This window comes from Schistocerca cancellata, chromosome 5 (genome assembly GCF_023864275.1).
Source record: "Schistocerca cancellata isolate TAMUIC-IGC-003103 chromosome 5, iqSchCanc2.1, whole genome shotgun sequence".
NCBI lineage: Eukaryota > Metazoa > Arthropoda > Insecta > Orthoptera > Acrididae > Schistocerca > Schistocerca cancellata.
Genome location: NC_064630.1, coordinates 105,994,992 through 106,067,080, shown reverse-complemented (window position 1 = coordinate 106,067,080; position 72,089 = coordinate 105,994,992).

The window sequence follows — 72,089 nt, the reverse complement described above, 5'->3', positions numbered from 1 at the left end:
AGACATAAATACAGTAAGCAGCTTCAGAGGGATGGAGACTGCAGTAGTTACTCGGAGAGGAAAAAGTTTGTGCAGGACAGAGTGGTATGTAGAGCTGCAACAAGCTAGTCGTTGAACTGAATATCACAACAACAACAACAGGCATTCCTATTCAGTAATATGTTTTAACTGAAACAGCATTTCACTCGGCTATGGCTGCAGTTTCAGAAGTTTGGAAGGAATCACAGGCTGAGCAGTGCCACCAAATTCTAAACAGCACTGTGTATAGTCCTTAGCTTTTGAGAGGGTAGAATTCTTTAATTGGACACTTTGATTTGGTAAATTAAAATGGCCCTGTAGTATTTGATAAGAACAATCGTCGTTGATCAGATCAATGATTAAGGAATGTGTCTGACTACAAAATCAGACAATGAAGTCAATGAACTCAGTTAGTTACTCATAAGTAACTTCAATCAAGAAAATTTAAGTCAAGAAAGAAATGTTCTTGGAAACTTGGATTAAGGATCTGGATTGATAATTGAAAATTAATGCATAAGTGAAAAAAAACATTATCATTTGTAGAGGATGTACTGTGTTACTATAGGTTCGTAGATAGAGAGAGAAAATTCTTTGCAAGGATATACGTGAGCATCTATTGCTGGAGTTGAAAGCACTGCAATTAAGGTTCCAAAATGAAAATTGGAATTATTGGATATTCTTACGAAAACTCCCCCTTTACCTACAGTTCTCTTCACCTTTATGAATGGGTCTCGACACAGTCAGAATGTGAAAGTGTCGACTGCGTAAACTGCAATAACAGTCGTTGGGTTGGTACCCACATACCATCTCTACGTGCACATGAGTTCAATTCAGCTGCCAGACAGTGTCTTGTCCATGATGTGGAGACCCTCCTCAAAAGCCTGGACACGGAGAAGACGAAATCTGGAGGTGGAATGACTATCTCCAGAGTACTTCTGACAAGAGAAACTTTGAGCTTTGTGTTTTTTGGCGTTGCGTAATTTTTACTAGTTCTTATGAGTGTGAACCAATAAGATATTGCCTTGCAATTCACTCTCTCTACTTGCCTGCGGTGTACAATACGGCTGAATCTCTGTAAGCATGGTTTCACTCTCTACTCCACCTATTAGATTATACACACATCTAATAGGAGCAGTAGTAAAGTGCCTTTAAACATTCAATTAGGCATCATCCGGCTGGGTTTGAGCGTCTCACGCAGTACAAACAATACCAACTCCACACATTCGGAGATGTATTCTGCGTTGTCACACTACAGACAGTCAAGGCAGGGCTGATAGCTGAATTTTTGGAGGAAGAGCATGTCGAAAGGAAACAAATAAAGGATAAAAGAGACTGACCTTAACACGACCTAGGACGGAAGCAAGAGTAAATTAGTAACGGATCATAAAATTATAAATGAACAGTGACAAACCAAGAACCATGAAAAAAATTTCACAAATTAACTAACATGGTAAAAGTAAGAAAAAGGGTAACGTAATAGTGAATCAACCAACCAAATAACATATGATCTAAGTGATTTTGTTTTGTAATTTTCAGGTGTGAGTAAAAAATCACTATTTTACGTGTCTTAAGTATCAGATAAATGTTCGCCACAATTTAGAGAATCTACTGTGAGATAGAAAAGAAATTAATAAGATTGAACAGGATGGAAGGACGGAGAATCGAAACTCATTTAATGAAAAATAGAATAAGGGTAAGATGGTAAGGTTGTACAATGTATAGGGTGGCCATAGCCTTGGGTTTGAGGATATAAGGTATTGCAAGTGCACAGGTAAAAGCGAGTGGTCTCAAGGCATCAGCAGACTTCTCTGGAATAACCTCATGAAACTAACAAACCATTGGCTTACAAAACAATATGAATCTCATCTGAGTTCCCAAGTAAATCAATGTAATTATCTGCATATAAATTCATAAATGAGAGCATGAGTCCAAAAATTTAAGTAATAGAATCTAAATATTGTGTAACCTCCCCAGAAAAATTTTAAAAGACAATATTATATAGAAATGCTAATGGACATTGCGCTAAGTGTAACCTCCCCAGAAAAATTTCGTAAGACAATTATTTAATATAAATGGAGCCAAGTAAAACTTTCCCACAAAATGTTGAAAGACTATAATTTGAATGTTAACAAGAATACAACCTAACGTAATCTCCCAGCAAATAAATTTACTGACAATGACAATTAGACAAAAATTAGCAATCTGACTCAAGTATAAATTCCTCACAAAACAAAATGAAAGTCAATTCAGTGATAATGAAATTTCAATTAAACCGAAATATCGGTCTTTGGCCCTGTACAAAAATCAGAATTAAATTCTTACCTCATTGTAACTGCTAGTCACATTTCTGCTCTTATTCTTGCGCACAGCTTGGAGGAACTGCATTGCAAATAATAATATTCCCTTTTTTTTTTAATTTAACTGAGACTTTTGTTTAAGGGAAGTGGAACTTCAATTAAATAAATTTTTCTTTGTAAAATTGCTTTTGAAATCAAAATTATTATTGGGGCACTTGTTGGAAATTAATTACAATAAATAAACTTTACATTATCTGATGATTACCTTAATTAACAATATACCTCATTCAGCATCTTGACCAGTGTTGCCCACAGACTGCTCTGCATGACGACTACTAGCGTACTCCACGACGACTACCACTGAACTGCTCTCAACGACTACTGACTGAGTACTGCCCTCAACTAGACAGAGCTACAGACTCGCAACGACTGACTGACAGACTGAGAACCGCTCGCAACACTCGCGCGGTCAAGCGCATACTCTCTGGTCACAGATGCTACAATGCCTCGCCATCGCTGCTATGTTACATACGTGTTTCATAACCCTCCACTGGGGGGGCAAAAATTTGGCAGCGATGGTGAGTCATTTGGACTTGCCAAGCGCGGCAAAATTTTTCTTTAATTAACAAACTTCTACAACTTACAGAATATTTAGATGTAGTACATGAAGTAAATGTTGTGCACACGCACTAAGTACAAAATATATCAGACAAAGACAAAATGTGAGTACAAAACATAGTAGCAAATCAGAAAAATGTATATACAAATTATTTGACAGATAACAAAGTGCACACGCACTGAAAAAATTCTTTAGCATATTCAGAACAAATAAACAGACTGGCAAAAAATATTATGTTGACAAGTGACATGAGTGCACATGCACTGCAGTTGAGAACATATCAGTAAATGATGAAATGTATATACAATTAGTAACAAATGACATAAGTGCATACGCATTGAAGTATTGAATATACAGAATAGTACAAATCATATTGAAAAATGAGAAAAGTGCACAGGCACTGGAGTTCAGTAGAAAACATATTAACACACAACATAAGTGCACATGCACTGTAGTTCAGAACATCATTAAAATAAAATAATAAATAAAAAAAATGTATATACAATATAAAAGACAAGAGTGCACATACTGTACTTGAGAACAAATCGAAAAAAATGTCTTAGGCATTTTTGCAATAAATAAACATAATGGCAAAAAATCATATCGACAAGTGACATAAGTGTACTCTTCAGCGAATCAAAAAAAATGTATAGTCATGAACATAAATAATGTTAGCAAAAAATTATTTTCACTATGTGACAAGAATTAGGATCGGAAAGGGAAGGATTGCATCATGGTTGTAGCACTTCAGATTGCACACAGCTGTTCTGAAAGTCCATATCTTTCCACAGAAGTACAACACCAAGTGACACAATTTGCAGTTCTTTTCCCATCAGAATTCATCAGTGTAGCCAAGACACTGAACTCTCGTAGTAATATTTCATGTTCTCATTTTGGCAGTACATTAGGTACACCAAACAGTGGGACCATAATAATGTCTTCATCGCTCATGGTGGTGGACAGCATGTCGTGTCAACACCACGCTTTTACAAGGCACACCAACGTAGAAGTAGTGCAAACCCAAAGGTAGTGCTCCATGATCACTAGGATAGACAGGACAAATGGACATTGCAGTAATTCAGGGTAGTTAGCTCATGAGGTGAAGGACATTAAGTCACATAATATTGACAATTACAGTTTTCATTTGCGGCATTCATAGCCCAGTGTTGAACATTTCTGTACCATGAATGTAGTATTACAGAAAATGTTCATTAATTGTTTTACATAGAATCAGTAACCTTCTTTTCCTAGTTACAAAGCATTATTAAATAATCGCATTCTTTTCCAGTTACAAAGTATAGCATCGTTAATTAATTAATTGTCATTTCAATAGTAATAATCATTAGCCTTCTCCTAATTACAAAGCATTATGAAACAATCATATTCTTTTCCAATTATAAAGTATAGTTAATCATTTGTCATTTCAATATAGTAAGAATAATTAGCCTTTTCCTAATTACAAAACATTATGAAACAATCATATTCTTTTCCTGTTACAAAGTATCAACATTGAAAACAAGAGCTAATTAATGGCATAATTAATAACCTAATTCATTGATTGTCATTAATTATTGGCACTCAGTGGCCATCAAGTATTGAATAGAATAAAACATTATTCATCATTCAGTATTATTCAGATCATTAAGAAGTAATAACAATCCATTGAGTCACATTCAGATCATTATGAAGTCATTATTAAAAATCAGCTAATTACAGTCATAGCATTAATAATCATGGGCATTATAAGTAGTCTCATTACAATAAACAGTGGCAGTTATTAGCCAGTTACAAGGCATTATTTTATATATATATATATTTTTTGTGTCATTACGAAGTCATTACTGAAGTGACATACTATTCAGAGTTGATCAGTATTATTCAGAACTTTCTCAAACTGGTATCACTATTTGGGACTGGTAATACATTTTTTTGTTAGCAATGCATTGCGTTTGGTAATTATAAGAGAAAGCCAGAAGAGAAAAAGAGAAAAAAAAAATAATTGGTAGTGGGTTGTTCCTGTAAATGAAAAATGTGTAACGTCATTCGTCATGTGTCAGCTGTAGCAAGATTGTGAAACAAGGCAGTATTGTGATCACATGTATAAATGATAGACACAAATGGGTAAAAAAAAAAATAAATGCAAGTACTAGAACAGGTATAATAAGTAATAGGTTTAGTAAGTATCTTGAAAAGCTTCTGCTGGAAAAAATACAAAATGGATTATTGACCTGAAAGAAGAAACGCACACTATGCTGAAAAGTAGTGAACTTCGAATTAACAAATAGTGAAATGTGTATAAAATGTGTTCCATAGCTGTCCTTTCCAAAACTTTCCGTCATCCTACTATGCAATATAACACCTGCTGTCAAAACAAACTGCAACAAATACTTAAATAACTACGTAGCATAAATACATAACTTCAACATTATCCTCATCTGTAAAGAAAAAACTTCATTATCCATCACTTCATTATTCATACCTCCATCATTTTCATCACCTATAAAGAAAAACTTCATTATTCATAGTATCACACTCTTCATCATTATTCATCATCACTCATTATCATCTGCAAAAAATATCACTTCATTATTCATTATACAATTATTCCTTATCTCTATCATATTTCATCACTAAAACTAAGACGTGTAGTTCTGTCTGACAGCCTGCATCAATCACCTTGTATTCTGAAAGAAAAAATTAGTTAAGACTGCTATTCTACGATGAGTATAGTATATTCTTGTTAATGCTTGTTAATCCTGATCCATTTACTCTTCCTCATAAAGTTATTGCATCTTCTATCGTTTATTCCGTAGGTGAAATTCCCATTTCTGTTGAATTTATTTCTTACACGCATCATTTCTTTCTGAAATTGATGAATAGAGAATAATGCCTTGCATTTACATCATATACCCACTAAGTAATTACTGATTAACGGTAATATAATTAAGCATACAGCATAACATGACAGAAAACGTAATATGTCGAAAGCACAGACAGTGTTCAAAGGCAAAAATGTACACAGAATATCACAATGCAGCAGCAAAAAAAAAGGTAAAGTAGTCATGATGTTGAGATTTCATAAGGCAAAAATGTCAAAGTCAACTGGTGTGTGTTATATCTTAACTATTTCATAATGCATACTAACAAAACAGAAAAACAATCATACGTACAAAAAAATGGCAAATATGCACGGTCTGAGGTGTATAACGACAAGAAAAGCGACCTGCTAACCTTACCTCGCCGGGCACTTGCCAAGAAAAAAAATACGACAGTCATCAGTAGGTAATCATATAAATATAATTGCATAAATGGTCATAAAATGTGTAAATTCATCTGGAAAAATATGCACGGTCTTATGTGTAACGACAAGAAGAGCGACCTGCTAACCTTACCTCGCCGGGCACTTGCCAAGAAAAAAAATACGACAGTCATCAGTAGGTAATCATATAAATATAATTGCATAAATGATCATAAAATTAGCAAATGGCATTATAGCTTGTTAAATCATAAAGTGATTTCATTCAATAAACGGTTTAATGTTTGAGATATGGTGGTTGCCTTTCGATTTTCTGGTTCTCAAAGTTTCGACGTGTACAACATTGGGGTGAGGGATGCTGCGAATCCGATATGGACCTGCGTATAGAAGTTCAAATTTACTGCACTTACCTTTTAATTTGCTGGATAAATAGTGTGTACGTACTAATATTTTCTGTCCAACGTGAAAGTCGCGGCGTGTACAAACCTGTTTTTGCTGTCTTCTCCGGCGCTCTGCGGCACGTTTGATGTTGTTCAGCGCAATGTCAATTATTTCGTGGTGTCGTAAGCGACGAGATGTAGGGAAATTTATTAATTCTTTAATTTTGTTTGGTGGTTCAACGTTTTTCAGTATAACAGACGGAGATAGCATAGTGGATTCATTTGGAATGGAATTAATTACATCTTGGAATGAGAGTATGTGTGTATCCCAATCAATATGTCTTTTGTGGCAGTATATTCGGCACAGCTTACCAATTTCTTTCATTAACCGTTCACAAGGATTCGAAGAAGCATGGTACTTGGATATATAGATCGGAGAAATGTTTCTAGCTCGTAACATACGTGTCCATATTGCAGATCGAAACTTTGGTCCATTGTCGGAAATTACTTTCATCACATGCCCTACATGAAATAGAAAATGTTTTACAAATGCTTTCGAAACAGTTTTAGCAGTAGCTTTGCGTAACGGAGTGAAAGTAACAAATTTTGAAGTGAGCTCAACAGCGACAAAGATGTAGCAAAAACCTCTGTTAGTTCTCGGAATCGGACCAAAAATATCTACTGCGGCCATGTGTCTTAATTTAACAGGTACAATGGGATATAAAGGAGGAATATGTGAAGTGGTGTCTGATTTAGCTTTCTGGCAAATTTTACAAGACGCTAAAACTCGTCGTATACGTTTCTCCATGTTGTTAAAATAACAGTTCTGTCTCAGTATAAGAAAACATTTTCGTGCTCCGTAATGTGCGTAACTTAAATGAGTGTACCAGATTAATTTGTTAACAAGTTCGTCAGGGATGCATAATAACCAATTGTTGTTGTCAGGATGAGAGCGGCGAAACAGAATGTCATTGCGTACAGTGTAGTGGTTCCTAATCGTAACATTATTCTTATCTTGCCAAAGCTGTTTAATTTCTTTCCACACGTTGTCTTTACTTTGCTCTTTTGCTATGTCCTGTAATGACGACGAAATAAAATTTTCAAATGCAACATGTTGGATGTACATTACGCTGAAATTTGCTTTACAGAAGTTGGTTGCGATGTCTTGCTGATTGTTGCAAAGAGAACGGGATAATGCGTCTGCTACAACATTTTGTGTGCCGGGAATGTGAACAATTGTGAAATTAAATTCCTGCAAGTAAAGTTTCCATCTGCTTAACCTGTCGTGAGTGAATTTAGCTGAAAGTAAAAATTGTATCGCTCTGTGGTCTGTGTAAACTGTAGTGTGTCTTCCATAAAGAAAGTGCCGAAATCTCGTAAAAGCCCAAACAACACATAATGTTTCAAGTTCAGTAACGGAATAATTTCGTTCAGCAGGTGACAGAATGCGGCTTGCAAATGCGATGTTTTTAATTACTGTAGAACCATCTTCTTCAATTTCCTGAAAAATATGTACGCCTAAAGCTGTGTTGGAACTGTCGGTGGCAATGGAAAAATTTCTGGTAAGATCTGGGTGCGATAAAAGTGGAGCATTCAACAAAGCGTATTTCAAATAACATTTTCGTGGACAAGATTCTGTGTGTCAAGAGTATTGCTTACATTATTGGAATATGCAACCTGTACTATATTTAATCATATTCTATCTGACGTGTCATTGAATGTACTCTGAAAATTGTGCTAATTAATTTTACGTATGTCGTGATAGTCATTTCCATACGGCGCATTGCGATAGAGATTGAAATACTGTTTTTTCTGTACGTAGTTATTTCCTCGTGGCTATGCGTTACTATTTGTTGTAGCTGGGACAATACGTGCACGCGGCGGAACATTAAAGCCTGGTTGACCTTGTGCATTACATTGTTGGTTACGTACGCTAATCGGTTGACTTTCATGCTGTTGCGGTGGAAAACTTCTATTGTTACCAAAATGTGTTTACTGTTACTGATAATTTTACACGTACTGATGATTAAAATTTTGTCAGTTATTAAAATTACGCTGGTAGTTCTGGAGTGCCTAATGAAAATTGTCACTTTCGGTATATACTTGTCTTATCCGGTTTTCTTATTACTACGTTTCTTAATTCTAGATAGAGCAATAGTTAAAGAGCGGTTTTGATAGATATAAAGGATAGTAGAAGAGAAGGCAGCAGTGCAGAAAACTAAAGATGAAACAGCACTACTACAGCTCGGGGCCCTATGCTCGCTACGGCACATATTCATTAAAGTGTAATGAATCCCCTGAGGTTAATTACGCGCTACAAACAAATTTTAGCTTTTGCGTTAGACGCAATGGCGATAAAAATTCAGAAATAAATTGCTGTATCCATACTAATTCAGGTTTTTGCATTACACGAAATGTTGGTAAAAATTCAAGACCAAATTGTCGTATCCAGTTCAAAGCTAGTTTCTGCGATACAGGTAATAGCGGTGAAGGTACAAAAATAAATTGTCGCATACAGTTCAAAGCGTGTACCTGTACGCTGTCATTATTAAATTCTTTACATTTTCTTACAAATGCAAACTGCTTATTATCAACATTCTCGTCACTGAATTTGAGAACACGTTCGGGTTTGTGTGAGAATTTGTCTGTGTCATTTCGTACTTCAAGTTACGTAGCTTTTCAGATTTTAAGTCGCGTAGCTTTTCGGATTTTAATTCGCGTAGTCTCTGTAAATTGTTCACATTATACGCGTTGCGCGAGTCTGACAAATGCTCATAAAGTGGCGTCTGTTGTGGTATGTTATTAACTGAAATATTTTTAATCTCTGTTACCTCTTGTTGTAAATTTGACAACTTCCTACGTAACGTGTTATTAGATGAATCGATCTCATTAATTGTCTGCTGTAAATTTTGAAATTCAGGTGTTTGATTAAATGAAACCGGTGCAGTATCGTCTGATTTACTATCATTATTACTTTCAATAGCATCAATACGACTGGCTAATTCATCATATTTTTCAGTCAGTATTTTTGCCTGATCATCGGTTTTAGAATCGGATGCATTAATCTCTTTTTGCAACTTACGTGTAGTTTCGCTCAGTTTTTTAACATCAGCTTTAATGACATCGCAATCCTGTGTTAGTTCTAATTGCTCGAATCTGTCTGTCACTGTTTGAATATTTACTGTGTGTGTATCTGTTTTTGATTTAAGATTGGAAATTTCATCCCGTAATTCTGTGTTCGACTGTTTGATGGAATTAATTTCGTCGGACACTGACGCAATATTGTTGTCTACATACGTCTTCGCTTTCGCGAACATTTTACGTTTGTCTTCTTGTCTCTGAGCCGTGATTGTTTCCATGACTTGACGTTTTACTTTGTTTTGATCTTGAATAAATTTGCGAAAACGCGTATCACTGTTCTGTATGTGCTGATTAAAGCGTTCGTCAATCTGAGTGTTCTGTTGTTCGAATTCCGCGTCTATCTTTGCGTCCAATGTGCGCGAAAGTTCTATCGTCATTGCTTTAAACTCGTCGCGTAATTGTGTAGCTTTTTCAGAGCATTGTTTAGCGACTGTACTAATTTCCGCTCTAAGTGTTTCTGTTGCGGCAGTTTGCATTTCCCTTAATTCCTGAGCAACAGACCTAATTTCTTCGCTGCTTTTCTTTGAACTAGCCTCAATTTCCACGCGCAACTGTTCCTTAGTGTCATGACACTGCGCGGCAACAGCTCTAATTTGTTCACTAAGGTGTCTGGAATTGTCGTCTAATTTTTCGTTTAACTGTTTATTCTGCTCACTAAGATTGTCTTGTTTTTTATCTAGTTGTTTGATATCTACACTAAGTTGGTTCTTAAACTGTAGCATTATTGTCATAAATTGATCCAAACCTAAAGTAGCTGTTGCATTCCCAGTACTCTGTGATGGAGTACATGCAATTGTCACGTTTTGTGTGACCATTTGGTCATTCTTTGGTTCACAAAAAGCTGTCGCTGTCAAATGTACACTCTCATTCACTATTTCGGAATTAAATAACTCCGGCGTACTTTGTGTATCCTGTTCATTTTCATTAGACAAATTTGTCTGCTCGTCACGTGAATTTAGTAAACCGGTTGTATTAAGCTGGGCAGCGTTCATTACAATAGTGCGCCCATCGTCATCAATTGTCGTCAAATCAACACAAGACACAATCGAGTTCGTTTGTTCATCATTAAGGTCTACATCATTATTAATGGTTGGAACGCATTGATTGTCAGTGAACGCAGGATTGACATCATTACACTGCGTGTCACATGTTCTATCGGTCACGTTGTTTAAGTCAGTAATTTCGTTCATAATACCTCGCGATACACTATTCACAGTCTTTCGCGGCATTTTTACAATAGTCACAATTATTCACAAAACAATAAGCACAAATGCAAAAGCAACACACAAATACAATAGAGCAACGAATTGCCGTTGACCTGTAGAAAGAAAGTTACAAGATTAGTAAAAGCGTTGCGCCAAATCCTAATTATATTTAAGCAAATAAGAGCAGATATCTGACTGTTGTTCAAAAGACTCTCAACGAAATACGATCCTGGACTGGGTGTCGCCAAGTGTAACCTCCCCAGAAAAATTTTAAAAGACAATATTATATAGAAATGCTAATGGACATTGCGCTAAGTGTAACCTCCCCAGAAAAATTTCGTAAGACAATTATTTAATATAAATGGAGCCAAGTAAAACTTTCCCACAAAATGTTGAAAGACTATAATTTGAATGTTAACAAGAATACAACCTAACGTAATCTCCCAGCAAATAAATTTACTGACAATGACAATTAGACAAAAATTAGCAATCTGACTCAAGTATAAATTCCTCACAAAACAAAATGAAAGTCAATTCAGTGATAATGAAATTTCAATTAAACCGAAATATCGGTCTTTGGCCCTGTACAAAAATCAGAATTAAATTCTTACCTCATTGTAACTGCTAGTCACATTTCTGCTCTTATTCTTGCGCACAGCTTGGAGGAACTGCATTGCAAATAATAATATTCCCTTTTTTTTTTAATTTAACTGAGACTTTTGTTTAAGGGAAGTGGAACTTCAATTAAATAAATTTTTCTTTGTAAAATTGCTTTTGAAATCAAAATTATTATTGGGGCACTTGTTGGAAATTAATTACAATAAATAAACTTTACATTATCTGATGATTACCTTAATTAACAATATACCTCATTCAGCATCTTGACCAGTGTTGCCCACAGACTGCTCTGCATGACGACTACTAGCGTACTCCACGACGACTACCACTGAACTGCTCTCAACGACTACTGACTGAGTACTGCCCTCAACTAGACAGAGCTACAGACTCGCAACGACTGACTGACAGACTGAGAACCGCTCGCAACACTCGCGCGGTCAAGCGCATACTTGTAACCTCCCCCTCACTTACCGACCTTAATGACAGTGAAAAATGAAACCGCGTGTACCTAATGGGAGTTTTGGAAAAGCAATCGTCACCGAAGTTAACCTGTCGGTAAAGAAGGAGGAAAGGGTTACATCTAAATGAAAGGAAATGTGCTAATGAAACTGGTGGAAATTAATTTTGAAAAGGGGTAAAGTTAATAAAGAAAGTAAATGTGCAGCCGTTACGTTAACAATTAACTAGCGGTAATTAGGTATTTGAGATTTGGGGGAAATCACGGTCGCCAGTCCTAAGGACAATTACAATAGTAACTGAAAAAGAAAGGTTATTACACATATAATTAGCACTAGAAGTGTGGCAACTGAAGGTTGACATGCGTAGTGTGAAAACTGAAAGTTTGTCAGAAGTAATAAATTTCGCTACACCCTGACTTAATTTAGCAAAAGAATTAATAAAACCGGAAAATCGAAAGTTAATTTAGTGACTGAAGTTAATAGTGAGCTTTCTTTCTGAAGCACATCGAAATTCAGTAAAATACGGTTAGTCTTGGACTACCTCAACAATCATTTCAAAAGCTACTTGAATCTATGCAATTTAGAAAGAAGAGATTTAACTTTGAACTTGAATTAAATAATTCTGAACAATTAACAATAGTAAAATTTAGTACGTACCAAGCTGAGCTGCAGTCACAGGTAAGCTAAAATATGGTAACAAAACTCGCACTCTTAATTCGTGCTTATGTAATCTGAATATTGTAGCCAGCTCTGAGACTTTAACTGAACTTTGAAATTAAAGCAGTGAAATAGAATATTACTTTAATGCTGGCGTTTGAATTTCAATGACACTCGGGTTCATTCCGGAAAAGGAAGGGACTCTGCTTGGTAATGCAATTGGGACAATAAGCAACAAAAGTTCATGCTAAGTTGCTGTAATTATATTGACGAAAATGGAACAGTTTGAAAAGCTGAGGTCTGCCATACAGTTCTAAAACTTTACGTGCGTCCAGTCTTCCTTGATGGTTGATTGAAGGTTTGAAGCCGTCGATCGAGGAGGTGGCGACAGTCACTCACTGTCGGCCGTCGCTGTTGCAGAAGCTGGATGTTGGCGCGCCTTCTTCTCGACACGGTCACCAGACGAAACGGGCTCTTGATGTGCGCTAGTTAATGTTTCCCGTCCGCGACACCATGTCAGAAACTATCATCGCAAGTCGAGCGCAATTACATGCTGCCAAACCCCGAAAGCGCGGCAACTCGCGGGAGCGTCACACAACACACCTGCTCCACTCGCTACTCCCGCCAGACTCCTTCTGCTCAGCCCGCGCTCCACGCGGCAGAGTTAACACTACCAAAGATCCTACACACTTTGATTCTTCACACGACCTATCGACGTAATCGTTCGATAGCAGTTTTCCCTAGGCAAGACCCAGCGTAAAAGTACAAATAATATTTATGAAACAAACCAACATAAATGCATAAATATATATATACAAACAGTAAAACAATTACAATATATAAAGAGACAGAAATGTCATATCTTGAGGTAACAAAACAAGGAAAAAATTACAGTACAATAGATGGAAATAGGAGGATATGCATTTCCGGCGTTACACGTGCCCCACATTGTCTGAGGATGTTCGTGTAACGTAAACAGACTCAGAAAATGTCCCAAAAAGGAAACAGCGGAAATGCACATGCTCAAAACATCAAAAAAAATTAGCATTCGTCTAATTAATCATAAACCAATTTTTAGACAATAATAATTGAGTGGAGACACTCCTAATCTTATTCCACTCTGTCATCTTGCACAAAATAAAACAGGTTGACAACATATCAAAATTCATAGAAAACATAGAAAATGGTTTAGCTATTCCAAAATCAATAAAATTCGTAACACTATAAGAAATGGAATACTATTTGCAAAATTAATCAGAGTACATGGTCATAAAAAACAGGTATATCAAAATACGCAAACTAATGATTAATTACATAGAATACACATTTTTATGTAACCTTTTCATAATTAATTTTCTCGTCATGTCCAATTAACGCTAAACAAGAAAATAATATGCAGCAGATCGAAAAAAACATAAATATTGACAGCAGAATTCTTTCACATCAGCTATCCGGGAAGAAAAGCAACTCCACATTCCGTACTCGGGAATACAAAGAATGCCGACAGCGGCACAAGAGCCGACAGCGGCACAAGAGCCGACAGCGGCTTCGCCTCGCAAATATTGTTGCGCCCGCCTGTGCGGCACGCTTGATCTCACTCGCCCTTGTAACGGCGTTTCCAGAACGTCCGTTTCACTGAATTCTTTCGGAAAAACTCACTCCCGAGTAATCTCAAGGAGTCCATAAACACTATCACAGTGGATAACTCAACACTGTCCATCATCACACGCATGTACTAGCCTGAAACTTAAAACAGCGTCTAAGTACATCGGCAATGACTAATAAAAACACACATTCATGAAATATTACAGCAAGCTACAAAATCATATTTACATTCCTTAATCTACTGTGACTCAGCTGAAAACTTAAACTAGTAGCTTGGATTTTTCAGATGATTACTAATCAGTTACTCTTAAATCATTTAGTCAAAATTAATTACTTATTAATTACAACTTCTTTAATGACCTCTAGGTCAGGCAAAAGCATCGTAACATGGCACATCCTTAAATCTTACACTCTATATTTACATACTGTACAAATTGCCCATTGTGTGGTATTAATCGATCCTAGGTTGGTACAATTTCAAGTCTACAATATTCCGTATACCTAATCGTTTTCCAGAGCTTGGATACTCTAAGCAATAAGCATTTGTGTGAGGTATACCAATGACTTTATATGGTCCATTATAAACAAACTTAAATTTAGAGATTTCATTGTCTATCTCGCTCGATTTCTCATGAGCTTTTACAAGTACTAAGTCTCCGATTGCAAACTTAGCAAAACGCGCTTTAGCGTCATGACGACGTATGCGAGCATCGGCTTTTAGCTTCATTACTTCTCGCAAACGATCTTTTTTCACACCAATACTAATGTCAATCCGTGGAGGGAATTTGATTATCTCTTCCACTAAACTTTTACTTCTGTCATCCAACAGGATTTCCTCTGGAGAAAATCCCGCCGATTCATGTCTCAAGGTGTTCATAATTCTCTTAAATTCTGCTCCATATTTGCCCCATGCCCTATGGTTGTGATGGCAATAGGTACGGGAAAGTCGGCCTCGTCTTTGTTCGTGTGTTACGTTTGACACACCGTCTACAATACTTTCCAACTCACTTTCTACACTATTGTCAATGCCGAAATTCCTCACGTTACGGCAGCTCAAATTCATTCCTACGTCAATGTCATCCGGCCAGTTAACAATGTGTATAGGCTGGTATTGCCTATGCACACCGTCTCCTGCCTCGTCAAAACTAACTGCTATTGTTTTATCTTGTGACGTACATGTCAAAGTTTTGCTTTCGCAATTAATCACCGAACGGTACTTTAACAGCCAATCTAACCCGATAATTACTTCCGTAGTCAAGTCAACTCTTGTTCAAATCGTGCCCCACATATCTCGAAGTGGACAAAAATCTGTTTTGTGACCGGTTTACTGGCCTTCCCAGTAGCACCGATAATTTTCACTCCTCTTACTGGCATAACTACGATGCCTGGTCTGTCTTTTAGTAACTCAAATAATTTCCCAGATACAGCACTCAATTCTGCACCGGTGTCAATCAACACGTTTAGTTGTAGGTCGTGCATATTAACAGACACTACTATCTGTCTACACTTGTCCTCGATTGTTTCTTTATTTTCCCACAGTAAATCCTCGTCTATATCCAGGTCATTCTAGAAAAAAACCATCCGGCTTTGATCCTAAATCCGGCTTATCTGGCGGCTTTTTCAGCCTCTGTTCAAATACAGTTTTAATTTCAACACGTTTGTCCTGAGGCGTAGTCTGTAGCTTCGCCTCCAATACCGAAACCTTTTCCTGTAACTCGTCAACTAGTGAGTGTTGCTTTGCTATCAATTCATTAATCGTCACCTTCGTTGATTCCACTTTGGTCAGATTAATCTCATCCGCCAATCTACCTGGAGGAATGTGTCCAGTAGTTTCTGCAATTACTTCCGCTAGATCTGCGCAACCCACACTGCTATCGTCTGACCGTATAATGTCAGCTCTAACCTCATACACGTTGTAACTATGTGCTTTTCTACCAATCGTGTCCGGCTATCACTAATATTTTCGCAATCTTTCTCCTTAATACTCTCGCAATGTTTAAACTGGAGGTTTGCGTCGGATGGGTCGGTTACTTCTACCACTGAAACTTTCGGTAAGGTCTGCCGGTTAGGGCCAGAACTTTCCGTTACTACTTCAACATCTAACTCCTGCGGGACGAAACACGACGAATCTTGCTCGTGCTCCCCCTTAACATCAACTATTTCTAGTAAAGTCTGCCGATTAGGGCCAGAACTTTCTATCATTTCACAAACACTATCTTCCTGCGGGACGAGACGCGGAAAATCCTGCACGCGCTCCCCATACACACTTCTCCCATACAGACCCCTATAATCTCTTAGTTCGTCGTATAAGTGACCGAACTGCCTTAACCAGACCTCATCCCTCTCTGCATCCCCTCGCTCGATGACGGACGTTTTATCCGACATCTGATCTTCTCTCAACAATTGCGAATCATTCTTAAACTCAATCTCCAGTTCCGCTGTGGGTATTACAGCTGCCACTTTATGATCGATTTCCGGAACACTACTTAAATTGTTCTCACTGACAGCGAATGTATTTTCTACTGCCGTGTATACAGCTGATCTACTACTTGTGGGCGCACTCTTTTCTCTTAACACTGGCACACTCTCCCGCCGTTGATTATTCCATACGGAATTTTCATAACGGCGACACCTGGGTTTTCTCTTGTTATTGGGCCGCCAAAATTTCTCCACGCCCGCTCGGCCCCTCACCGGCGCGGCTAATGGTTTCCCTGTCTCGTCCCAGCAGATACGCTCCCCGGATGCTGCTGAGGCGGCTGATCACACCCTCTGGCGTTATTACTATTCTGTGAAGCCCGTATCACGTTAGTATGATACTGGTTTCTGTCATTCCTGTTATTATTTGCATTGTACCGATTGTTATTACGGTCCGAACCATTATTGTTATTGCTGCGGTATGCATTATTCCCATGGTTATCATTGTTGTGGTTGCTGTGGTACTCGTTGTTGTTACCACGGCCTCTACCACTGTCGCGATTATTGCGCCAATTGTCCTCGTCCTCAACTCTTTCCAGGAAATCATTGATTGTCCTGTGATTGCTTCCTACGTATCGTTTTGTATCATCTGGAAGCTTCTTGTAGAGTTCCCAGACTATTTCGGATTCCGTGCGGCAATCACGCAAATATTCCAACTTGCGGATCCAGCCCTCACAAAACTCCTTCATCGAGCCGCGCGAATTCGCATCGAAAGGCCTCGATACGACAAAATCGCGCCAGACACTTTGCTGTTTTTGCTCTGACCAGTATTCAGCCAGAAACAAATTTTTAAACTCGTCAAAAGTCAGGTTCGTAATGCTGAGGTTTAAGCCCCAACGCTTGGCATTACCAGCCAGCACATCAATAACCGCATTAATTTTTCTCTCATTAGTCCATGATCTGGGTAAAACTCTTTCACAATTTTTAATGAAATCCGTCGCGTGTATACCGCCTTTTTTCAAGGGGTCGAACCGCTCCTCTTTCGTCAACAATTCCGAACTATGTGCACAGATTGGCACATAGCTCTGTTTTTCGTCAAGTTTCTTTTCTAATTCCGACACTCTCGTAATTACTTGGCAAGTGGTTGTCGCAAGCGTTTCCACTTCCCTCCTTTTCTCTTCGCAGGTATTAGCCTGCTCCCTCACTTTAGTGTCTACTTCGGACACTAAAGCCTTTAAAGTTTCCACCTTCTGTTGATCCTCTTTTTTCACTAATTGAATTTGTTCCGTCACCTTATTCTCGATGATCGGAGCAACTGCTTCTCCTACACTTTTCTCGATTCTGCTAATTTCGGAATCAAAACGAATATTTATGCTCGCAATTTCCGCCTGAACGCCTATCATTTCCTGTTTAAGATTACCGATTTCGGTATTAATTACAACAATATCTTCTTTGATTTTATCAACTTTTGTATTAACAACTCCAACATTGTTGTTAACAACGTTAATAGCTTTGTTCTGATTGTCTAGCATCCGTTCAATTTTTTCAGACTGAGCTTCTTGCTTGGCAGCCTGAGCTTCTTGCTTGGCAGCCCGAGCCTCTTGCTTGACAGCCTGAGCTTCTTGCTTGGCAGACAGAGCTTTAATTTCTGCCGATTGACTCTTGATTTCGTTAATCAAAACATTCAATAAATCAGTTAAATTCCCGGAAACTACCGGTTTTACTTCCGTAGCGGCTTCCTCTTTAATTGTCCCCCCGTATTCGTCATCAAGGGATTCACATCTGATTTTCACTTCCGATTCCGAAACATTTTCTAAAGTGTGGAATTCCATTTCTGCTCTTTGTTGCGTTTCGGCGGTCGCGTCTTTCATGCTAGCCGCCTGCCCCTGAACAATGGGTACCGCGGTGCGCGTTTCCCACTGTTCGACCGATTGTTCCGTATCCAAGTCTACCAAATTTTGGCAATTGTTGCCTTCACTCATTTTAATAATTTTCAATATAAATGCCAAACCTCAAATATAATTAGGATTACTCCCACTACTTATTCTCGCTGACGTAACGGCCTGTACGTAACCAGTACTTTGTTACGAGATTTGCACAATGCAAAATTCGTGTCCAGAACAACCTCAAATCCGAAGATTGTCCTGTCACCAGGTCGCCACGTGTAACCTCCCCCTCACTTACCGACCTTAATGACAGTGAAAAATGAAACCGCGTGTACCTAATGGGAGTTTTGGAAAAGCAATCGTCACCGAAGTTAACCTGTCGGTAAAGAAGGAGGAAAGGGTTACATCTAAATGAAAGGAAATGTGCTAATGAAACTGGTGGAAATTAATTTTGAAAAGGGGTAAAGTTAATAAAGAAAGTAAATGTGCAGCCGTTACGTTAACAATTAACTAGCGGTAATTAGGTATTTGAGATTTGGGGGAAATCACGGTCGCCAGTCCTAAGGACAATTACAATAGTAACTGAAAAAGAAAGGTTATTACACATATAATTAGCACTAGAAGTGTGGCAACTGAAGGTTGACATGCGTAGTGTGAAAACTGAAAGTTTGTCAGAAGTAATAAATTTCGCTACACCCTGACTTAATTTAGCAAAAGAATTAATAAAACCGGAAAATCGAAAGTTAATTTAGTGACTGAAGTTAATAGTGAGCTTTCTTTCTGAAGCACATCGAAATTCAGTAAAATACGGTTAGTCTTGGACTACCTCAACAATCATTTCAAAAGCTACTTGAATCTATGCAATTTAGAAAGAAGAGATTTAACTTTGAACTTGAATTAAATAATTCTGAACAATTAACAATAGTAAAATTTAGTACGTACCAAGCTGAGCTGCAGTCACAGGTAAGCTAAAATATGGTAACAAAACTCGCACTCTTAATTCGTGCTTATGTAATCTGAATATTGTAGCCAGCTCTGAGACTTTAACTGAACTTTGAAATTAAAGCAGTGAAATAGAATATTACTTTAATGCTGGCGTTTGAATTTCAATGACACTCGGGTTCATTCCGGAAAAGGAAGGGACTCTGCTTGGTAATGCAATTGGGACAATAAGCAACAAAAGTTCATGCTAAGTTGCTGTAATTATATTGACGAAAATGGAACAGTTTGAAAAGCTGAGGTCTGCCATACAGTTCTAAAACTTTACGTGCGTCCAGTCTTCCTTGATGGTTGATTGAAGGTTTGAAGCCGTCGATCGAGGAGGTGGCGACAGTCACTCACTGTCGGCCGTCGCTGTTGCAGAAGCTGGATGTTGGCGCGCCTTCTTCTCGACACGGTCACCAGACGAAACGGGCTCTTGATGTGCGCTAGTTAATGTTTCCCGTCCGCGACACCATGTCAGAAACTATCATCGCAAGTCGAGCGCAATTACATGCTGCCAAACCCCGAAAGCGCGGCAACTCGCGGGAGCGTCACACAACACACCTGCTCCACTCGCTACTCCCGCCAGACTCCTTCTGCTCAGCCCGCGCTCCACGCGGCAGAGTTAACACTACCAAAGATCCTACACACTTTGATTCTTCACACGACCTATCGACGTAATCGTTCGATAGCAGTTTTCCCTAGGCAAGACCCAGCGTAAAAGTACAAATAATATTTATGAAACAAACCAACATAAATGCATAAATATATATATACAAACAGTAAAACAATTACAATATATAAAGAGACAGAAATGTCATATCTTGAGGTAACAAAACAAGGAAAAAATTACAGTACAATAGATGGAAATAGGAGGATATGCATTTCCGGCGTTACATACTCTCTGGTCACAGATGCTACAATGCCTCGCCATCGCTGCTATGTTACATACGTGTTTCAATTGACTCAACAGTTATTGTTGCTATTTGATGCAGCTTTCTATGCTCCTATATCCTGCGAAATTCTCTTCGTCTGCGACTAACTGCTGCAACCTACATACTTCTGAATCTGCTTACTGTATTCATGTCTTGGCCTCTCTCTACAAAGTTTGCTCCCCACCTTTCCCTCCAGTACTAAATTGATGATCCCTTGATGCCTCAGAATATGTTCTACCAACAGATCCCTTCGTATAGCAAGATTGTGCCACAAATTTCTCTTCCCCAATCCTGTTTAGTGCCTCCTCATTAGTTACGTGATCTATCCATCTAATCTTCAACATTCTTCTGTAACACCACTTTTCAAAGACTTCTATTCTCTTTTTGCCTAAAATATTTGTCGCCCATGTTTCACTTCCGTACATGGCTTCACTCCATACAAATACTTTCAGAAAGGACTTCCTGACACTTAAATCTATATTCGATGCTAATAAAAATCTCTTCTTCAGAAAGGCTTTTCATTCCATTGCCAGTGTATATTTCACTCTCCCTATTTCGATCACCTTCAGCTATTTTGCTTCCCAAACAGCAAAGCTCATCTATTACTTCACATGTCTCGTTTCCTAACCTAATTCCCTCGGCATCACCTAATTTAATTTGACTACTTTCCATTTTCCTCATTTTGCTTTTATTGGCGTTATTTTTTATATTCTTTTCAAGAAACTGTCCATTTCGTTGAACTGCTGTTTCCAACTGCTGTTCCAAGTCCTTTGCTGTCTCTGACAGAATTGTAATGTCATTGACAAACCTCGAAGTTTTTATTTCTTCTCCCTGGACATTAATTCCTGTTCCAAATGTTTCTTTTGTTTTCTTTCCTGCTTGCTCAGTATACAGATTGAATAACATTGGGGATAGGCTACAACCCTGTCTCACTCTCTCCTCAACCACTGCTTCCCTTTCGTGGCCCTTGACTTACATCTGCTAACTGTTTTGTGTGCAAATTTTACAGGCATTATACAAATTTAAACATTGGAGGAAGAGTTTTGAAAGAGTGTAAAGTTGATCTATAATTAAATATGTCATCAGTATTAAAATTATATTAAAATGAAGACGAGCAAAATATTTAAAATGTTTTGAAAAGTAATGAGTAACGAGAAACTCGTAAATAAACTTGTTAAAGTTCAGCTGTAGCTACGTTAAAAGAATAATATTAGAAGCTGGAGATGGGTGTGTTTCCTGAGATGTATTGTTAATAATTTTCAGTTGCACAGTGGTTAGCGCTTACGTACTGTGTGGGTGGAGTTCTTTATTTATATAGTATAATTAAATAGATTAATTTCGACTTGTAGTATTTGCTACCAGTAAATTATTACTCATCAAATCTGACTACTAACTACTAAATCAAATAATGATCTCAGTGAACAGAGTCGTTACGTGTAAGTAATCTACTTCCACCACAGCTATTGCTAAGAATCACCTAATGCTTTAGCAGATTTGGATGAGGATCTGGAGCAGAAAATTTACATTTGAGGAGGTCACACGTGACTGCTGTAGCTTAGCGCTAGAGACAGAAGACTGCTGGACTTAAAGAAATCATGTTGAATTTTCAACTACAAACCAGTCTTCAAAATACAGAGTGCGATTACTGAACGTTGTTATGAATTTTTTTTTTTTTTCGTACAGCTTGCTTCGATGTTCGAGCTATATCTCTCTGCACTTAATATCTGCAAGTGGTGGCTAAGGCGGCTGCAAAATCAGTCGTTGAGTCGTTGCTAACAACTAGTCTCAGCCCGTGTCTAAGATCAACTCAGCTGGACGAGGATCTGTCCTCCCCGGCTGGAAGTGAAGTGTCGAAAATGAACACTGGAAGAGAAGTAGCAATGCCTGAAAGTGTAGTGGCTGTCAACAAAGTGCTCCAACGAGGAAAACTTTGAGATCTGTGTTTTTTCTGGCGTGATTTAATTTTCATTGGCTGAATATTAATTCTTGTGAGTGTCTTACAAGACGTTTGATTCCCTTCCTTTCTTGGATTTCAGGTGGTTAATCCTTTAAAACGACTTGTTTGTCTTGGGGCATCAAAAATCCGTATGATTTTCTCACTCTCTCAGCTTAGCTTCGTGCACTGGCCAGTGAGGTTGTATGTCTGAAAGCACAGTCATAATGTGTACTCGTAAATTATTTATGTGAGCCAAGAGGAACAGCACTTAGGTTTTTTTAAACATTCAGTTTACTGTCACCTGGTCATATTTTGGCGTCACACGCAGTACAAAGAAGACACGACCTCCTGTCACCAGCCCACTTTCAAAGATGATATCTTAATAGTCCGCGTTTTCAGCGATGTTTGAATTCCCACCGTTTCCTTAAGCAATAGCAGAGCTTCTAGGACTCTGGCCATTATACGGTATGCATCACATAGACACACCTTATTAACAACATGAAGTGATAATTAAATAAAGACCTTACGTTGTAGAAAGACGTAGATATACATCAACGGGGACAGAAGAGAAACTTTGCCCCGACCGAGACTCGAACCCGGGATCTCCTACTGACATGGCAGACACTCTACCCATCTGAGCCACCGAGGGCTCAGTGGATAGTGAGACTGCAGGGAATTATCCCTTGCACGCTCCCCGTGAGAGCCACATTCCCAGCTTAATGTCCACACAACACATTCGGAGTGCCCCTGCCCATTACACTCACTACTTGTGGCAGACAATCTTACCGAGTCCCGTAAGAGTTCGGGCAATACGTGTGCACCCGCACAGGTGAGAAGGTCAATGGCCGGTTAGCCTTAACTATATGAAGATGGTATCTGTTCTTTCGGACATGTCAAAAAAAGAAAAACAGAGCTTTGGCCGTTTTCATGCTTCGAGTTTCCTTTCACGGAGGGAACTGAGTGGCTATTCTGCGAATACTGCAGGGCAAACTCCCTCGTGTTTTTGTGCTACTGCTCATCCCTTATTCTCAGCAGCATTCATGGTAGTTCCACAGTGGCTTCTCATTGAGCTACACATGCACTTTAACATAGGAAATAAAAGTTAAATAATTATGCGTCGTCAATCACTGCTATTAACTCATGTTTCATTCTGCAGTGTGGATGAATGATTCATTTATTCCGATTTAACTTGACTCTGTCTAAAAGGTTTTACACAAGTTACGTGACCGTTTGATAATAATGGTTGAATAATATTACCTCTTCCACCACTTAATAAATATATGCAGATGCAGTAGCCCTCAAAACTAGTTATAGTGTAATTGCATCCATCAATGAAATTCATCCTAAAGTGGCATTGCGATTTGGCACTAATTTTTATTACTGACTGATGGAAGGTCAGGTTTCAGGAACACGTCGTCATGATATTCCTTATTAAAAGCCATATCTCTCTCTCTCTCTTCTCACATGAGAAAGTAACAGCGTGATTTTCAGATAGGATACTAGATTATGAAGTCATTTGTTCTTCTTTTAAATCAGTCTTACAGCCAGCTCCTATTCTTGTATTATCTTCATTCACACTTACCGACTTTACAAAGTTATTTATTATTACTTTTCCCACTCATTCACTCACTGATGGCTTAGGTCCAATCCCATTTTGTCATTCCTTTTTAAAATATCAATTAACACTCTTTCTGACTTAAAAACACTTTGGTTAAAATTTAACTCATTCATATCTTTTATAAATATGCATTTTATGTCATGCTAATGTAACAAAGCATATATGATAGCACACAGTTACACAGTAACATATGCAGAACTAAGTGATATATAATTCAAGACATGTATAGAACAAAATTCAACTTTAAATTCACATTTCACACTTTGTCTCACTTAGCATAGAACTGTGCACAAACCTGCAACTAATGATACAAAAATGCTATAGTCAAATACTAGATCATACACATGTTCTCTATGTAGGATTTTAGTTAAAACAACAACCATAACAAACTAATTTTTACATTACACATTGAAAATATTCACATTTATAACGATAATGTCAGTCCTTGGTTTTCATCTTGTGCAAATATTACATCTCGTTAGTGTTTACTTTCCATGATCAGCCCCCACATGTCAGTCTCAGTTACAAAAATTTTAAGACATAGAATATTTTATTGACTAATTAATAAGTTAGTCAAAAGAAAATACACACGAAATATTATCATTAGCCTAAGGCACTTAGTTAGTTAGTCACTGAACATCAGTTATGTTCTTGTTTCATATGAGAAGTATGGAATTAGCTTCTGAGTCAAGGTTCACTAGTATGAGTGTAGTATGTCGTGGTGCACTGATAGTGAGTGAGGAAGAAAGTGAACTGGTAGATATGCAAGCATGTCCCTAACGTAAAGTTTCCCCCAACTGGCTCTGTTGCATGCGTATGTGAAATTGATAGTTGAGACGTTAACAGAACTGGTGACCGCAGTCTACTTTAAATGAGCTGAAGTCCTGATATGATCAGAGCTGTTGAAATTTATTCTCGATTGTCGTGGGAGATCTTTCCTGTAATGCCTTTTCTTTCTTTTGCAGTGTCACATTATTCAACAAAATTAATAGGTTTAGTGCCTTTTCCTTTTCCCAACGTCTTGAATAGTGGTTATTATGTGTGAGTAGGGACAGGTGACCTCCACTCACTCACCAAAGCGTTCCTCTCTCCCCTCAAGGGTCTGCATTAAAATAAAAAATATGTGTGTTTCACACGCTTCACTTACGGAATCGTACGTCTGTGACTCGCTCAGTGTTCATTGTGTACAAAAAAAAGTACATTGGAAAGCCTCCGATGCTCTGCTGGGTGTTCATTCACGGCAAGGCATCTACAGGTTCTCAGAAATTCCCTCGAGTCATCTTTTTGAGTAAGGTGCTCAGGCAGCATCGTACAGAAAGAGTCCATAGTGCTTGTGGTGGCTTGTACGGGTCAGCTGACAGCGACTGGTGCCATGACGAGTGCCTCAGGTAGCGACCTGCTGGACTGGCATCCCGCGCCACAGGGATTGCGTCAGACCAAACCTTTGCTGGGGAATAGTGCATTGATTTACTCGTTCTTCGTGCTATCTGTCTCGTTCAGTCTGCGATCTTCTGGTGCCTACCTCCATCGTGTGACTGGCGTAACCCCCAAGACTATTACAGTAGGAACATTAATATTACATCCTAGAAATTTATCGTTACTCACATTACTTTAAATTTTACTATTCTTTCTCATCTTAAGACTATCTCACTTTTTGGCTTTATATCTACTTCTACGTCTACATACCGTACAGTGCGTGGTGTAGTGTACGCTCTTCCACTATAGTCATTTCCTTTTCTGTTCAATCGCAGACAGAGCGAGGAAAAAACGACTGTCTACATGCCTGTGTATGACCCCTAATTTCTCACATTTTATCTTCATGGTCCTTTATAACACTCCTGTCTGCTACAGCTATACCATAACCTCGAAGCTGGAGGCAGGTTGTGAAATAAAATTATCTTATTAAAGCAATTATGGTATAACGCAACAGAACAGTTTTACCCTCTGAGAGGAATTTTGCTAGGTTGACCGTGTTGTACCTAACGGAAATGGCTTATCGGAAATGAAAGTCAGAATTACGTAAATATTTGAACAGTAAGAAACGAATTTTTTGCCTATCTGCACTGTTTAATGCATAAAGAAAACGGTCGCCAGCCTAATTAGGCAAGAGAATGATTAACATTCTTGTTCGAGAATATAGTTATTAGTAACTTTAACGGATAAACTCAACCTATACTTTGTCACACGCGAGTGCAATGACTTCCAACACATACATATGTTTATGGTAAGATTGAATCTAATAAGTAGAGCAGCACAAACTATTTACAAAAATATAACAGGTACCGAAACACTCTATTACTTTCAGAACTTGTTCAAACTGAATGGTCTTTATAACATTACTATTAATATTTGCTGCAGGATCATAAATTGGACATAGGTTAAGTCTCTCTCAAATAAATACTTTACTATTTGAAATGAAAGTTAATTGGAATCCACTAACAGGTTGCTTCTATCATTTGAATGAAGAAATTATGGTTTTCATAAATAGTGGTCTTTCCGTTACTTGTTACCGAGCATTAACACAATAGACAAACTGTGATTCCTTTTATACTATTAATATGCGCTTCTAATACACAAGAGAGATAAACACTTAGCAAACATGAGTATATAACGTTTCACAACTGCAGTTTTCCACTTTTACTACAGTGAGACACAAAATCAACATATATGTAAGATACTGACTCGCCTTCTGCGATTTACAACAGGCAGTAATGTGATCATTTACTAAGCAAAACTGTATAAGCCTCAGTCTTAAGAACTTTTAATTTGAAGTTGGTAACAATACATTAATAAGCAGTTTTACTAGGAAAATTATTTTCAGCAAGCACCATTAACTTTAACTTACGCTCTTGCCATATTAACTTTAACTTTCTTTTTACTATGTTCAAGAGGCATCAATTAGCAAAACACTGGGCTTTAATGTTCTTTCAGTAAGGACACTCGGAAATCGCTTTAGTTCAAACGGAGAGGAACCTGAAAGGTGTTATGGTAAGGAGAAAATTCAAGGTAGGTACATAAATTCAGTTATAAATTACGTTATATTTGAGCACACTAACACATCCATCAAGCTGATCCTTCACTGTACATCACTATAGTGCTCCATTACAGTGATAGCGCAATGTGGTGGCGATTGCAAGTTGGTAGGTGGAATTGCAGGTAGAATTGCTGGACTCTGTCATTTCTTGGTGGCGATGATGAATACCAATTCCAGAATAGTTCCAGCTATTTATCCATCCATCCGAGGCACTAGAAAGTGGCAGGAAAAGCCTCTCTCGGAATCAGCACAATATGCATCATTTATATGACAGTGCACAGTTTGGTAGCTCGTCCCCGACTCGTAGCTCGTCCCCGACTGGCAGCTCGTCCCCGACTGACTCTTGTTCCACCTTTTTCACCTAGGCCAACCACACAGTTCCGTTCCCGAGGGGAACTACAACAACTTTTACATACACAATAACTAAGAACCCTAAGTGAGGATCAGCAGTTAACGTAACAGCAACCAAACACAATAAAAAAACAGAACATTTTCACATATTGACATTTCTACAAAAAATTATTCACACAGATATTACAATTATATATAGTAAGTTTTGTTCCCTTCAAATGGGACAAAGAATTTAAATGACAGATATACTACATTGCATTGAATCAAACCAGGACATCAAAGTTTTAACAAAGAAAGGAGTATACAATTTTATGTTATCGATTTTAACACATTTACAGAAGATCAACAATGTAACATTAAATAAAACAAAAGCAAAATAAATCAGTAGAGTATTAGAGCTATGGTGTTACACCTTACGCACTATGTATGTAGGCGGCAATAGAATCGCTATGCAGTCAGCTAATGCCGGTTCTCTAAATTTTTTAAACAGTGCTTCTCGGAAAGAGCGTCGCCTTTCTTCGAGAGATTCCAATTTGAGTTCCCGAAGCATCCCCGGAACACTTACGTGTTGTTCAAACCTACAGGTAACAAATCTAGCTGCCCGCCTCTGTACTGCTTCGATGTCTGCCTTCAGTCCGACCTGGCACGGATCCCCAACATTCGAACAGTACTCAAGAACAGATTGCATCAGCGTCCTATATGTGGTCTCCTTTACAGGTGAAGTACTCTTTCCTAAAATTCTCCCAATAAACTGAAGTCGACTATTCCACTTCCCTGACTTCCCACAAGCTCGTTCCATTTCATACCGCTTTGCAACGTTACGCCCAGATATTTAAACGTCTTGACTGTGTCAAGCAGGGCGTTAGTAGTGCTGTATCCGTACATCACAGGTTTGTTATTCCTACACTCGCGTATTAACTCACATTTTTCCACATTTAGAGGTAGCTGCCACTCGTCACACCGACGGGATTGTCTAAGTCGTCTTCTATCCTCCTGTAATCATTCAACTTCGGTACTTTACCGTACACCATGGCATCATCAACAAACTGCCGCAGCCCACCCTGTCCGCAAAATGATTTACTTATACAAAGAACAACAGCAGTCTTATCACACTATCCTGGGGAAATCGTGGCGATGCCCTTGTCTTTGATGAACACTGGGTTCTATTACGCAAAAAATCCTCGAGACAGTCACATATTTGTGAACGTATTCCTTACGCTCATACCTTCTCTAATAGCCTGCAATGGGTCACCGTGTCAAATGCTTTCTGGAGATCTAGAAATATGCCATTTGCCTGTTGCTCTTCATGCACAGTCCTCAGAATGTCATGTGGGAAAAGGCCAATCTGAGTTTCGCATGAGCGATGCCTTCTAAAACCATGCTCATAACATACTAAATTATTTAATGTACTAAATTACGTGATATTTAATATATTAAATTATTTAATCATTCGTTCAAAACACTTCTTTCTACATTTAAATTTACGTAATGATCGTTATATCACAACTACGTTTCAGTTACCTACAATTTTCCAAAATTAATAGTTCCCTTTATGAATTAATGTAATCGTAATTTCAACAATGCTTCATTTCAGTTTTTATTTCAGTTGGCAGCTCAGGTCAGATACATAAGGTCTCATACATTATTTATTTGTTGGTTTCGTGCACTTATTTGTATTCACACTACTGATTATCCCAGAGAAGACTCGTGGTAGCTTGAAAAAGTTTATATCCATAAATCTACATTTACTATTGCCACTCTACACACTCTACAGTATTACCATCTAACCCTTCCTCTTTTGACCTCATTTTCTACCATCTGTCCTATGAGATAGAATTTACATTCTTCCATCACTTTCCATCTCATGAATTCATTTTCTGTACCGGCGTAGGTTCGCTCAGTTAAGGCAGTCGTTTATGTGAAACATCCACACATGCAAAACGTAGTTCCCTACATATTCCTGAAAATTATAACACAAAGCTCTCTTGTATTAAACGCTGTCTGCTTCGGAGAATCACTCTTACCTCATTTTTTCTCTTACCCTTACTGTTGGTTACATAGACATTTTGCTGTGGTTTGTTGTCTCTTCATCTGTCATTTATGATCCATTATTGATTTCCTCTTTCTTTCCTCCTAGTTAGTGTCAAGTTCAACCTTCTATCTCATTATATTTCTTTCTTTTCGTCATGCCTTTTCTCCAAAAGTTGAACTTTCTGACCTGTCAACAGTACATGGAGATATACAATAAATTACCGGATCAAATTCTCATTAAACCAGAAAATACTTGTGTATATGGGCATGTTGTTTTAATCATTAAATATATCCACTTAGCGCTGCTTTCCTTCACGTCTGCTCTAATCAAAATCTCATTATCTCAGTGCTACGTAACCTCTCACTAACATAAACCCTAATCGTCAAGTAGCACTGAGATCCGAAATGTGAAATAATTTGGGTGAAGGTCACGGTTAAATTGGTAATTGGATGTTTCTACAGGCCCCCTGGCTCAGCAGCTGCTGTGGCTGAACACCTGAAGGATAATTTCGAAAATATTTCGAGTAGGTTTCCTCAACATGTTATAGTTCTGGGTGGAGATTTTAATATGCCGGATATAGACTGGGAGACTCAAACTTTCATAACGGGTGGCAGGGACAAAGAATCCAGTGAAATTTTTTTAAGTGCTTTATCTGAAAATTACCTTGAGCAGTTAAACAGAGAACCGACTCGTGGCGATAACATATTAGACCTTCTGGTGACAAACAGACCGAAACTATTTGAAACAGTTAACGCAGAACAGGGAATCAGCGATCATAAAGCGGTTACTGCATCGATGATTTCAGCCGTAAATAGAAATATTAAAAAAGGTAGGAAGATTTTTCTGCTTAGCAAAAGTGACAAAAAAACAGATTACAGAGTACCTGATGGCTCAACATAAAAGTTTTGTCTCAAGTACAGATAGTGTTGAGGATCAGTGGACAAAGTTCAAAACCATCGTACAATATGCGTTAGATGAGTATGTGCCAAGCAAGATCGTAAGAGAGGGAAAAGAGCCACCGTGGTACAACAACCAAGTTAGAAAACCGTTCCGGAAGCAAAGGGAACTTCACAGCAAACATAAACATAGCCAAAGCCTTCCAAAATTATGAGAAGCAAAATGTAGTGTGATGAGGGCTATGCGAGAGGCGTTCAATGAATTCGAAAGTAAAGATCTATGTACTGACTTTGCAGAAAATCCTAAGAAATTTTGGTCTTATGTCAAGCGGTAGCTGGATCAAAACATAATGTCCAGACACTCTGTGACCAAAATGGTACTGAAACAGAGGATGACAGACTAAAGGCCGAAATACAAAATGTCTTTTTCCAAAGCTGTTTCACAGAGGAAGACTGCACTGTAGTTCGTTCTCTAGATTGTCGTAAAGATGACCAAATGGTAGATATCTAAATAGACGACAGAGGGATAGAGAAACAATTAAAATCGCTCAAAAGAGGAAAGGCCGCTGGACTTGATAGGATACCAGTTCGATTTTACACAGAGTACGCGAAGGAACTTGCCCCCCTTCTTGCAGCGGTGTACCGTAGGTCTCTAGAAGAGCTTAAGGTTCCAAAGGATTGAAGAAGGGACGTCGAACAGATGTGCAGAACTATAGACCTATATCTCTAACGTCGATCAGTTGTAGAATTTTGGAACACGTATTATGTTCGAGTATAATGACTTTTCTGGAGACTAGAAATCTACTCTGTAGGAATCAGCATGGGTTTCGAAAAAGACGGTCGTGTGAAACCCAGCTCGCGCTATTCGTCCACGAGACTCAGAGGGCCATAGACACGGGTTCACACGTAGATGCCGTGTTTCTTGACTTCCGCAAGGCGTTCGACACAGTTCCCCACAGTCGTTTAATGAACAACGTAAGAGCATATGGACTATCAGATCAATTGTGTGATTGGATTCAAGAGTTCCTAGATAACAGAACGCAGCATGTCATTCTCAGTGGAGAGAAGTCTTCCGAAGTAAGTGTGATTTCAGGTGTGCCACAGGGGAGTGTCATAGGACCTTTGCTACACACAATCTACATAAATGACCTTGTGGATGACATCGGAAGTTCACTGAGATGATGTTGTGGTGTATCGAGAGGTTTAACAATGGAAAATTGTACTGAAATGCAGGAGGACCTGCAGCGAATTGACGCATGGTGCATGGAATGGCAATTGAATCTCAATGTAGACAAGTGTAATGTGCCGCGAATACATAGAAAGATAGATCCCTTATCATTTAGCTACAAAATAGCAGGTCAGCAACTGGAAGCAGTTAATTCCATAAATTATCTGGGAGTACGCATTAGGAGTGTTTTAAAATGGAATGATCATATAATGTTGATCGTCGGTAAAGCAGATGCCAGACTGAGATTCATTGGAAGAATCCTAAGGAAATGCAATCCGAAGACAAAGGAAGTAGGTTACAGTACGCTTGTTCGCCCACTGCTTGAATACTGCTCAGCAGTGTGGAATCCTTACCAGATAGGGTTGATAGAAGAGATAGACAAGATCCAACGAGAGCAGCGTGCTTCGTTACAGTATCATTTAATAATCGCGATAGCGTTACGGAGATGATAGATAAACTTCAGTGGAAGACTCTGCAGGAGAGACGCTCAGTAGCTCGGTACGGGCTTTTGTTGAAGTTTCGAGAACATACCTTCACCGAAGAGTCAAGCAGTATATTGCTCCCTCCTACGTATATCTCGCGAAGAGACCATGAGGATAAAATCAGAGAGATTAGAGTCCACACAGAAGCATACCGACAATCCTTTTTTCCACGAACAATACGAGAGTCGAATAGAAGGAAGAACCGATAGAGGTGCTCAAGGTACCCTCCACCACACACCGTTAGGTGACTTGCGGAGTATGGATGTAGATGTAGATGTGAATCTACGGTTTCTTGTTGAGTGATTCTTCACATCTGTCGAGTGTACATACACATATAAAAATAACCTACTACAAATACGCTTAATGAGTGGGCAGCTAAAGACAATGATCTGTTTAATGTTTCTTTTCCAGTAACTCTTACCATCTTCCTAATTTCCCTTGATGACAATTACACTTGTTCCATACGGAAACTCTCATGACTCTTACATTTTGCATGGGATTTCTTCACGTCATTAATTTCTCTTCTTATAACAGACTTCTGACTGGATATCGTATCTCTATTCGTTCCCCGAAAACTTCCAGTGCCTTGAAAGTCTTGACAAGCGAAATGTGGTGCTTTCCAATTTATCTGCGGCTATGTAGAATTTCTAATTGAGATGTATAGTTGCAGACGTCAATGTCTGTTTCCCAAGTCATTTTTTGAAAAATGAAAAAAACTGATTCCAATGTCAGGAGCGCTCATATAAATGGAAATTGTATTCTCCTTGTCACTGAAAATAATTCTAAACGTAAAACACATAGGTGCAAATAAAATAAAGTACCTATTTTATGAGTTGTAACGTCCTTAAATATAGAGATGGCGTGTTGTGGAACTAATTATTGAATATGTCGCCTTTTGAAACCAACAATGGTGAGAATGTCATGCTTTGAAACTTATACTAAATCCATATGTCCCATTTTAGTTAAGAATGTTCGTTTTATTCAAAATTTTGTGCAAAGAAAATTTACCAATGCAAGATAATCTCCTCAGACTAGGCTCTGATTTATATTTTCATTAGTTAACAAGAGGTTGCACAACGTTTATATGCTCAGATTATATACATCTTCCTGTGGTTTACATAAAACACAGTCTCGATCTGGATGCATATTTTCCTCCTCTTCTTCCTTCTCATCCTCCTCCTCATAATCATGACCTATTATATTCCTGTAATACACCAAGGATTTCATCTGTCTCCAGGTATATCCAAATGTTTCCTATGTAATCGCTAAATCGTACGCAATTTTCTTTTTTCGTGATCGAGGCGTCTGTCGGAACTTCCGTTTTCTCCATGTTAGAGTGTGTGTTTCCTCTGTATACATTCATGTCACTTCTGTACTGTTGCTCACCCCTTGCTACAGCAGCAGTTTTCAGCATTTTTATTATAATTCTCTAGCAAAATTACCTTTGGAAATGCCACACACGTGTTGGCCTGAAAACAATTTTTTCCAATCATAAACCGAACAGTCCATACCTAATTTATTTTGAGAAGCATAGTTGTTGCACATGTAGCAATATTCTTCCGGTTTAATAGTGGTGTCCTATTTCTTTATCTCCTTTTCAATTCTTATGAATACTCAATAAGGCAGGGTAAACGAGTGACGAAAAACTGGAAAAATCAAGTAAACATCATCAACATTCTAAGATACTTCATTTATCGTGCAAAATGAAATTGTGTCGCTAATATTGTTGTTTTTGTTTTGTCCTGTGCAGACGTCTGGAGTTACCTTAATATTTTTTAAGACGGAGATCAATCTTAATTAATCTGTCGAAAGTGCCTACGCAATTTTGTTGGATCCCTTACGACGACATGGTTCCATGCGGCTTTTCGCGGATGATGCTGTAGTATACAGAGAAGTTGCAGCATTACAAAATTTTAGCGAAATGCAGGAAGATCTGCATTTGGGGGTCCTGATATGAACCAACACAAATAGTTAAATTGTACAATCATAGCTACCTAGAATAATAGGCTGTCTGATCAGGAATTTTTGCCAGTACCAAATTTCTTTTGGCAATCATAACTGCGAATGTATTCAACGATCTCCTCCTTTCGCAAATATGTTATAGAAAGCTTGGCATCTTCGGTTGTGTATTCTTAGAATAGTCATCACTTATAATTTCTCTTATAGTGTTTTAGAGTGCTTTGCTTTTTGTCTCAGCGTCAAACATGTGTAACAAGCATCATTTAATGGACTTCGAAAGCCTATATTGTAGCTCATACAAAAATAATGTCGGAAATAAGCTTTGTTTACTCTAATATCAGGTACAGCCAATTCATTGAAAAAGCTGTGAACTCTGACCACAATTTAATGGTTATGATGTTTAGATCACATTAAACTGCTGGCCGCCTTTTATCTGACCTCTTCAGTAACGGAGTTCACTTACATTACCTAACAGTTCGCTGAAATGTTTCATAACACCTGTTTGATCTCATATTTCTTGCTACCTGTGATATGGTACGATCATGTTCACAGATAATGTTTAAATGATTACTGTTACCTTTAATGAACAAATTTGTTCTAAGTCCTACTCCTACAACTATACTTGAAACAAGGATCTTGTTTGAGAACCTCAGTATTATGGTTCTTCCATTTCAAGTTTTCATCAGTATTTGCACACAGAAATTTGGAGCATTCTACCTTATTTACTGGCACCTGTTCTTGTGTTGCTTCAGTGATATGACTTATGAAATTACTGTCGCATATCACTAAACCCATTTTTCAGCCACTATTTTACGGTTGCATGTGCGTATCCTGTAAACATGATAGTGTCGGAAGTTCCATGCGGCTTTTCGCGGATGATGCTGTAGTATACAGAGAAGTTGCAGCATTAGAAAATTTTAGCGAAATGCAGGAAGATCTGCAGCGGATAGGCACTTGGTGCAGGGAATGGCAACTGACCCTTAACATAGACAAATGTAATGTATTGCGAATACATAGAAAGAAGGATCCTTTATTGTATGATTATATGATAGCGGAACAAACACTGGTAGCAGTTACGTCTGTAAAATATCTGGGAGTATGCGTGCGGAACGATTTGAAGTGGAATGATCATATAAAATTAATTGTTGGTAAGGCGGGTACCAGGTTGAGATTCATTGGGAGAGTCCTTAGAAAATGTAGTCCATCAACAAAGGAGGTGGCTTACAAAACACTCGTTCGACCTATACTTGAGTATTGCTCATCAGTGTGGGATCCGCACCAGATCGGGTTGACGGAGGAGATAGAAAAGATCCAAAGAAGAGCGGCGCGTTTCGTCACAGGGTTATTTGGTAACCGTGATAGCGTTACGGAGATGTTTAACAAACTCAAGTGGCAGACTCTGCAAGAGAGGCGCTCTGCATCGCGGTGTAGCTTGCTCGCCAGGTTTCGAGAGGGTGCGTTTCTGGATGAGGTATCGAATATATTGCTTCCCCCTACTTATACCTCCCGAGGAGATCACGAATGTAAAATTAGAGAGATTAGAGCGCGCACAGAGGCTTTCAGACAGTCGTTCTTCCCGCGAACCATACGCGACTGGAACAGGAAAGGGAGATAATGACAGTGGCACGTAAAGTGCCCTCCGCCACACACCGTTGGGTGGCTTGCGGAGTATAAATGTAGATATGTAGAAGGTTCGAGCCAAACATACATGAAAGTTTTGCCCTTATTTGGGGGTCCTGATATGAACCAACACAAATAGTTAAATTGTACAATCATAGCTACCTAGAATAATAGGCTGTCTGATCAGGAATTTTTGCCAGTACCAAATTTCTTTTGGCAATCATAACTGCGAATGCATTCAACGATCTCATCCTTTCGCAAATATGTCATAGAAAGCTTGGCATCTTCGGTTGTGTATTCTTAGAATAGTCATCACTTATAATTTCTCTTATAGTGTTTTAGAGTGCTTTGCTTTTTGTCTCAGCGTCAAACATGTGTAACAAACATCATTTAATGGACTTCGAAAGCCTATATTGTAGCTCATACAAAAATAATGTCGGAAATAAGCTTTGTTTACTCTAATATCAGGTACAGCCAATTCATTGAAAAAGCTGTGAACTCTGACCACAATTTAATGGTTATGATGTTTAGATCACATTAAACTGCTGGCCGCCTTTTATCTGACCTCTTCAGTAACGGAGTTCACTTACATTACCTAACAGTTCGCTGAAATGTTTCATAACACCTGTTTGATCTCATATTTCTTGCTACGTGTATCACCTCCTTTCTTTTTTTCTGCTGATGGTAGCCCAGTTTCTAAATGCCTCTTGTAGACAAGCTCAACCCGATCCCTTCAAACGTGCAAGATTCCTAAGAAAGTTTGCCGTCATACAGGGACGACAAGTGATTTCGTGTCACTCCTCGTTTTACGAAATACTTAATGAAGACAGTTCTTTTGCTTTTCGGTTCCCTCGGTGTTTTTCTTCTGCCTTCTTGGATGAACAGCTGCTGTGTATTTTAGAAGTATCACGTGTCTTAAAGCAACATACGTCAAGTGAAAAGATGTGTTCCGGTACATTACATGCCATCGTGGTGCGCAACGTAAATGCAAATGTCTGACTCTGGAACTAACTGCATATGTCGTGTTTTGGAACGTTCTCTTACGGGATTATGTCGGGTTTTCATAACTCTGAATATAAAAGCTTATTTTATGTAAGAAAAGAGTAGTTTTGGAGAGTACACTAGCGTGTCTTTGAAATTCTTCAAGACAAAGTCACAGGAAATGGCGTACATCATTTGCGACCCAAAATGCCAGATGTCGACTTTTGGAATTGTAAACATCAATTCTACGATGCTGTAATGGAAATTATAAGGTCCAAAAAATACATAAAGGAACTTGCTGCTCAGATGCGTACTCTTCTTAGGTCATCTTTACAATCGTAATAATTCTTTGTCTCTTACTCTCTCTTATCAGCCTTCTTTCCTCTACTTAGCTTTTCCATTTCTTCCTCAGCACTAATCTTACGAACACCTACTGGTATTTACATCTAACATATGGGTAATCTAAAATCCTTCTTATTGGATCTCCTTTAGCTAATATAGCTCACACAACACTAGTTTGTTGACAATATTTTCACAATTCCTTTGAATGGCCTCACTAAGTTTCCTGATCTTACAGAAATTTATACTATGTGCTGACTGCCAAATTATCTTCATTAAATAGGTCCCAACACAATTCGTCTTTGCAGTCATTGTCCTCTTCCCCTTCGTTATTTTCCCCTTCTTATCTATTTCTTTCTCTGATTTATTTCACAAACTGGAACACCTTCTACACTTTTCATGCTAATTTAGGACACAGAAGGAAGGTCTTTCCCCAATGTACTTCTAATGAACGAGTGATTCTGGGAGATGAAGTGGGAGGTTTTTGTTGATTATGAATATGGGCTGGGGGTAAGGAATGAAACAGGAAACGGCATGGTAGAATTCTGCACAGAGCATAACTTAATCATCGCTACCACATAGTTTAAGAATCATGAAAGAAGGTTGTATACGTACATGGAAGAGGCCTGGAGACACCGGAAAGTTTCAAATAGATTACATAATGGTACGACAGAGATTTTCGAGTCAGGTTTTAAATTGCAATAGGTTTTCAGGGGTAGATGTGAACTCTGACCACAATTTAATGGTTATGAACTTTAGATTAAAACTTAAGAAACTGCAGAAAGTTGGGAATTTAAGGAGATGGGACCTGGATAAACTGAAAGAACCATTGTTTGTAGAGAGTTTCGGAAAGGTCATTAGGGAACGATCGACAAGAACAGGGGAAAGTAATACTGTAGAAGAAGAATGGATAGCTTTGAGAGTTGAAATAGTGAAGTAAGCATAAGATCAACTAGGTAAAAAGGCGTCGTCGGCTAGTAGAAATCCTTGGGTTACACAATAGATATTGAATTTAATTGATGAAAGGAGAAAATATGAAAATGCGGTAAACGAAGCAGGCGAAAAGGAATACAAATCTCTCAATAATGAGGACGACAGGAAGTGTAAAAAATGCTAAGCGCCGATTGCTAGAGGATAAATTGAAAGATGTAGAAGAATATATTTCTAGGGGTAATATAGATGCCGCCTACAGAAAAATTAAAGAGACCACCTGTATAAATATCAATAGCTCAGATAGTAAACCACGCCTAAGCAAAGAAGGGAAACCCAAAAGGTGGAAGGAGTATATAGAGTGTCTATACAAGGGCGTTGTTCTTGAGGACAATATTATGGAAATGGAAGAGGACATAGACGAAGATGAGAAAGGAGATATGACATGGCCTGAAGAATTTCATAAAGCACTGAAAGACCTAAGTAGAAACAAGGCCCTGGTAGTAGACAACATTCCGTTAGAACTCCTCTTCCACCTGATGGGCAAGATGTATGAGACAGGTTAAATACGCTTAGACTTCAAGAAGAATATAATAATTCCAATTCCAAAGAAAGAAGGTGCACAGGTGTGAATATTACCGAACTATCAGCTTAGTAAGTCACGGTTGCAAAATACTAACACGAATTATCTATAGACCAATGTAAAAACTGGGAGAAGCCGACCTCTGGAATGATCAGTTTGGGTTCCATAGAAATGTAGAAGCACGCGAGGCAGCATCTTAGAAGCTAGGTTATGGAAAGGCAAACCTACGTTTATAGCATTTGCAGATTTAGAGAAAGCTTGACAATCTTGACTGGAATACTCTCTTTCAAATTCTGAAGATGGCAGGAGTAAAATACAGGGGCCGAAAGGCCATATTCAATTTGTACAGAGATGGTAGTTGCAAGAACCGAGGGGCGCGAAATGGAAGCAATGGTTGATCAGGGAGTGTGACAGGGTTGTAGCCTATCCCCGATGTTGTGCAGTCTGTACATTGAACAAAATGTAAAGGAAACCAGAGAAAAATCTGGACCCGGGTTCCCGGGTTCGATTCCCGGTGGGGTCAGGGATTTTCTCTGCCTCGTGATGACTGGGTGTTGTGTGATGTCCTTAGGTTAGTTAGGTTTAAGTAGTTCTAAGTTCTAGGGGACTGATGACCATAGATGTTAAGTCCCATAGTGCTCAGAGCCATTTGAACCAAAAATCTGGAGCAGGAATTAAAATCCAGGAAGAACGAATAAAAACTTTGAGGTTAGCTGATGACACTGTAATTCTGACAGAGACGGCAAAGGACTTGAAAGAACAGTTTAACAGAATGGAGGTTGTCTTGAATGATGGACAAAAGATGAAAATCAAGGTAAGCAAAACGAGGATAATGGAAAGTAGTCAAATGAAATCAGGTGACACTGAGGGAATTAAATTTGGAAACGGTACATTTAAAGTACTACGTGAGATTTGCTATTTAGGCGGCAAAGTAACTGAGGATGGTCGATGTGCAGAAAATATAAAATGTAGACTGGAGATGGCAATGAAAGCTTTCCTGAAGAAGAGGAATTTGTTAACATCGAGTGTCGATTTAAGTATAAGGGAATCATTTCTTAAAGTATATGTATGGATTGTAGCCATGTATGGAAGGGAAACATGGACGATAAACAGTTTCGACAACAAAAGAATAGAAGCTTTTGAAATGTGGTGCTACAAAATAATGCTCAAGATTTAGTGGGTATATCGCATAACTGAATACAATTCGCGAGGAGAGGAATTTGTGATACAACTTGACTAGAAGGAGGGATCGGTCGGTAGGACACGTTCTGAGGCATTAGGTGATCACCAATTTAATACTCGAGGGAAGCGTGGAGAGTAAAAATTGAAGACCAAGAGATGAATACACTAAGCAGATTCAGAAGGATGTAGGTTGCTGTAGTTGTATTGTGTATTGAACAAGGGACCCGCCGTAGCCCTCTGTGCCTCACAACCCTACAACAGGCCAGAGCTGTCCACTCACCGCACCGCCGCCCCACACCGATCCCTGGGTTATTGTGCGGCTCGGCCCCCAGTGGAGACCCCCTTCCGGGTACGTCTCATACCAGACGAGTGTAACCCCAAATATTTGCGCGGTTGGATAGTTATGGTGTAGACGTATTTTGAGACAGTGTTTGCGCAGTAATCGCCGACATAGTGTAACTGAGATGGAATAAGGGTAACCAGCCCGCATTCGCCTAGGCAGATGGAAAACCGCCTTGAAAACCATCCACAGGCTCGCTGGCAAACAGGAACTCGACACTCGGAGATGAAGAGGCTTGTCGAGGTAGAGTAGCGTGGGCAGCTGTACCAAACCAGTCTTCAGACTGAAGACCGCATCCACAACAGCTCTGAAATTATATCTGTAGTTCTTTAATTACGATTTAATTTCAAAAAGCTTTCAGCCTTCATCCCCTTAAGAGCAAAATTTCCGAACTCGCTGCTGAAACACGATTTTTTTTTTGTACTTTTCACAGATAAACCCAGCAATAATTTTTGTAGCCCTAGCCTCATAGTTTCCATAATAGCGAAATATTTTCAAAAAACCTTTATCCCCTATTTCATCGATTAACGGGTGGATGTTCGAAAACTCTCTTCTTAAACGGTGCCTATGGTATAAGAGCATGAGCTTTAAAGACATATTAACGTAACGAAATACCTTCATGAACATTTTCATCCCTCTTTTACCTCCTTATGAGGTGAATTTCCAAAAACAGTGAAATTTTTTATTCCTGACAGAGAAGCCAAATAGACGTATTGCCATAGATTTAGCTTTAAAAGTACTTTCAGAATGAAATAATTTCAGAAACTTTATCATCATCTATTTCACCGTCTTAGAGGTTCAATTTCCAAAGTCAGGGTGTTTTTGTTTCTCTTGGTTTTTCTGAGAATCAAATTGCAATTAGTACTTTTTTAGTAATGATTTGTTTTGAAAGAAATTCACCCACTATCTCATCCCCTTAGCGGTCGAATTATGCTGGAAAATGTTTTTTTTTTATTTTGGACCAAGGATTCAAATATCAACTTTCGTAGTTCAACCAACAAAATTCCCTTAATAGCAATATGTTTTCAAGTAACGCCTTATCCCCTTTTTGAGCCACTTATGGCTGGAATTTCGAAAATTTCCTTTTTAAACTATGTCTATAGCATAATATCAATACCCTCTACAAATTTCAATTTTTTGTCTTTAGCAATTTTTGCCTGGACCATGACGTGGCAGTCAGTCAGGGCATTGCCTTTTATTTATTTACATTAGCAAATAGTACTTGAGGGTCATCAGTGTGCATAAAGAGCAATGGTAATGTAAATGTTAACACACCATCACAGAAGAATACCTCAGCCTAGGACTTAAAAATATCCTAGTGGATGTCAGCAACAGCAGTGCACAGTGTTGCTCTTAAGGTAACCCCGATTATCTCCATATAGTGATGATTATCTGAACCACAGTAAAACTGCAATTAGCACCCTAAGAAAGTCCATATGCAGTAGTGGCCGAAACGCCGGAGAGTTCTACACTTTGACAATGCAGTCACATACCCAGAAGTATTTTGTTGAAAATATAAGAAAATATTATTACTACTTTCCACAGTAATAGATGCTTAGTAAGTACATTTTGTAGCAGTAAATATTTTCTTTGTATGAAGAGAAGACACAGTATCTAGTGCTTTACGATTTAACTGAAACGTTAGCTTCGGGAAACCATTTACCTTACATCGTAAGCTAGTGTACCAACGCCACGAATTGCTACTATTATCACGCCCCGTAAGATCTAGATATGTCCATTTGACCAAATGCATAGGCAGACATCTACATACACCTGTCGATACGTCAGCAAACATAGTTTCACATGTCCACAACAGCGGACATCACATATCAGTAAGCTTGTACTGCTGTGTTCTCCTATCTTGCTCTTCCTATCCCTGCTTCCCTCCCGCCAGTCAGCATCTCCCTCTCCCTCTCTCTCTCCCTGTCTCTCTCTCTCTCTCTCTCTCTCTCTCTCACACACACACACACACACACACACACACACACATTGCCGCATCCCCTCCTCCACTATCCGTTGCACCTTGCCAGTCATACACACCCACACCCACACAGGCAGAGTACTGCCTTGTGCTGAGGACCACTTCGGAGTGGGAACGTTGCAGCACGCACGTCCGCCACCGTGGCCAGCGGCAACTGGCGGTTATCTGCACGCGGCAGCAGCGGCGGCGGCAGCGGCAGCGCCTCATCACGGCCGGTAATCAAGCGGCACGCTGTGGGCGCCATCCCGCCATCTCCATCTGCAGATCGGGCACGACTTCGGCCACTGCGCCTGCGCAGACCCACTGCCTCTGGCGCGCATCGCTACACGTATTACCGCTATAGGCAGGCACACACTGTACTCACCCCTACATTCATCCGCATTTCTCACAGTTTTAACGTAATCACGTGGAATACCAAGCTACACCAGTAAGTCCATCAAATTTATTTCACCTGTGACGTAACATTACCTTTTGTGTGGTACATGATCAATATGTTATTACCATGATTGTAATAATAATAATAATAATAATAATAGTGACAATATTACAAACAATGGTCCCATTCAGCAGGCTGAGTTACTTCAGGGCACGGGTGTGTGTGTTTGTCCTTAGGCTAATTTAGGTTAAGTAGTGTGTAAGCTTAGTAGGGACTGATAACCTTAACAGTTAAGTCCAATAAATTTTCACACATTTTTGAGGTACTTCAGAATTACATAAAGGGAGTTGGCGCCTTCATAAACCAGTTTTAGTAACACTATACGTGACTGAATTTAATAAATTTTTGCAACTTAATAAAACTGCTCACCATATGAATACTCACCTTAGGAAAATTAAATAAAAAAGGTCAACTTGAAAAACTTATATTGACCATACAGAAGTTTACTGTTGTAAATATAGATATTAGCAGTGGTAATGTAAATGTTAACACAGATACATGGTATCTGTTCTTTCAAACTGTCCAAAAGAACAGATTTATTTGTTCATGGCTGTGTGCACCGCCTTAGAGGTGGGTGACCTTGAACGAGGTTCCGCTCGGCGCCACCAGGCCGCGGCGGATCGCCTAGTTTTAACTAAAGGCGATCCGCAGAATTGCTCCGTTTCCGGTGCCGCCATGTTGCTTTATCGGCGCGCTACTTCCTGCCGCGCCCAGTCTTATCAGTAGTAACATCCGCTTGGGGCTCAGCGAGGCAGCTGCATCTCATTCGACTCGAGGCAGCCGCACGTTGCACACAGCCATGCCTTATAGGAGGAGAAGAGCATATCGTCGTTCAAGAATGCCTGTCTACAAAACTGTCAGCAGCTTTGATCTAATACCTAACGATGTTTCTCAACAAGAATTGCTTACTGGTCCAGTCACTTTTGTAGGATGTAAGATTAATTTTCAAACTGTCCAAAAGAACAGATACCTCATGACATCGTGCGGCCACGTAAATACACTACTGGCCATTAAAGTTGCTACACCACGAAGATGAAGTGCTACAGATGCGAAATTTAACCGACAGGAAGAAGATGCTGTGATATGCAAATGATTAGCTTTTCAGAGAATACAAACAAGGTTGGCGCCGGTGGCGACACAAACAACGTGCTGACATGAGGAAAGTTTCCAACCGATTTCTCATACACAAACAGCAGTTGACCGGCGTTGCCTGGTGAAACGTTGTTGTGATATCTCGTGTAAAGAGGAGAAATACGTACCATCACGTTTCCGACTTTGATAAAGGTCGTATCGCGACATTGCTGCTCGCGCTGGTCGAGATCCAAGGACTGTTAGCAGACTATGGAATCGGTGGGTTCAGGAGGGTAATACGGAACGCCGTGCTCGATCCCAACGGCCTCATATCACTAGCAGTCAAGATGACACGCATTTTATCCGCATGGCTGTAACGGATCGTGCAGCCATGTCTCGATCCCTGAGTCAACAGACAGGGACGTTTGCAAGAGGACAACCATCTGCACGAACAGTTCGACGACGTTTGCAGCAGCATGGACAATCAGCTCGGAGACCACGGCTGCGGCTACCCTTGACGCTGCATCACAGACAGGAGCGCCTGCGATGGTGTACTCAACGACGAACCTGAGTGCACGAATGGCAGAACGTCATTTTTTCGGATGAATCCACGTTCTGTTTACAGCACCATGATGATCACATCCGTGTTTGGCGACATCGCGGTAAACGCACATTGGAAGCGTGTATTCGTCCTCGCCATACTGGCGTATCACCCGGCGTGATGGTATGGGGTGCCATTGGTTACACGTCTCGATCACCTCCTGTTGGCATTGACGGCACTTTGAACAGTGGACGTTACATTTCACATGTGTTACGACTCTCCGTGGCTCTACACTTCATTCGATCCCTGCGAAACCCTACATTTCAGCAGGATAATGCACAACCGTATGTTGCAGGTCCTGGACGGGCCTTTCTAGATACGGGAAATGTGGAACTGCCGTCCTAGCCAGCACATTCTTGAGATCTCTCACCAATTGAAAACGTCTGTTCAATGGTGGCCGAGCAACTGACTCGTCACAATACTCTTGATGAACTGTGGTATCGTGTTGAAGCTGCATGGGCAGCTGTACCTGTACACGCCATCCAAGCTCTGTTTGACTCAATGCCCAGGTGTATCAAGGCCGTTATTACCGCCAGAGGTGGTTGTTCTATTTTTGGTTGGAAGTTCCTTATGTCTCATAATGTCTTGTAGTCATTATTCATCCTATTGCACGTTCTATTTTTGTCCTATTCTTTTATCTCATCATATATTTCTTCAATTTCTTCGCCATCTGCTAGTTGGCATATAAACTTTCTCCTGAAGAGGGGCAGCAGCCTTTTCAGTAGTTGCAGGGGCAAGAGTCTGGATGATTGACTGATCTGGCCTTGCAACACTAACCAAAACGGCCTTGCTGTGCTGGTCCTGCGAACGGCTGAAAGCAAGAGGAAAGTACAGCCGTAATTCTTCCGAGGGCATGCAGCTTTACTGTATGCTTAAATGATGATGGCGTCCTCTGTGGTAAAATATTCCGGAGGTGAAATAGTCCCCCATTCGGATCTCCGGTGGGGGACTACTCAGGAGGACGTCGTTATCAGGAGAAAGAAAACTGGCGTTCTACGGATCGGAGCGTGGAATGTCAGATCCCTTAATCGGGCAGGTAGGTTAGAAAATTTGAAAAGGGAAATGGATAGGTTAAAGTTAGATATAGTGGGAATTAGTGAAGCTCGGTGGCAGGAGTAACAAGACTTTTAGTCAGGTGAATACAGGGTTATAAATACAAAATCAAATAGGGGTAATGCAGCAGTAGGTTTAATAATGAATAAAAAAATAGAAGTGCGGGTAAACAAACAGCATAGTGAACGCATTATTGTGGCCAAGATAGACACAAAGCCCACACCTACTACAGTAGTAGAGGTGGTTGTTCTGGGTACTGATTTCTCAGGACAAAGGCAACACAGCTCTTGTCAATTATCAGTCAGATTATAAAAACAAAACTCATGAATTTCCCAGAAATAATAATGTAAAATAAATAGCATATTACCCTACTCCATAATTCCAAAATAAATTTAGAATGTTTCTTAAAAATGCAAACTAGGTGTCGATAGAAGCAAATCTTTTCAGCACCAAAATTGAGATCAAAACCTAAGATCCATAAATCACATTGTCCAATATCTTCCATTGTGAACTCCATCAATAGTTCAATTTACAAAATCGCTAGGGAACTTCTTGGCATCATTCGTAAGCCATATGTATTTCGTAAGGCATATGTATCTGAAAATAACTTATCAGTCTAAAACAGTTATGAGCTCATCAGTACGTTGAAGGACATTTTCATCCCAGCCACAGCTAGATTTGCATCTCTTGACATAGTCAATTCGTGTACAAACATATCTGTCAGGGAAAGAATCAGTATAATAGAAAATGCTCATACATTGAACGATGGGTAGAGTTAAAAGCTATGAGCTAATAGAGATCCTGGCACTTACATTATCACGCAATGTCTTCCTGTTCAGGAACAAATTTTACATTCAGAAAGATGGACTGGCAACAGGTATTAGCTGTGCAAACTTTCTAGCAGGCATATATATTAACAACCTCGAAAAATCTCCTTTCGGTCCTATATATGAGTAAAAGATAAGGTACTTTACGACCAACCCTACGATGATGACAATCTCATTCTGTTCACTGGAACAACGAAGGAAATAAAAATTTACCTAGAGAATATAATAAAGCACGTGACAAATTTCAATATAATGTAGAAGATGAAACACAAAATGTCATTAATTATCTTGACCTCAAATAAAAATAAAAATCGTAACCTTCAGTTTTTCAGGCACAAATAACCACAAATAACTCTTCTTGCCACCCAGACCAACATCAAAGAACTTTCACAAGAACAATGGATGGTAGCATGTGTAATATACCACTGGACGCAAATGAAAGGCATAAAGAAACGGAAATTATTAAATGAGTAGCCTCCAACAATTGGTACAACCATGCTATAATAGGTAAACTAATCTGCACAATAAAATTAAATCAACCAACTGCTGAACATCCACCCTAAAACAAGAAGACTACATATGTAAGCATGTCTTTCCTCGCAAAGATTTCTCAAAAAAATTCAAATTTTTTGAAGATGCAAAACATGGTAATAAGCTTCTTTGCCAACAAAACATATATATAATAAAATCATACACAGTACAAAAAACATTATGCAACTGTATCAAAAGTGAGTAGGATAGAAAGTCGTTTGCAAGTCATATCCAAGCTTCTACATTGAGCAAACTGGTAGAAGTTTAACAATAAGATTTAAACAGCACATGGATACACTCCTCCTTAAAAACCTGAACAAATTCTGCTTTGCCACAGATTTTGCCCAACAGAACCTCCAAATCCTTCACCTTGCCAACAAATGCATAATACTTTACCATTTTGAAGAAATCTGAATTCTTATCGACACAAATACCTGCTCAATGATTAAATTGAAATGAGACTTCAGAGTTTTGAAAACTTACTGATTCAAAACAGCTAAGTTCGAAAACAAGTTTAAGGAACAGAGTAGTATTTCAAAAAAATGACTGGTTGCAGTTTTCTTATTAAAATTAAGGAATTTCCCAATTAGATTCTTGCCAGAGATGGGTCATTACGTCTAACAGAAACGTCTGAGAATAGTTCAGAAAGCATCAATGTCGAGAAGAGGCTGGCTGGTAAGAAGAAGAGCGACGAATAGTAAGATAAGTTTGGCATCTGACAGGGAAAGAAGAAAACAGTAATAGAAAGGAATAAGAAAAGCACAGTGAGAGAAGCTACGCTAATGAAGAAAGATAGAGTTTTGGTCTAATCTTGAATGCAAAGTAGTTTGCGATTAGGCACTGGTTGCAGTATAATTTGTTGCATGATCATATGGTTTGAAAGAAAAAGGAGACGGAGCAAGATGATCATAATGAATTGCAAAATCATTTAGACAAGTTATCTGTGTGACACAAACGATGGCAACTGACTCTGAAACATAAAAAGACATCGAAAAAGTGCAGCTCGTTTTGTATTACCGTGAAACAGGGGAGAGTGCGCCACAGGTATGATGCACGAACTAGGATGGCAATCACTGAAATAAAAGTGTTTCTCGCTGCGGCAGGACTTTCTCAAAATTTCAGTCACCATCTTCCTGCTAAGACTGTGAATATATATATATATATATATATATATATATATATATATATATATATATATATATATATATATATATATATATGTTGTTGTCTTCAGTCCTGGGACTGGTTTGATGTATATCTCCATGCTACTCTATCCTGTGCAAGCTTCTTCATCTCACCGTACTTACTGCAACCTACATCCTTCTGAATCTGCTTAGTGTATTCATCTCTTGGTCTCCCCCTACGATTTTTACCCTCCACGCTGCCCTCCAATGCTAAATTTGTGATCCCTTGATGCCTCAGAACATGTCCTACCAACTGGTCCCTTCTTCTTGTCAAGTTGTGCCACAAACTCCTCTTCTCCCCAATTCTATTCAATACCTCCTCATTAGTTATGTGAACTACCCATCTAATCTTCAGCATTCTTCTGTAGCACCACATTTCGAAAGCTTCTATTCTCTTCTTGTCCAAACTATTTATCGTCCATGTTTCACTTCCATACATGGCTACACTCCATACAAATACTTTCAGAAACGACTTCCTGACACTTAAATCTATACTCGATGTTAACAAATTTCTCTTCTTCAGAAACGCTTTCCTTGCCATTGCCAGTCTACATTTTATATCCTCTCTACTTCGACCATCGTCAGTTATTTTGCTCCCCAAATAGCATAACTCTTTTACTACTGTAAATGTCTCATTTCCTCATCTAACTACCTCAGCATCACCCGACTTAATTCGACTACATTCCATTATCCTGGTTTTGCTTTTGTTGATGTTCATCTTATATCCTCCTTTCAAGACACTGTCCATTCCATTCAACTGCTCTTCTGTCTCTGACAGAATTACAATGTCATCTCACTCCCTTCCCAACCGCTGCTTCCCTTCCATGCCCCTCGACTCTCATAACTGCCATCTGGTTTCTGTACAAAATGTAAATAGCCTTTCGCTTCCTGTGTTTTACCCCTGCCACCTCTAGAATTTGAAAGAGAGTATTCCAGTCAACATTGTCAAAATCTTTCTCTAAGTCTACAAATGCTAGATATGTAGGTTTGCCTTTCCTTAACCTATTTTGTAAGATAAGTCGTAGAGTCAGTATTGCCTCACGTGTTCCAAAATTTCTGCGGATTCCAAACTGTTCTTCCCCGAGGTCGGCTTCTACTAGTTTTTCCATTCGTCTGTAAAGAATTCGCGTTAGTATTTTGCAGCTGTGACTTATTAAACTGATAGTTCGGTAATTTTCACATCTGTCAACACCTGCTTTCTTTGGGATTAGAATTATTATATTCTTCTTGAGGTCTGAGGGTATTTCGCCTGTCTCATACATCTTGCTCTCGAGATGGTAGAGTTTTGTCAGGACTGGCTCTCCCAAGGCTGTCAGTAGTTCTAATGGAATGTTGTCTACTCCAGGGGCCTTGTTTCGACTCATGTCTTTCAGTGCTCTGTCAAACTCTTCACGCAATATCATATCTCCCATTTCATCTTCATCTACATCCTCTTCCATTTCCATAATATTGCCCTCAAGTATATCGCCCTTGTATAGACCCTCTATACACTCCTTCCACCTTTCTGCTTTCCCTTCTTTGCTTAGAACTGCGTTTCCGTCAAAGCTCTTGATATTCATGCTAGTGGTTCTCCTTTCTCCAAAGATCTCTTTAATTTTCCTGTAGGCTGTATCTATCATACCCTAGTGAGATAAGCCTCTACATCCTTACATTTGTCCTCTAGCCATCCCTGCTTAGCCATTTTGCACTTCCTGTCGATCTCATTTTTGATACTTTGGTATTCCTTTTTGCCTGCTTCATTAACTGCGTTTTTATATTTTCTCCTTTCATCAATTAAATTCAATATATCTCTTATTACCCAAGGATTCCTACTAGCTCTCGTCTTTTTACCTACTTGATCCTCTGCTGTCTTCACTATTTCATCCCTCAGAGCTACCCATTGTTCTTCTACTGTATTTCTTTCCCCCATTCCTGTGAATTGTTCCCTTATGATCTCCATGAAACTGTGTTCAACCTTTGGTTCTTTCGGTTTATCCAGGTCCCATCTCCTTACATTAACTCCTTTTAGCAGTTTCTTCACTTTTAATCTACAGTTCATAGATTGTGGTCAGAGTCACATCTGCCCCTGGAAATGTCTTGTAATTTAAAACCTGGTTCCTAAATCTCTGTCTTACCATTATATAATACATCTGATACCTTTTAGTATCTGCAGGGTTCTTCCATGTATACAACCTTCTTTTATGTTTCTTGAACCAAGTGTTAGCTATGATTAAGTTATGCTCTGTGCAAAATTCTACCAGATGGCTTCCTCTTTCATTTCTTACCCCCAAGCCATATTCACCCACTATGTTCCCTTCTCTCCCTTTTCCTACTATCGAATTCCAGTCACCCATGACTGTTAAATTTTCGTCTCCCTTGACTACCTGAATAATTTCTTTTATCTCATCATACATTTCATCATCGCCGGCCGAAGTGGCCGTGCGGTTAAAGCCGCTGCCGTCTGGAACCACAAGACCGCTACGGTCGCAGGTTCGAATCCTGCCTCGGGCATGGATGTTTGTGATGTCCTTAGGTTAGTTAGGTTTATCTCTAGAAAACAGACTCGGTACTCTAGGTGAGTCACATTTGAAGATAAATTCGAGGTTGGGAAGAATTACATTCTCTTTATGCTATGGAGATGATTACCTGAAGGGAAAGTTGTGTGCTGTTTACTCATTTGAACTCTGCCTTGCTATAAGTGGAGTGACCGCTTTTACGGGTCGGTATCTGGTATCTGCATAAACAAATATAGGAATTCATGAATCTGATACAGGTCTCCACCTTGTTCAAGTTGGTGCCGAGCCACATAAAACGGAAAAATTCCTTAGCATGATCAATTCTCTTTTACAGGTTGTTTATAAATAAAATTTCGCTACTTCAGCCAGTGTGGACGAAAAACTGTTCATCGCATTGGAACCAAACTTTGGAGGATTATCTTCAGACTGTATGCTGCAGGATTTGCGTTTCTGCAAGTGTTATGTCACCATTTGGTGTTCGACGCCCGTACTGGTACGGTGACACAGGGTTTAAACATAAGCATAAGTGTACATTACTGTTGCAGACAGTCAACATAGCTCTGCCCTAGGTGAGCACGGCGCTACTCGTAACGCTGTTTCATCAGAACAACAGCAACAGTACAGCAGCTCTTCGCGAATTATGACGCAAAAAGGGAACTCGGAAAGGTCCTCTTTCTGCACCGGCGTTGAGTAATGTGATTCAGAAGTTCGAATTAACTGACGATTTGGGAATTCCTTCGGAGAATGACCGACGGCCAGTTGCACCACAAATTACTGTAGAAGTTATTATTGTCATGGGTCAGCATTCCGGACGTAATGTGCGATTTTCAAACAATGCACGCGCTGTGTCACGAGAGTTGAACATTCAGTTGTCCGCCATACGAAAAGTACTGCGAAAATCGTGTAATGATATCTATGGTGCAGTTCCAGCCTGTCTTGGATACACATGATGTCACACCGAGCAAGGTTTGTACCCTCTCATATTGAAATTAAAATTCTTTTATTTCAATACTTTATTCGTTATTTCTCGTCCGCATATACTTACAAATGTTTCCAAAAAGAATTGTTGTCCTACGATCACTCGTTCTTCATGGAAGTCCTTTCAGGTAGCCAATATGTAATTACAACCACATTGTAAATTAAGTTTTTGATCTGTGTACTTTGTGAACACTCTAACACAGAGTAGAAGGTCCAACTAAAGTATCAACTATACTGAAACATACGGGAATTTTTGTCACTTCTAAGCGTATAGAACCAGACTGGTGTGAGACAGAATCGTGGTATATCCAAAACTGGTATAATATCCTTTCGTAAATATGTGTTGTACTGTCACATTTTCGGCGTTCATGAACAAGATACATTCGGTTTGTTCAGGTGAGCATTTGAAAATCGTGAGGATAGACCCCCATGGTAATGGCGCGTCGTTTGCGTCCGGTACCTCAATAAAAAGAAAGATTTGTTATTCCTAAACTGAGCATGTATTTAATTTTCCGCAGCGATTAGGAAATTGGTCTAATGCTACATTTGCTTGAGAGCAAGGACAGCTGTGGATTATCTTCTTTATTTGATTTTATGGGTTGGTGCCTTCATTTATCGCTGAACACGTGCTGTGGCTCTCATTTATCTATGTCATAGATGAAAAGGCTTAGTCTCCGAATAACAGAGTACAAACCATAGTGTAGAGGTAGAGACTCTGATAATCGACACACTCTTGTATCGTGTTTGATATCAGCCATTGATAAAATTTTGAGTACTGGTCATCAGCAATCGCGGCCGGAGGAGTCACGAGCAGATGGAGGTTTGGTAAATCCTCTTGCCCTTAGGGCAGGAAACTGCCGCCAAAAACAGAAGACTGAGTGATGATCATCACATTAGTATGCTGAAGGTCATGGAAATCAATATGTTAAACGCGTAATGTGTATAGACAATGTTGGGACTGCCAAAGAGGAGACAATTATGAGGGGAAGATAGAATAACAAACAAAAGGGTAACGTTCTAAGAGCCGGAGCGTGGAATGTCAGAAGTTTGACAGCGGTACGGAAGCTAGAAAGTTTAAAAAGGGAAACGCAAAAGCTCGATCTAGTTATATGTAGGGGTCGCTGAAGTGAGATGCAAAGAAGATGAGCATTCCTTGGCAGATGAGTAAAGGGTAATATCAACAGAAGTAAAAAATTGTATAATGGGTATAGGATTCGTTATGAATATCAAGGTAGTGAGCTACTGTGAAGAATTCAGTGACAAGGTTGTTGTCATCAAAATCTACACTAACACCGGTAATAGGTTACGTGTGCATGCCGACGTCGCAAGCTGAAGGTGAAGAGATGGAGAAAGTATATGAGGAAGTTGGACGGGTAGTTCATTGTATAATGGGGAATGAATACCTAATAGTCATGGAAGATTGGAATGCGGATGTAGGGAACGGAGTAGAAGAGATGGTTACGGTAGAATATGGGCTTGGTAGTAGAACTGAGAGAAGAAAAAGAGTAATAAAGATCTGCAAAAAAATTTAGCTTCTAATAACGAATACTCTGTTCAAGAAACACAAGAAGAGGAGGTACACTAGGAAAAAGCCGAGAGATATTGGAAAATTTCAGATTTCAGTTAAATTACGACACGGTCAGCCAGAGATTCCGAAACCAGACATTAGATAGTAATGTGTACACAGGAGCAGATCACAATTTAGTAACGAGGAAGAGTCGTCTCGAGTTTAAGAGACTGCTCACAAAGAAACGATCTGCAAACAAGTGGGATGCCGAAATACTGACGAATGAAGAGATACGTTTGAAAATCTCTGAGCTCCAGATACTACGATAATGAACAGCTCAGTAGGCACTTGAGTTGAAGGGAAACGGACATCTTTAAAAACGGCAGTCACAGAAGGTGGACCGAAAAGTATAGTTGCAAAAAGGTCTGTGAAGAAACCGTGGGTAACACAAGAAATACTCTAGCTGATTGACGAAAGAATCGAGTATAAAAATATTCAGGGAAATGTAGAAATATAGAAATGCAAGTCGCTTAGAAATGAAATAAATAGGAAGGCAGGGAAACTAACACGAAAGGGCTGCATGAAAAATGTGAAGGAATCGAAACAGAATCGATGGTTGGAAGTCATGACTCAAGTCGGAAGGCATGACTCAACATGTAGGAAAGTCAAAACAACCTTCTGTGAAATTAAACGCAAAGGCGATAACATTAAAAGTTCAATGGGAATTCCGCTGTTAAATGCAAAGGAGAGAGCCAATATGTGGCATGAGTTTACTCAATGAGTGTACGAGGGGGAGAAGTTGTCTGATGCCTTTATAGAAGAAGAAACAGAAGTCGATGTGGAAGAGATAGGGAATTAATTACTAGAGTAACAGTTTAAAAGAGCTCTGGAGGACTTAAGATCAAATAAGCCAGAAGGGGTAGTAGATAACATTCCACAGGGATTTCTAAAATCATTGGCGGAAGTGGCAATAAAACGGTTATTCACTTTCGTGTGTACCATATATTACACTGGAGACACACCATCAGACTTTAGTAAAAACATCATCCACGCCAGTCTGAAGTTAGCAAGAGCCTACAAGTGCTACAACTATCTTTCCTTTGTGGGGGACCATCCTGTAATACGACAAAAGGTGTATAAGACCAGAAATATGTCTTTTTCGACGATGAATTGCCACAGGCAGGTCGGACATGCTTTAACATTAAAACACGCACTTTAGAATGGCTTCAAACGCGAAATCATGATTGTGAAGCTAAATGCATATTTAACCGGCAAATGGCGGACATTTTTTAAAAAAGTGCGAGAATAATCGCACTTAGTTCGCAAGTGCCACATTGAGATCTGAGACGGAAAAGTTGACACCGAAGAGGAATTCATGGCGCTCGCTTCAAACCAGTCAGAAGACTGATAAAAAGGGGAAACCAGAAAATCCGAGAAAATATATGCAAAGGCTTAATTTTTGTACAGTGGCTCAGTGAGCCGGCCGAGGTGGCCGAGCGGTTCTAGGCGCTACAGTCTGGAACCGCCCTACCGCTACGGTCGCAGGTTCGAATCCTGCCTCGGGCATGGTTGTGTGTGATGTCCTTAGGTTAGTTAGGTGTAAGTAGTTCTAAGTTCTAGGGGACTGATGACCTCAGAAGTTAAGTACCATAGTGCTCAGAGCCATTTGAACCATTTAGTGGGTCAGTGAAGGGAAAGGGTGTGAAGATTATGCTTCCTGGTCAGACTAGCATAAAGTAATATCAGCAGAAGCAGTAAATCATATAATGAGCGTAAGGTTTGTTATGAACTGGAAGAGTGATCAAAGAGTAGCTTATTTTAACACAAACTTCACTTTATGTTTTATGTGAATATATCAAATACTGTCAGCTCAAACGTGGGTGCGACCTATGCTTTCTTGCTTCCCTTCCACAATTAGCTGAGGACGAATTTTCTGGGAGAACCGGTCAAAAAATTTTCCCTATCCTGATGCTAGCCGAAGTCATCTATAAAGCCTCGCTTGAACAGATTTGCCGTTCATGGATCAAATGGTTCAAATGGCTCTGAGCACTATGGGACTCAACTGCTGTGGTCATAAGTCCCCTAGAACTTAGAACTACTTAAATCTAACTAACCTAAGGACATCACACACATCCATGCTCGAGGCAGGATTCGAACCTGCGACCGTAGCGGTCGTGCGGTTCCAGACTGTAGCGCCTTTAACCGCTCGGCCACTCCGGCCGGCTTCGTTCATGGTATTACACCTCTTCTTATAGTGATCAAACTCCTTCTAGTTCTGATACTTCCAGTAGTGGAGGGAATTCGTTTGGACACCCGAAGACTTCTTTGTTCAGGACTTCGTTCCAGGTATTCTTCCAGATCCACGGTAAGCTCCAAACGAAGTGTGGCGACCCTAGAAACGACGCTTAAGCTGCGCAGTATGTCAGTGACCGGCTCTTCTGAAGATACGACCATTAAGTCCGAACGAATTTTACAGGGCTATTACAAATGATTGAAGCGATTTCATAAATTCACTGTAGTTCCATTCATTGACATATGGTCACGACACACTACAGATACGTAGAAAAACTCATAAAGTTTTGTTCGGCTGAAGCCGCACTTCAGGTTTCTGCCGCCAGAGCGCTCGAGAGCGCAGTGAGACAAAATGGCGACAGGAGCCGAGAAAGCGTATGTCGTGCTTGAAATGCACTCACATCAGTCAATCATAACAGTGCAACGACACTTCAGGACGGAGTTCAACAAAGATCCACCAACTGCTAACTCCAGCAATTCGCAATTCACCAAAAGTTAACGTGTTTTGTGCAATCTCACGGTTTAAAGTTTACGGCCCCTTTTTCTTCTGAGAAAAAAACGTTACAGGACACGTGTATCTGGACATGCTGGAAAATTGGCTCATGCCACAACTGGAGACCGACAGCGCCGACTTCATCTTTCAACAGGATGGTGCTCCACTGCACTTCCATCATGATAATCGGCACTTCTTAAACAGGAGATTGGAAAACCGATGGATCGGTCGTGGTGGAGATCATGGCATGGCCTCCACGCTCTCCCGACTTAACCCCATGCGATTTCTTTCTGTGGGGTTATTGAAAGATGCAGTGTTTATACCTCCTCTACCAAGAAACGTGCCAAAACTGCGAGATCGCATCAACGATGCTTTCTAACTCATTGATGGGGACATGCTGCGCCGAGTGTGGGAGGAACTTGATTATCGGCTTGATGTCTGCCGAGTCACTAAAGCGGCACATGTCGAACATTTGTGAATGCCTAAAAAAACTTTTTGAGTTTTTGTATGTGTGTGCAAAGCATTGTGAAAATATCTCAAATAATAAAGTTGTAGTAAAGCTGTGAAATCGCTTCAATCATTTGTAATAACCCTGTACAGTGTACCGAGTCGCGTGGGTTTCACTCAACTAGTTATTTGGCAGGACGGCTCATTTGCGTTGACCTTTTTTTGCAGTGTTATAGATCTGGAATTGCATCTTGAAAGCATATTCTGCCGTCGAGAGGAACATTGCCTGGGCTGAGGTTCGAAGGATCTTGGGACTACCACTCCACTTCCCCTAATTTTCATAGTAGGTTATGTCTAGCTGCGACTTTACGGCTTTCCCTCTCACAGTGTTATTCGTATGTCAGTGACCGGTCCACTACAGCACCAACGTATGTCGCTCTATCTGTGTGATCAATTGTTTGGTATCATTCCGGATTATAGTCAGCTTTCCATTTGTTTGTTTTGAGAGAAGATGAAACACATTGATTTGTGTGTATGATGGATTTACCTTAAAGGAATTTTAATTGTAGTATACTAACGTGGTGCTTAGAGCACATTCCAGGTGTCGTTTTGCTACCTCAAGACCCATTCCTGGAGGTGCGATGACCAAATGTGTGTCGTGTAATTTAGTGTTCGTTGATCTTTGATATGTCGGCCGCTGTGGCCGAGCGGTCCTAGGCGCTTCAGTCTGGCACCGCGCGACCGCTACGGTCGCAGGTTCGAATCCTGCCTTGGGCATGGATGTGTGTGATGTCCTTAGGTTAGTTAGGTATAAGTAGTTCTAAGTTCTAGGGGACTGATGACCTCAGAAGTTAAGTCCCATAGTGCTCAGAGCCATTTGAACCATTTTTTGATCTTTGATATACATGTTGAATAGGAGGGGATCTAGGACACTATGCTGGGGGAGCACATTTTGTGGTCGTTGCCACCGTCTATTTCCGTCCTCCAGCGTATCACAAAACATTCTGTTTTGTAGCAGTTATTCAGTGGTTTTTACAAGCACGTTATCTTTAAGTGTGTCACATAGCTTCGTCATGACCGACGTACGGTTCACTATGACGAATGCAGAGCTTAGATCTATTACGGATTGTGCTCTTATTTGCCACTTTTCATGTTATTCCTCTATTTATTCAGTAAACAACATTTGGTTGATGCAAGATTTTCCTGGTCTTGAGGATCAATTAAGGATAGTACTCTTATTTGTTAATTTTCATGTTATTCCTCAATTTGTTCAGTAAACAACATTTGGTTGATGCAAGATTTTCCTAGTCTTAAGGCGGCCTGCCGACGAATTAGAGTTTGGTCTAGGATTTTTGGTACGCAGTTCATAATGTGTGTAAGTGGAACACACTGCATGAAACAACAGTGAAGCATCTACAAAGGGAATGGAAGCGAAACTTAACGTGTCTGGAGATTACTGACATTATTTCAGTGATTTCTCATCGAGTCACATTCATCCACAACTACATGATTACTGTAGAATTAAATGCCTGGCAGAGGCTTCGTTGAGCCACTTTCAACCTATTTCTCCATCGTTTTACTTTCGAACGACACGTGACGGAAACGAGCACTTAAATCTTTCCGTGCGAGCTCTGAATTCTCTCTCTCTCTCTCTCTTTCTTTTTTTTTTTTTTTTTTCATCGTCTGATCATTTCTCCCATTGTAGGTGGGTGCCAACATACTTTCACTAACTGTAGAGAAATTTCTTTATTGAAACTTCAAGAAAAAATTCTACCTCAACGAAATACGCCTTCTTTTAATGATTGTCCCCCATTCCACGTGTCATGTCCGCGATACATTTTCCCCTATTTCGCGATGGTGCAAAAGATGCTGCTCTTCTTTGAACTTCTTCGGTGTCCTTTGTCAGTCCCATCTGATGATGATTCCACACCGCAAAGCAATACGAGGTGCATTCAAGTTCTAAGGCCTCCGATTTTTTTACTCCGGACTGGAAAGAGATAGAAACATGCGCATTATTTTAAAATGAGACCGCATTCATTGTCAATACGTCCCAGAGATGGCAGCACCGCACAGCAGATGGAATTTTACCGCCAGCGGCGAGAATGACAACTGTTTTAAATACTTAAAATGGCGAGGTTTTCCTTACTTGAACTGCGTGCAATCATTCGTTATCTGAATTTGCGTGGTGTGAAACCAATTGAAATTCATCGACAGTTGAAGGAGACATGAGGTGATGTAGTTATGGATGTGTCGAAAGTGTGTTGATGGGTGCGACAGTTTAATGAAGGCAGATCATCGTGTGACAACAAACCGAAACAACCTCGGGCTCGCACAAGCCGGTCTCACGACACGATCGAGAAAGTGGAGAGAATTGTTTTGGCGGATCGCCGAATGACTGTTGAACAGATCGCCTCCACAGTTGGCATTTCTGTGGGTTCTGTGCACACAATCCTGCATGACGACCTGAAAATGCGAAAAGTGTCATCCAGGTGGGTGCCACGAATGCTGACGGAAGACCACATGGCTGCCCATGTGGCATGTGCCAAGCAATGTTGACGCGCAACGACAACATGAATGGGACTTTCTTTTCGTCAGTTGTGACAATGGATGAGACGTGGATGCCATTTTTCAATCCAGAAACAAAGCGCCAGTCAGCTCAATAGAAGCACACAGATTCACTGCCACCAAAAAAATTTCGGGTAACCGCCAGTGCTGAAAAAATGATGGTGTCCATGTTCAGGGACAGCGAGGGCGTAATCCTTACCCATTGCGTTCCAAAGGGCACTACGGTAACAGGTCAATCCTACGATAATGTTTTGAAGAACAAATTCCTTCCTGCACTGCAACAAAAACGTCCGGGAAGGGCTGCGCGTGTGCTGTTTCACCAAGACAACGCACCTGCACATCGAGCTAACGTTACGCAACAGTTTCTTTGTGATAACAACTTTGAAGTGATGCTCCCTACTCACCTGACCTGGCTCCTAGTGACTTTTGGCTTTTTCCAACAATGAAAGACACTCTCCGTGGCCGCACATTCACCAGCCGTGCTGCTATTGCCTCAGCGATTTTCCAGTGGTCAAAACAGACTCCTAAAGGAGCCTTCGCCGCTGCCATGGAATCGTGGCGTCAGCGTTGTGAAAAATGTGTACGTCTGTAGGGCGATTACGTCGAGAAGTAACTCCAGTTTCATCGATTTCGGGTGAGTAGTTAATTAGAATAAAAATCGGAGGCCTTAGAACTTGAATGCACCTAGTACTCCAGAAGAAAGCGGACAAGCTGGTGTCTCTTTAGTCAACTCATTAGATTTTCTGTGTGTTCTCCCAAAAAATTTATACAGTCTTTGGGTTGCCCTTCCCCCAGTATTATCTATATGATCCTTAATTTATTCGAAATTGTAATTCGTAAGCATTTAGTTGAATTGAAAGCCGTCAGATTTGTTTGATTTCTCGAGTAATTGAAATCTAGCGGATTTCTTTTAGTACCCACGTAGATGACTTCATGTTGTTGTTGTTGTGATCTTCAGCCCCGAGATGCAGCTCTCCATGCTACTCTATCCTATGCAAGCTTCTTCAACTCCCAGTACTTACTGCAACCTACATCCTTCTGAATCTGCTTCGTGTATTCATCTCTTGGTCTCCCTCAGCGATTTTTATCCTCCACGCTGCCATCCAATACTAAATTGGTGATCCCTTTGTGCCTCAGAATATGCCCTACCAACAGATCCATCCTTCTAGTCCAGTTGTGCCACAAATTTCTCTTCTCTCCAATTCTATTCAATACCTCCTCATTAGTTATGTGATCTACCCATCTAATCTTCAGGATTCTTCTGTAGCATCACATTTCGAAAGCTTCTATTCTCTTCTTGTCTAAACTATTTGCCGGCCACATTTCACTTCCATATATGGCTACACTCCATACAAATACTTTCAGGAACGACTTCCCGACACTTAGATCCATACTCAATGTTGACAAATTTCTCTTCTTCAGAAACGCTTTCCCTGCCATTGCCTGTCTACATTTTATATCCTCTCTACATCGACCATCATCAGTTATTTTGCTCCCCAAATAGCAAAACTCTTTTACTACTTTAAGGGGCTCCGGAACGCCCTATACTTGCAATGTTAAAATAACGCTTATAAATTACATCTTTCCTCACAAAGTATTTGAGGTAGGAAGTAGAACTTTTCAGAGATTATTTATTGGAATATGGGCTACAACTTAACACAGGGATTTTACAAAATTTAAATCAGTTATTAAAGATGATTTTTTTTCAATTGTAATGAAAATTAACAACATTTTTTTGCAATTTTTTATTTATATATTCAAAAATATACAGTTTTTTGGAAAAAGGCTGTGTTAAATTATGCAGTAGGTACTGTGTAACATTTACTGAAAGTTTGAAACAAATATGTTTGGAAGACCCCTAGAAAACATGTAATTAGTGTGAGAAAGTAAAAGTTTTGGGAATCGAGCGACAAAGATTGGATTAACTTTTTAGTGCATTCCAGGTCCATAGGATGGATTATCTTCATCCTCTGCAAACTCCTCCTCCAGCTTCCTCTTGTTCCTCCTCCTGTTTACTCTTGCTTGTATTTGTAGACTCTTTACAGCCCTGTCTGCAGCCCGAAGGCGTTCCTTGTCTAAAGCAAGCATCGCTCGTACCATGTTAGAACCTATCTTCATTCCCATATTTCTAAATACCTTGCACCTTACAATGTTGCCATCATTGAAAGTCGCAACAGCATCATACACACCTAAGTGAAGTGTTCCTATTCCAACAAATACAGTCTTGGGGATTCTCGACCATATAACACTATTTACACTTTCATTGGGGTTTTGAGTTTTTCCGTGAATACACTTTTTCAACAGTTCAGGTGCTGCTAAGTCTCTGAAAATAGGTTTAGCCACAACACATAGTTTATCTCACATCACTAAAATGTACCTGATGAACACGGACGTTAATAATAACACCATTTGAGAGCAGTTTAACAGAGCCACAGAGGGTCACCCCCATGTAGAACACATTTAAAAAAAAATTTAAAAATAGTTGTAGTCTTCGGAATGGAATAAATTATGTATCTATTAAAAGGTAATAGTCTGCAGATTCAGAAAACGCAAAAAAGTAAAAATTGAACTTTTCATGATTTTGAGCCTTTCCGGAGCCCCTTAAGTGTCTCATTTCCTAATCTAATTCCCTCAGCATCACCCGACTTAATTCGACTACATTCCACTATCATCGTTTTGCTTTTGTTGATGTTCATCTTATATCCTCCTTTCAAGAGACTGTCCATTCCGTTCACGTGCTGTTCCAAGTCCTCGGCTGTCTCTGACAGTATTACAATGTCATCGGCGAACTTTAAGGTTTTTATTTCTTTTCCATAGATTTTAATACCTACTCCGAATTTTTCTATTGTTTCCTTAACTGCTTGCTCAATATACAGATTGAATAACATCGGGAGAAGCTACAACCCTGTCTCACTCCCTTCCCAACCACTGCCTCCGTTTCGTGCCAATCGACTCTTGTAAGTGCCATCTGGTTTCTGTAAAGATTGTAAATAGCCTTTCGCTCCCTGTATTTTACCCCTGCCACATTTATAATTTTAAAGAGAGTATTCTAGTCAAGATTGTCAAAAGCTTTCTTTAAGTCTACATATGCTAGAAACGTAGGTTTGCCATTCCTTAATCTATTTTCTAAGAGAAGTCGTAGGGTCAGTATTGCCTCACGTGTTCCAACACTTCTACGGAATCCAAACTGATCTTCCCCGAGGTCGACTTCAACCAGTTTTTCCATTCGTCTGTAAAGAATACGCGTTAGTATTTTGCAGCTGCGACTTATTAAACTGATAGTTCGGTAATTTTCACATCTGTCTACACCTGCTTTCTTTGGGATTGGAATTATTATATTTTTCTTGAAGTATGAGGGTATTTCGCCTGTCTCATACATCTTGCTCACCAGATGGTAGAGTTTTGTCAGGACTGGCTCTCCCGAGGCAGTCAGTAGTTCTAATGAAATGTTTTCTACTCCCGGGGCCTTGGTTCGACTCAGGTCTTTCAGTGCTCTGTCAAACTCTTCACGCAGTATCGTATCTTCCATTTCATCTACATCTACATCGTCTTCCATTTCCATAATATTTTCCTCAAGTACATCGCCCTTGTATAGACCCTCGATATACTCCTTCCACCTTTCTGCTTTCCCTTCTTTGCTTAGAACTGGGTTTCCATCAAAGCTCGTGATATTCATGCAAGTGGCTCTCTTTTCTCCAAAGGTCTCTTTAATTTTCCTGTAGGCAGTATCTATCTTATCCCTAGTGAGATAAGCTTCTACATCCTTACATTTGTCCTCTAGCCATCCCTGCTTAGCCATTTTGCACTTTCTGTCGATCTCATTTTTGAGTCGTTTGTATTCCTTTTTGCCTGCTTCATTTGCTGCATTTTTATATTTTCTTCTTTCATCAATTAAATTCAATATTTCTTCTGTTATCCAAGGATTTCTACTAGCCCTCGTCTTTTTACCTACTTGATTCTCTGCTGCCTTCACTACTTCATCCCTCAGAGCTACCCATTCTTCTTTCACAGTATTTCTTTTCCCCATTCCTGTCAATTGTTCCCTTATGCTCTCCCTGAAACTCTGTACAACCCCTGGTTCTTTCAGTTTATCCATTTCCCATCTCCTTAAATTCCCACCTTTTTGCAGTTTCTTCAGTTTTAATCTACAGTTCATAACAAATAGATTGTGGTCAGAGTCCACATCTGCCCCTGGAAATGTCTTACAACTTAAAACCTGGTGCCTAAATCTCTGTCTTACCAGTATATAATCTATCTGATACCTTTTAGTATCTCGAGGATTCTTCCATGTATAAAACCTTCATACTTTCCAGTATTTAGAGTCAACTGCCACTTTTCGCACCATACAGATATCTTAGCTAAATAATTTTGCAATTTGTTTTGATCATCTGCTTACCTTTCAAGACGGTAAATGACAGCATCATCCGCAAATAAACTAAGAGGGCTGCTCTTATTGCCTCTCATGTCGTTTATGTAGATTGGAGACAGCAGAGGGCTGTGACGCTTCCTTGGGTAACGCCAAATATTATTTGTGCTTAGTTCTATGACTTTTCGTCAGTTACTACGAATTGTGACCTTTCTGACGGGAACTACGAATTGAGTCAGACAACTGAGGCGATATTCTATAGGCACCCAATTTGACTAGAAGTCTGTTGTGAGGAAAGGTGTAAAATGGCTTCCCGGAAATCTAAAAATGTAGAATGAATTTGACATCCATTGTCGATAGCACTCACTACTTTGTGAAAAGAAAGATCTAGTTTTGTTTCACGAGAACGGTATTTTCTTAATCCGTACTGATATTGATCAATAAATCGTTTCCATCGAGGTAATTCATAATGCACGAACACAGTATATTATGTACGAAAGCCATACAACATATCAAGGTTAGTGATATGAGTCTGTGGATTACTCCTATTTCCTTTCTTCGGTTTTAGTGTGACTTGTCTAACTTTCCAGTCTTTAGGTACGGATCTTTCGACGGTCGAGCGGTTGTGTATGATTGATAAGTATGGAGCTATTGCATCAGCATACTCTGAAAGGAACCTAGTAGGTATACAGTCTGAACTGGAGGCCTTGCCGTTAAGCTGCATCGCTATACCGAGGATACCTACTTCTTAGTTACTTATGTTCGCAGTTGTTCTTGATTCCAGTTGTAGGATATTGACGTCGTCTTCTATGCTCAAGAAGTTTTCGGTAGGCTGTGTTTAGTGACTCTGCTGTAGTGGCACTGTCATCAGTGACATCGTCATTCTGTTCAGGCAGAGGGGGTATTGAATGAGCCTTCAAGGTGGTGTACTTTACATACAACCAGACTCTCTTTGGGTTTTCTGTGAGATTCCGAGTTAGAGTTTCAGTGTGGAAACCGTTAAAAACATTTCGCACAGAATATCATGCTAAACTTCACGCTTCGGTAAAACATTTCAAAACTTAGGGATTTTGCGTTTCTTTAAAGGTAGCTTGTTTTTTTAGTTACTTCTGCAGTAGTTTTCTGGGTCCGTTTTGGGTACCATTGGGGATCAGTACCATTGCTTATCGATTCACTTGGCGCATATCTTCCAATTGCGGTCGACACTATTTCTATTAATTCAAGCCACATCTGATCTACGATTACAGTCAGATCAAAAGGAGCGGAGACTGTCTGTTAGAAAGACGTCAAGCAAATTTGCAAGACTAGCACTTTCGGCGGAAAGAATATTGCGGAGACATAGCTTAGCTACGGCGCCTGGGGGATGTTTCCAGAATGAAATTTTCACTCTGCAGCGGAGTGTGCGTTGATATGAAACTCCGCAATATCCTTTCTTCCTGAAGTCCAATTCTTGCAAGGTTCGGTGGAGCGTTTCTGTGAAGTTCGAAAAGTGGGAGACGAGATATGGCTGAAGTAAAGCTGTGAGGACGGGCCGTGAGTCATGCTCAGTTGGTAGACCACTTGCCCACGAACAGGAAAGGTCCTGAGTTCGAGTCTATGTCTGGCACACAGTTTTAACCTGCTAGAAAGTTTCATACCTACCCGTATTTTGTCCATGATTCTGTGCGTTGGTAGTTTATCTATTCAATGAGCTAAGAAATTGTTACATCTTGTGGTTCACCGTTCAGTTAAATAGCATGTCGGTGTACTTCAAATTTCCCATTCGGGAAATATACCCGTTAATCCAAGAAGTAGAATTGCTGTCGAGCTTCTGAATAGTGGTGGCGCACTGAAAGATTTACGTGAAAATGATGTTAACAAGAATTTGCCCTAGATATCAAGATTTTTTTTTTTTTTTTTTTTTTTTTGCAGTTACAGCTCGATTCGATACGAAACAAATTACAACTTCTGCCTAAGCTTTGTGCTTAAGAGTCACCATAGCAGGAGCAGTCAGTTATATTTTAGGGAGAGTGCGACCTGAATATCATTCACGTGCATTGTTTACTGATAAATACAGTAACTTTGTTGATCTTTTTGGTGCAGGATGTACTAAATTGAGGGAAGCAAGCTTAGATTTAACGTCCCGTCGGCGTCGAAGTCAGACGGAACACAAGCTCGGAACGATTCAAGGATGGGGAAGGAATCCAGCTGTGCCCTTTAATACGAACCATCCCGACATCTGTATGGAGAGATGTAGGGAAATCAGAGAACCCAAATCTGGATGGCAGGACGCGTGCGTGAACCAACACCCACACCAATGCGAGCCCAGTGTGTTAACCACTAAGCCACCTCAGTCGGCGTACTAAATTTGAGAGCAGCTCCTAAGCAATCTCTTCTGTTTGTGTGTGCAACGGTTAACCACGAACCCATGTGAGTATTAACTGATTCTGGAGCAGTGCTTCCATTTTCAATCATGGATGGCACATTAGGTACTGGGATATGTGTTAATGCTCCCTGTTGCAAACAGTTATTGAGCAGTGTCGGTCGGCGAACGTACTGCTGTTGGCACTGACGAATGTCAAATAAAACGCCTTCTAGCCGTCTAATTTGCAAACTGTTATTTTATTGGGCCACCAGATTCTTCTGTTCTGAACAGCAGCGTTCCCGCAACCATGACTGAAAATATGGACATACAGAGACAGTCATAATTGGTTGACCAGGTACACCGTAACGCAAGCTTCCAGAGTTTGTCATGGCCAGGCAGGATTGTCATTGCAAGGGATTTGTATATTAGTGTTTTTGTAAGTTGTTTCTTTATTGTGACGACTACGTTGGTTTTCGATATTTTCCGAAGAATTAATACTTTAAATCTTAGCTCTAGAAGATATATAAACTATGTAATCATTGTTGCACCCAAGGTGCTAATGATGTTTCTGGTAATTCTGTCGAATTTGATGTTGCCCGTTTGAAGAAATTGGAGGCCAAAGAAAGTTTAATTTTGTAAATATATTTTACGGTCGCAGGTTCGAATCCTGCTTCGGGCATGGATATGTGTGATGTCCTTAGGTTAGTTAGGTCTAAGTAGGTCTACGTTCTAGGGGATTAATGACCACAGCAGTTAAGTCCCATAGTGCTCAGAGCTATTTGAACCATTTGTAAATATATTTATGAATGTATTGACCAATAGGTTGGGGGTTACCGATAAAATTTAGTATCAGAATCAATGGACCGATGATATACCTCTTCAGTAAGTACCATATCATTTATCCCCCAAAAAATGAAAGGGTGGCACCATATTGTTCACAAGGTACTTGCTGATGGTGTCATTAGTCCATCCATCTCGCCCTATGCTTCATCCGTCTTCCTGGCACCCAAGGGGAATGGAGTGGGCTATAGCCCAATGATGAAAATGAAAAGTTGGTCCGGCAACCAGTTCCTTTACCGAACTTAAACAACTGTTTCACGTAATTTGCCAGGCTAAGTTATTTTTGTGTTACACCTTATCCAAACCTACCCACAGGTACTTCTAACGGAAGAAAACAAATCTCTAACAGAATCCTGCACTGACAGGAATTTATTTGACTTCCGTCGCAATCCATTTGGTTTATCAAGTCATGCAGCGGCTCTTTCACTTTTACTGAACTCAAATTTGAGCGAGCTTAAGTGCACGTGAGGGTGTTAGATAGTCAGATCATGGTTGTCTAATATCGCATTTCTGAGAATCATCACACTAACTTAGAGACGTTTCAGGATACCAAACATGGGGTATTGATGTTGATGGTATTAGCCGGAATACCTTCACCAGTCGCTAATTTAATGGAAAGATGGGATGGGGATCAAGAGACACACGGCGTTTACTGTCTTCTCGCTGGTGAACAAACTGAGAATTAACGTCTTAAAAATATTCTTTGCTAACGCAACTGTTATGGCAAAAATTAAAAATATATCTCCGTAAAAAATCTATTTTTAGCCTATTTCGCTATTTTCACGAATCCTTGCTTTGAAGAAATTTCGGCATCTCTAATGAAAGTTAAAGAACACGTCAAGTTTCCTACATTAAGCACTGATGTAAGAAGTTTTGTCAGTGTTTGTGAGGCCCATAACATCACTAAGCCTAATCTTAAAACTCGTCATGTTCTTCTCCATTCTGCCTGTGAAGAGAAGCTCATAAATAAGATATTTATGAATTATTTGTGTCTCCTTCCCAAATTCTCCCGTTGTGAGGCTTATTCCCAGTGAAGTGATGACAACCGAAATAGGTAATCAACATTTGGCTAATGTTTTATTTTTCTTTGGTGGGTCTGCCAGGGTCTTAGTGACAACGCCCATACTTTTGTGTCTAGAGAGTTCATAACGTTCAGCTTTGGAAATTCGATATCTCATATTATCAAATGGCTCTGAGCACCATGGGACTCAACTGCTGTGGTCATAAGTCCCCTAGAACTCAGAACTACTTAAACCTAACTAACCTAAGGACATCACATACATCCATGCCCGAGGCAGGATTCGTACCTGCGACCGTAGCGGTCGTGCGGTTCCAGACTGTAGCGCCTCTAGCCGCTCGGCCACTCCGGCCGGCGATATCTCATATTATCACCATTCCCTATTATCGCTAAACTGGTTAACCGTAAACTTAAATCTGCGCTGATTACTTTCCATGCTCACTCTCGAACTTAGTGAAATATGTCTGTAGCTTTGTTGGATTTCGTCTCTAATTCTGCTTTTCGTGAGACCTGTTGAAGAGCCCCATGGGGCAACTCTGGCTAGTCTAATGTTTGCTTACACCCTTAATTCACCTAAATGAATACTGGGCTCTATTAATGACCTTCTTCCAGAAAAAATGAATCCCAAAATCATTCAACAAACTTCAGTGGGTACAAAAAAATAAGAACGCCGGGGAGATATAATCGGTGCAGGTATTCAGTCACGTTGCACGTTATTCAAAATCTTGGGGCCCAACGGAAGGGTGATAACGAAATCTGTAGCAAATTATTGCCACGTTTTGACCCAAACTAGCCTCTTTATTAGAAATTGGCTGCCAACAAAATAGTCGTGCTCATGCGAGCGAGGCGAAATCTAGTTTGTGTAAAAATCGTTGTATGGCAGACGACGTTCCCTAGCAAGCTTTATCTCTCCCGATGTTTCTGTATAGGGGGGCGGACACTGAGTGGTTTATCAGCTCCTAAACGTATTGACGACAGAAGTCTTTTCTGTCTATGGAATCTTGCCACGTTGTAACGTATAAGCTAGAGAAGTGTGTTATTGCGCCATGCTAGAATACATGGTATGTTTCGCCTGCACAATTGTGCGGTGTCTCAGTGTGTGTTCCTCACTTATTGGCTCTAAAACTAGCCGCATAGCCGGTCGGAACAGTGACTAAGTGCTTCGATAGAGACAGTGCAATGTTTTTGTTTGTGTTGTTTGCGAAACCTTATATCCTAGTCTGCATGACTAAAATATTTCGACTGAGAGACACTGCAAAGTTTTTTGCTCATGTTGCATGTGAAACCTGATATGTTATTCCGCCTACTATCAACTTGAGGCACTCGTGCTCTTTACTTTCACCTGGCCCGTTGGAGAAGATGTACTTGGTATACTTCATCTGAGGAAACTTCGGTCTGAGCATGCTATAGTTTGAAGGTTCGGGCTAGTGGCAGACCCAAGACAGCTGCACATAAAACGCTAGCAGTTGTCTACTTTTTTCACTCCATTGTGAGCGAAGCACTGAAGATAAATTAAACCGTTAAACTGTTAATGCCCTGAGATACTTTTAAACTTCCATCATTTTACAGGGTGGCCTGCACGAGGAGACTAACGGTGACAGATTTTAGCAGCATATGGTAAACTGGATGCATTCATGGACATTTTACTAAATCTTTTAGTGTCTGTGGGGCACGTGATTCTAAATCTCATGTGCTTGTGTTATAATTAACGGCAATATGTGTCAGTTTAATTGTTTCCCGTAAAGAGCAGCATTGACATCGAGTCAAATTAAATTAATTTTCTTTTTGGTAAATGAAATGAGCTCCTCTCTCCGTTTCCGCCACCGCCCCCATTCCGGTATCTATAACACCACAGTTCTTTTTCCAAAAACACACATTTATTCAATGACATACACTCAACTTAAAAATCTTGTTTTACAATATCTCTGGCCTGCCCTAGTTCTGCTCAGAGGCTAAGTCCAATTGGTGCACAGCACAGTCTTCCATATCGCGCTGGCACTCCAGTGGCTGCGTTGTGCGTTGTCGAAGAGCGGCGGATCCTCTTCGGACAGGTCAGCTGCAGTAAATCGAGCTGGCTGTAGTGGCAAATGCGTTTGAAATCTGAACTAGTTCTCGCTGTAAATCTCGCTGTAACTCTAGAACACACTTTCAAATACACTCAGCAGAAACTCTGCTAATTACGCCGCGAGTGCGGCCTTAATCCTAGTGCACAGTGGTACTAAGCTCCGAACTATTCGTTCCACATGATGCCTCACTTGCAATATAATTCTGCGGTGCTAGCGAAATTAACACCCGACCTCTTAAGTTTCCTGTCGCGCTTGCTTCGCCTGAGAGGTCAGGCTGTTTGTTCAACATCTGTCCCTAGAGAGAAGTCTATCTTACAGGGGTTATCACATACACGATCTCAATACTAATCCTCTACTTGCCAGTGGATGTTGTATGCTTGCACGAAGTTACATTAACAATCCGACCATGTCTTCCGGGTACTTCAATTTTTTTTTTCGCCACAGTGGAAGAACTTTATAGGGCTATAACTTCTTTGCCTTCCTGGGTCTTTTCCAGGCTTCATAAGAGCATTTATAATTTATTTTCTTTTTGGACATTGCATGTTTTGAGGCAGCAGTTGTTAAGGTCCATGAGTCATTGTGTCCAGGACCAAAGTCTTTTACCTATATATACAAAAGTCGTCTGCTTAATCTGATTTTCCATTTACCACTCAATTTAGTCCTAGTTTGAGTTCCTTTGAAGGCAAAGGCTCAAAGAAGTTATTTGATTCTAGCTGTGGGTGTCTATTGATATTGGGCTTCCGACATCTTCATGTTCTATTTTCTTTTTGCGAAGAAGCTGGTTGGGAACTTGTTTGGATGTTACTTTTGATGGCTGCTTCACTATCTTAGGACGAATTTGAACAATTCAGTGATAGGATCATTCCGATCGGAATCATCACTAAACCAATGCCAACAACAGTAATACATAACAGGTAGACATGCCGACTTCCCATCCCTGTAGCTCATCGACTGGAAAAATACAGATGGGACGGCCAGGGATTGGGTACGCGCTAGGTGATGTCGGAGAAGCTGCCAGTTCGTGTGGAGGGGGATGTTTCTGGGGTCAGAATGTCTGTGATTGACGCATAAAACTGCAACAACGTTCTAATTGGCGTTATAGTGTTCTTCAAAAGACTCCACGTGAAGTAACGTAGAAAATTTATGAGGCGAACAAGCGTGAGAAATGCTCTTAGACTTCAGCCATGGGTGACGTCAAGGGCAGAACTCGGGCTACGGGAGCCATAGACAGAGGGTATCAGGCACTCCAACCGATTCCAGGGCACGTCATCTTCTGTATGGGACTTTTTTCTGAGACAACAGCTGAATTGCACCCAGTTTTGGATGGATGTGAGATTCTTGCATCATCCCGGGCATTAGCTCATGCGTAAAGAAGAGATGTTTCTGACAGCAACAGCTAGTGTTCTTGCATACTTAGTGTTGCAGTAAGTATCCATTATCAACCATTGTCAGTAAGTAGTTATGTTCATGTCCAATGTGAGCCTTTTATTAACTTATCCGTTTATTTTCATCGGAAAAAAGTCGCGGAAATCCTTCCACCACACTGCCAACCATAATTAATCTCACTCTTATAATGTTAGTTACGTATTTTATCAAGGGACATTAATTGTTCAGATTTGCACTTAATCGGAAATGAACATTTACGTGGCCCTTAGCACATCCTGCCATTCCAGTAGATGGAAATCTGATAACTTTATTTTTAAGAAATCTTATTAATGGGGGCTATTACTTTGATCAACTTGATTATCTAAATGAGGGTGCTCCAGGTACTACACCTGGCCAAATAACACAGTCATTTGCATTTTAATTCCATTGCTCACAGATTTTAGATCGTTATTTCGAGGGTGTTTATTGGTGTCGATGTAGATTCCGGGATAGAAAATTTATAGTAGGTGCCGACATGCCACATTTTTGCTCCACACCTTTTAGTGTTTCTAATATGGAGAAGAAATGCCTGCCGTCGTGACACAAGAACAAGTAGAAGTCAGTTTGGAAGACACATGGGATCAAATATGACTGAGCTAGACAGAACTTTAGGAGGTTGTAGATCAAAGAAGGCAAAGAGCAGAGATACGTTGCTTTGAAATTTCTAAACTCAATGGAGGAAGTTGCTACCACACAACTATTCAGGTTGGTTTGTAGAAACTAAGAGACTTTCAGAATAATAGCATTCACACAATTCTCAAGATAGCAAGGGCAGCTAAGTGTGAGAATTACCATAAAATCATCTTCACAAATCATGCATTCATGTTATCAACAAGCGTAATTTACAGAAGATTGAGAAAGAAAATGTAGCATCTCTTAGGTGATCATCAGCTTGGCTTTAAGGATCATAAACCCACCACATAGCCAGTTCTGAGGTTGCCCTTGCTAACAGAAGCACGACTTAAGAAAATTCAAAAGATCTTCGTACGACTTACTGACTAGAAGAAGCGTTCGACAATGTAAAACAGTGTACGATATTCGAAATTCTAGGGAAAATTAGGTGTAAAGGGTACAAAAGGTAAACAATATGTAATAGGTACAAGAACCAAGAAAGAATAATGAAAATGGATGATCAAGTACGAAGTGTTCAGATTAAATATGTATATCAAAGAAGCAAGGTGACATAAATAAAAAGATAGGATAAAAGCTGGATTAAAATTCAGGGAAAACGACCACAAATGGTAAGATTCACTAATGATATTACTCTCCCCAGAGAATGTGAGGATGATCTGCAGGACCTTTCATATGGAATGAAACGTCTACTGAATACACACTACAGGTTGAGACTAAAGACACACGAAAGAAATGAAAAGTAGAAGAAATGTGGTTAGTAACAAACGTTCCATGATGTTGGGGACCTCAAAGTAGATGAAGTGAAAGAATAATGCCACTTTAGAAACAAAATAATCTATGATAGACGAAGCTGGCTGGTAAATGCAAAAAATGATTCATTACCAAAAGAGGAATACTTTTGAGAAATGTTGGCACTAATTTAAGGTGTTTCTGAGAATGTAACGTTTAGAACAC